The sequence below is a fragment of the Protopterus annectens genome, chromosome 17.part0 (genome assembly GCF_019279795.1).
Source record: "Protopterus annectens isolate FY-2018-M chromosome 17.part0, PAN1.0, whole genome shotgun sequence".
In the NCBI taxonomy this organism is placed as follows: Eukaryota; Metazoa; Chordata; order Ceratodontiformes; family Protopteridae; genus Protopterus; species Protopterus annectens.
Genome location: NC_056751.1, coordinates 577,173,370 through 577,245,458, shown reverse-complemented (window position 1 = coordinate 577,245,458; position 72,089 = coordinate 577,173,370).

Below are 72,089 nucleotides of genomic sequence, written 5' to 3'. Positions count from 1 at the left end.
TCTGATGAGCCTGATATGCAAGGCCATGGAATGTATTATCATGGAACTTATAAACAAAGACATTGGCAATCTTAAAACACTGGACCCCACCCAGTTTGGGTTCGTGAAGGGCCGATCTTGTCTCCTGAACCTTAGTGACTTCTTCAAATCAGACTCCAGAGCCGTGGACGAGGGTAAGGCAGTCCACACAGCCTATCTGGACCTCGCCAAGGCCTTTGACACCATCCCCCACTTTGGAATTATAGATAAACTTACTAAGCTGGACATTACTCCCTATGTCACTTGATGGGTTGCCAACTGACTTACTGACAGAACCCACACTGTAAAAGTAGCTGACTCCAAATCCAGCTCCAGACAAGTGTCAAGTGGAGTACCTCAGGGTTCAGTCCTGGGACCTTTCTTGTTTGGCATCTACTTCTCTGAAGTACAGGCCAACACTAAGGGACTCTGGCTAGCAAAGTTCGCAGATGACTGCAAACTGGGAGCCATTATTGAATCCCCAAATGATGTTGCTACTCTACAAAAGGGCCTTACAGAAACAGATGCTTGGTGCCAGAGCCATGGGCTCAAGCTCAATGCCAAGAAATGTATAGATATCCCCTTTGGGAAAAAAACATGTACCCATGAATTATCACATAGGTGGCAGTACACTAAACACTGAAAGTGTGATAAGAGACTTAGGGACACAGATGGACAGTCATCTCACCTTCAATAACCACATCGCCACAACAGTCAGGAAATCCATCTATGTGGCGCACCTCATCACTAAGGGCTTTTCTTCCAGAAAAAAGGAGGTCATTGTCCCACTGTACTCATCCCTCATTAGACCCATTATAGAATACAACACCCCAGTTGGTATGTACCTCTCAAGACATCTGCAACAACTGGAAAGGCCGCAGAAATACCTCACTAAAAGAATCACAGGCCTAAAGCAGATGCCCTATGCTGACTGCCTTAAAAAACTCCAGCTATACTCAGTTGCATATTGTCTACTCTGAGATGATCTCTGCTTAACATACAAGGCCATGTCAAACCCAGAGCTGTTGGACATGCTACACTTAAAGAAATCCCAATCCCTCAGAGCCACACGCTCCAGGGATGTAAATCTTGTCATCACAATAAACAAAACATGCTGGAGGGATAAGTTTCTGACCCAGAGACTCCCCAGATCTGGAATAGACTGCCCATACATGTCAAGCAGAGCGCCTCTTTGGCCCTCTTCAAAAGGAACCTTGATGATTGGTTGGGAAAAAGGAAATTCACCCCGGGATCACGTCAGCCACCCTGCTACACAGAGGTCCAGGGAAGTAAATAGTGTGGGAAGAAATAGCCAGGGAATTGTTATGGCTAGGCTTGTATAGGCCCTAGGGCCGATGGCCTAGTACCAACCTATGAACCTATGATTAGCAACATTACATAATCAAAAGATGTATATCTCAGTGGTATCTTCTCTGGTTAGTGCACTTGTTCATTGAGGATCCATATGGAAATAAAAGGAGATTAATAGGCCTTATTTTTCTTTTTCAGATCCAGATCCACAGAGGAAGTGTAGGGTTTTATATTGGCAGGTTCCTCAATTGTTGTCCTATTCTACCTCTGATGACCTCTTTGTTTATTGTCTTCTTCACCAAATCCAACCATTTTCCTATCTTAGTTTAAACTGTTTTCTTCAGCATTTTGCCCCTGTCAACACTTGCACCCAAGAAAAAAGAAAGCCTAATTTCTACTTTCAGCAATTGTTCTAGAGCCATAATAATTTTCTTATCTGGATAGATCTACAGCCATTGGGATAGTTGGTGGCAATTTCCCCAACCTTACCTCCCCGACATGGTGACCTATCTCTCTGTTGCAGCTCACATCATGAGGACAATTCCTGAATGGCTGATGCCTCTCATGTACCAAGCATTCATCTTAAACATGATACATTTAACCCATGCAGTATTGCCTCTGGAATTTAGTACCTGGTAGTTTCTGATCTAGTAGATACACTAGGACTCTTTCTAGCCAGAAACTAGGTCATCAGGAGAAACTGCTCAAGAGCCATTACAATGCTGACATAATAAAGACAGTTTATAGTGCACCAATAAACAACAAATAATCATCTAGGTGTCTGCCTGTCTGTCTTGTCTGTCTTGTTAATTGCATGAATAACTATTACTTTCATACTTAAATAATCTTAGTTGCTATTCAAGATATTTAACAAACCCTGAAAAATGCTTGTACTGTAATTCTTCAAGCACAGACTGACGAGAATTTCTTTTAGATGCCTTAAAGTTTTATGTATTCATATACTGTACTGACGGCCTTCCTAACTACTTCTGTTTAGTACCCATACCTCTCAATCTCTTACTGCGTGAAATCTGGACAAAGCCTAAAAAATGGCGGACAAAGGCCCAAAAATTGGGACAGATTTTAAATATTGCTCTTATAAATGTAGAAAGTTGATAGAATAACAAGAAATAAATGTAGAAAGGTGATAGAATAACAGGATTTGTGTTATCATGCATTTTCTGAAGGATATGAAGTTTGAAATTCAAATGTCTGTCATTATTTTGTTACTTCAATCCTCAGTGATTTGCCAGAAAATCACAAATTTTATGAGGAACAGATCAAAAACATGAGAAAAAAATCTGCACATTCTTCAAAAATCTGAACAGTTGAGAGGTGTGACAATACCTGCATCAAAACTAAATGCATTAATTGGACTTACATTTTCACCTCCAGCTGCTCCTTATCTTATTAATGGAGGTATTGTACACTAATTGGATTATGCATTGTTTCTGTGTAGCAGTGTTTAAAATTCTGCAGACGTTATTTATTTGAGATAACCACTAGTGATCCACCACAATGACATTTCTTTCTCAGAGAGACAGTTGTTAACCATTGAAGGAAAATGTTCCTAGTATATTTTAATAGCTACTAAATTTACACCGCCTAGTAAGCAACCAAACTGTGAATTTCAGTTTTGAAAGGTTATCCTGCATATGTTTATTCCAGATCTTATATTTCCCTTTAGATAAAATAACAGTTTCTAATTAATTGTAGTACAATAGCTCAGTTTCTATTGCTGTCATACATAGACTGATAAAAATGATTACACTTTATGTGGAATATGCAGTGATATTAACTGTAAGTGTTGCACTGCCCTCTACTGGCTAGGCTCTTCTGTGTCATTACGTCACTGGAAATATTTGTCCTTGTGTTACAATGAGTACTTCACACTTCTGCAGGGAGTAAAAAATAGAGCAGTAAGCCTGCTTTCAAGTTCCTTGCCACTTATTGCCAAGTTCTTCACTAGCAGAAGATACAATCTAAAGCAGTGAATATCTCAGCTACCACCTGAAGCAGCTGCAGGCTAAAATGATTAAAGATGCTCTCTTTGATGTGTTGGGCACCACTATTGCAAATATTTCATTAGCAACTGCCAGCATTTGCTCTCTGTATATTTTGCAACTTCACACTTCCTCAACTAGCTTATACTTTTGAAAACTAAAATCCAGTTCATCCCATACTCCTTTATATTATTTTATTTTCTTATCATATTTATGATCTGCCTGCTTTACAAATTATGTTTCTACCCTAAACATTTCCATTTGTAGCCTAATAATTGCCATAGGTTATATGACTACTGCATAAATCACTGTTCATTGAATTGGATTGAATTCACAAGTGGCTAAGTCCATAAAAGTCCTCCCAGCTATACCCTCCAAAAAACAGAACACATCAGCCACATTAAATCAACATTTCTGACATTTTTTGTGATGGTGGAGCACCCAGTCAGTCTGTAGAAACTTTGGCCACTGTACAACCAAATTATATACTAACTCCTGGGTTGTTACAGCTTGAAGAAAAACATATATATTTTTGATCCTGTGGTGCTACGGTGCTTTGACCACTAGTTCTGTCTCAGGACCCCTTTTCCTCCAGGCCAGAATGAATGGCTTGCCCTCTGAGATCAAGGCTACTGGTCCTGTGTGACGGGGTGCTGAATAGGATTTCACACACACACACACACACACACACACACACACACACACACACACACACACACACACACACACACACGCACACACAGACACACAAACTCAAGCAAGTACAGACACACTGATACACACAGACACACTAGAATGCTTTATAGTACTTGGCAGGAAAGGGCATCCATCTCAGCATCCATCTCAGCTCTGAAGTTTCTGCTTCATTACCTAACCTCCTCCCAGTGTCAGACATACAGAAGGCCAAACCATCTGTTTTGCCAAGATGGGTGCCACAAATGTAATCCCATGTGCCTTGGCTGTAGCTGCCTCCTCAAATACCTGGACTTACTAGGCAAAGCTAGGTTGCCACTTGCCAGGCATGCAATCAGAGTTTTATGACTCTAAGCCACAGAGTTGCTGAGGTCCTAATTTTGATTTGTAGCAGTCTTTATTTATTTTTGTCTGGTGTTTGGGAAGACCAACTGGTTAGAACTTACAGCTGAGGTCTTGGGAGAAAAGTTTCAGACATGCATGATATACTATTGAAAAGTCCACAATATAAATATAATTTTGACAGACATAGAAATGAGTATACACGTAGGAGTATACAAGGACTGCTATGACAATGAACAAACTAGAAACATGAGTCAACAGTAATAGAGAAACAATTGGAGAAGTTGACATGTACAATATTTACATGGTGGCATGTGTACTTTAAGAATTAGTATATCAGAAATGATATATGATCTAAGCAAAAGGAAGATCAGAATTGTACATGCATGCTGTCCGAAGAATAGAGCTACAAGTTCAAGACATTCATAACTCTGTATTCGACTATGTAAATGCACAAACTACACAACTATTAAATACATTCTCAGAGAAGGTGAAGAAGGGTTATAAGGGTTATAATAGTTGTAAACAAAGTACATCTGGTTGTTAGGGAAGATTTGATGTGTCAGTCACAAAGGAAAAGAACCCCCTTAGGTCAACTTCTGCAATATATAATAGACTTTATGGAAAGATTATAGAAGGAAGTAGGGGACAAGAGAGAAAGCAGGAGGGAAGCACAACTGGATGCGACAGCATGTCTTACAATTTAAAAGTCAGATAATTGCAAGAAGTGGGATGTAAACCATTTGGAGAAAAGACGAGAATGAAAGTAGCAGAGATACCTCAGTAATAAATTATAGGATGTCAGAAAGGGAGAGCATATTGGAAGAGCTGATAAAACATAAAACGGACATTAAAAAGAAGAAATATGTAGAGACTAGATGACTACAAGGGAAGAAGTTGTAACAGAAAGCAGAAATGTATTGAATGTTACATTTAATAAAATACTAAAACAGCCATTTGCTGTAGCTACTCAGTTTAATATGTTTTGATTCATTTCAGCCACTTAAAAATACTATTTAATGCTGAAGTTTCATTACCATAATTGAATTTAAAAGCCTTGCTATAGCTACGCATATTCCATGTATACCATGGCATGTACTTTTTTTAAATGACTTATTTTTTTCAAAAAAGACGGACATCAACTGCCTTGAACTTAGAATAGTAAGTATAAATGGGAGAAAAAATATTTTAAACTGAACAAGTACAGCAGCTTTTTGCCTTAAATGTTCAATTTAAATAATTTTCTCACACTGAATCTGTTTAAAAGCAGACCCAATGCCACAAATTCAATACTGAAGTTAAATGAAACCGGTGGGGTCATTTGTAGTCTGCCACTGATATGCTGTAGGCACTGCAGACTTAGCACTGACCACGTAGATAGTTCTCTAATTGAGAAATGAGAAGATAATCAGGCAGGGCCGTTAATGTTAAAGAGTCAAGCTTGACAAATCAGGAATTATTTGGGGGGAGGAGGGGCTACAGTCTGGAAGATGGTGTATTGTTCCAAAAATCCTGGCTATAGCACTGTGTAAAAGCACTAATTGCAGTCTTTCAGTTGGTGTACTGCAGGAAGGGAGGGATGATACAGTAATGTTGCTTATATAACTAGCGCACTAAGATCCATACAGGCAGTATGTTCCCTAGTATGCTGAGTATAAATGCTCTAAGGCTTACAAAAGGCATACAATAGCATGCTGTCCTGTTAGACAGCATCTCAGTTTTATCTGTGGTGGTTGTGAGAAGGATAGTTAATACACTGGAGATAGACATAAGGATAGGTAAGCAGAAAAGCATGAACTGTAATTGTTTTGGTAAAGACAGTCAGTCAGTTTTTAGCCCTGTACAGCACAACAAGCCTCGGGTTAGTTTTGTAACAAGATGTTAAGATCAAATGTCAGTTCACTGCTTAAAGTAACCCCAATAAGCTTTGCAGATTTTACAACTTGACAGCAAGAGTGATCCATACAGGCAACAAGAACATCCAGAAATAGGCATAGAATAGTGTGTGTGTGTGTGTGTGTGTGTGTGTGTGTGTGTGTGTGTGTGTGTGTGTGTGTGTGTGTGTGTATGTTTGCAAACAGCACGTATTTTGTTTTAACACATTTATTTATAATATGGTTTCAATAAAACAGGCAACAAATTCAACAAAATATATGCACATATAGCCCAACCATACCAAAAGCTTAAGACATAAATTTCTATATGTATACAATTACAGCTGAGGTACCATCATAATGCACTTAGTAATCATTATGAACATTAAAAACTACAGTGATACATTCCCTTACTAGTGCTAGCATGTTCTGGCAGAATATTCACTAGACTGAGCATTTAAGAATACTGGTAAAAACAAGATATTTCAAATGTGTCTCTTTGTAACCCAGTTTTATCCCATTATTGCTATAGCATCCCTATGTTGAATTATGATTTTAGGTGGAATTTTAGGTATAAACACATCTCGTTTTTCTTCAGCTCAAATGTGCGAGTTATCTATCCCCAATTCACTCACATAATTGCTTTTATCTCTCCAAGAAATAGGTCTTCTCCATGTGAATGTTTTACAAATATTCACATTTCAAAAATTAAACACATTTTTTTCCACTTTCCTCTTTTCTATAGCAATTTTTGATAATGCTGCAGTAGCGTTGTCTCCTCACAGCAAGACGTTGTCACGTTCGATTCACAGCTAGAGAGTCTTCTGTGTGAAGGCATGCGTGAATAGATGTGCCTTTATTGAAGGTTGTGCGTCAGGGCTGGTAACTCGGCACGTAAAAATCAACTACCAATCATTAGCGGAACGGAGTTCCGCTGTGGCGACCCCTAACCGGGAAAAGCCGAAAGACACAACAACAACAACAACAACTTTTAGTTTTTGTTCTAATCGACTCAAGTCAATACTAAGGTTAAGTTGAATACAACACAATATTCAGCAATTATAACATGAGTAAAATAAGCTTGGCCATTTCAAGATCTTGCCTAACTAGTATATCATCTCTGCTTGAAGTATTCAGACATTCAGTTCCACTAGCCATGAAGCAATCCCTTAACCATATTTGACACAGTGTCTTACTCACAGACAATCTTTAACCAATCATACTATCAAGTGATAACTCTCATGAGAAAGTGGTTCCCGCATTCCTCTATCTCGTCCAAACACTTCTTTTTTCTGTCTGGTTATTTACTTTCAAAATGCAATATGCAATAGAAACCTTACATTTGCAGAAGCCTCATACAATTCTTACTTTTAATAAACATACATAAATAATGATTAAATTATTTAGCAATAGATTAAAACTGACTCAATATAGTATAATGTGCTTCTAAATTCCCACCATAAAATAACTCTTGCTATACACCTCATCTCTTTGATATTTAAAGTATAAATGTCCATAATCCAATTTGCAACATAATAAAACTTTACCCCTTAAAGTCTAAGAGCCCTCCACCCAAGGGAGAGAAGCAACTCTGCTGTCCTGCATTAAATATCCATAATCTGAACAGTACAATTCTTAATTGTTTATTACTCAGTTAATATAATACTTTAAAAGCATCCTGCATGCATACCTTCTCATAATCTGAAAAGTCCTAATCTGTGAACTCTCTTAAATGAAGACTGCTTCATGGATCCATGCCTTCCCCAGCTCATTTGGTGAAGTCTGGGAGAAGAGGAGGAACATGTATACCCAGCAATGGATGGGGGCACTGGTACAACCAACTGGACAGAATGAAACATGTAGACGAGGGGAGAAAAGAACCAAAATACTATTGAATAACTTACTGTACTTTTCCACACAATCAGAAACCCTGGGGCTTTTGTTATGAAGAATACCATCATTCTTCAATTAACCTGGTGAACACTAAGGTGAATCTAAATTCACCAAGCTGTGTTTTAGCACAGGGGGCCCAGTCAGCTGTTAATCTTCACACTTCTTGTATCGGTCTTGCCATTAAGAATGCCACCAAGGTGGTCTTCTTTAAAAATAAAAAGGAAACAATAGATATTGGTTGTTTCAACTGACCATAACTCATTTACTCCAATGGAGCTAAGGAAGTTTGCACTGTAACTTCCAATGAGCAGAGCCTAAGCCTTTCAACAGAATCAAATTATGTCCTCACATTTCAAACAAATGTTCATATGTCTGGAACCATAGGGATTATGAAAGAAGTGTAAATGGCAAACTCTTCAGCACAAACTATTTTTATAGTGGTAGTATTCTTTAGTTTCTAGGTTTTAAACTGAATTTTACAAGTCACAGTAAACACAGTAACTATTACATGTGTAATGTTTTGTAAACAACTTACAATATCTCAGAAACCGCTCAAGTTACACACATACTGTCAGCAGCATTTTATTTATCTGGCTAAGAGCTTTCTTATGAGGTTAAGGAGTTCTGTCTGTCTTATTTGCTCATGGAGATATGTAGAAAAATGTGAATACTATGTATATATAAATTAATATCATAAAAACAACAGTTAATATATATTTACCTGAACTAGACAGCTGTCAAATATTGATGCAGCTGAGTTTGCCATTGTGTAAGCTTTAAGATGAAATCTTTTAAAACTTTGTACATAGCATGGCTTTGAAAGTATTGATGCAAATATGAACAAGCAATATTTGATGCCTACAGACGTCAGTAGGAGTTAATTGCAGATACACCTGGAGACATCACTCGGATGTAATGAGTTTTAAGCACCTATGCATATTTCCCTGTTAAGCACATCTGGAGACCTTACATTCCTGCACCCAAGGAGCAATAGTGTAATGACTGTTCAAGGCAATATGCTGCAGGCCCAACAGTCAATGCACACACACACACACACACACACACACACACACACACACACACACACACACACACACACACACACACACACACACACACACACAATCATGCATACATACACTTCAACCCTAGAGGTTCCCAGATTTCCAGCACTAGTTTATAAGTTCAAAGACAACATTTTAGGCCAATCAGACATCAAGAAATGCCGATTCCTCCCAGGTATGGTATGCAGGCCTTTTTACCAGCCCATGTATCTAAATTTTTCATAATAGTTTCCAAGCTTTTCCATTATTTAACATTAAAAGAGATGTAATTCCAGAGTTTTGTAATTCTAACAGATGTATATTGAGACCTCATCACCGAATTGCCCATTTCCATTATAAACTGCAAATTGTTATGCTTATGTGTTTTAATGCAGGTATTAAGCTCTAAATTGAACATGATTTGCAGAACTGGTTCATAATAAATTTTGTATGTTAAGATTAATTAAGCCCAAATATACTTCTAACAGACACTAAATAATTTTAGCATCTCACATCATGATCCATATTCCATGGTCTTCAGTTTCATGATTTTTTTGTAAATTTCTTTAATTCCCTCCAGCCTTCCTGAACTCCCTCCAGCCTTCTCAGCTGTCCTCTTGTATAGGCACAGAAGGAATGATTATATTCCAGGAGAGGTCTGATATAAATTTTGAATACAAATATTAATACACTTTCATCCCTTGTTGATAGTTTTCTTAACAAATAACCCATATGTTTAGTAGCTCTGACTACTTTGTGTTCAGAGTGAAATTTAAAAGAAAATTTTGAAGTAATCAGAATTCCTATATCTTTATATTCATTGACTTCCTCCAATTGAGAAGCCATCAAGTAAACTGGTTGTTTAATAATTTTATATGAAATGTGCATAACTTTGTACTTGTCTGTACTAAATGATAATCCCATGTCCTTTGCTCAGTAGCTAGGTTTAGATATTCGTTTAGCTCATTTATGTCAGAAGGTTTTTTTAGTGTTAAGTTCAATTTTACAATCATCAACATACTCTGGTATGCAGCATTTTTTGTTCTAAGGAGATATTGATAATACCAGATTGATCAAGGCTGTGCCTAACACAGATCCCTGAGTAATGCCAGCCTTTACATTAAGATAATTAGAGTGAACACTCTGAATCTTAAAAATCTGTTTTCTACACAGCAATCAATTTCCAATCCACCTCCTAATGTAACTGTTTATTTTATAGTCACATAAACACTTCGTAATAACCACATGTGTTAGACTATCAAAAGCATTACATAAGTCTAAAATAAATGCACCAGGAGAGGAATCCAGAATAAGAGCTTCTATTATACAGTCATAAAAATTAAGTAAGTTGCTCAATGTTGATTTTCATTTAGTGAAACCATACTGATCAAACTCTTCTGTATCTATACTTGGAATTAGTCATAAGATCCAATAAACTACTCTTAAGATACTTTCTAATTAATGAAAGTTAAAGTAACTGGCCTATTCTTTTGCAATTGGTCTCTCTTTCATTCCTTTCTTATAAATAGGAGATACACATGATAGTTCCCATGATTCAGGGACCTTACCCATTTCCAATAGTTTATTAAACATTAAAGTTAATCTAAGTATAAGTATATTCTTTGGAGTAAGTAACAGATTGGCAGGAGTCAGGCCTGAGCTCATGGATGTTGTATCTTTTAACTTTGAAAAGGCAGCTAGTATGACTGATTCAGATATATTTGGACAAGAACCTGTCACTAAATTGCATTGCCAATCACCCATGGTAGTCAAGCCACCATTAGTGTAAAGAAGATGAATTCATTAGCTATCCTATTAGCATCTCTAGTGACTTTGTTATCAATTAATGTAAATATTGAACTGTCTGTCTTGCCTGTTATTTATATATTTATAAATTTCTTTCTTGTTCTTGGAATTGCAGATCAGCTTACTTTCATAATAAGCCTTGACAGCTTTAATTTTATTTTTTTTTAAATCCTACTAGTCTTGCTAAGTATCTCTCTATTGATGTCAGGTGGAAATTTCCTAAATGTTTTATAACTTCTCTTTTTTCTTAAATTGTTTTATTAAGGACTTATTCCACCAGTAATGAAATGATGACTTGTTATTCTCTCTTCTCACTGAGGAATAAAGACAAGCCTGCAGATATTCTTCAATAATTTGATATCTGTAGTAATTGTCTAAACTCTGTGCTTGGGTTGACCGATCAATTTCCGTTAAATGTGAAGGTAAGTTTTGTAAGGAATCTTTATCACATTCACCTTTCAGTGACTGTAATATGGAATGAGTTGCTGTATCTAATACAAAAGATACAGAACAGCTGTCAGATGTGGCCAGTGGAGAAAGTAATTTTAAAGACGCTATCTTTGCAGGTACACTAGTGATAATAAGATCCAGTGTGCTATTTCCTCTAGTATTACATTTAATTAGTTGAGTCATCCCATGAAAACGCAGAATATTAATAGATTCCTTGTCAAGCTATGAGATGAAACAATGTTATCCAATGAATTCTGGGGTAGTTAAACCCCCCAATAAGTAATATCTCACCCTTTTTTTCCAGATAGTTGTCCAGATTATTTACATACTGGCAATGGGAACTACAGTCCATACTTAGGGAGCAGTTTGTAAGAACTATATAAATGTTTAAAGAAGTACCATTAAAAATTTGAACACTTAAAGTTGCATATGCCTGCTCAGACTTGATGAGACTTGATGTTATAGATTTATGTACCCAGAGTGCAATACCTCTTCCCCTAAGATTTTCACATATGTGTTCATATTTAAGAAAGCCCCTTAACAAATAACATGAAGAATTCCAGGACTCTGTATCAGCAATGATCTTGTACTGGTAATAATACCTACAGTTCTTCTAATCTAATCTATTTCCCAGGATTCCAGTGTTACAAAGGAAACAGTTAACAGGGCCCTTAGATTTTTCAGAAATTGCCTTGTACGTCTCACTGCTTTTTTCTAAAAAATGCTCCAGCTGTGTAGTACTTTTGCTGACCATAAAATTTGATCCATGCTCATTCAGATGAGTGTTATCCCATGAAAACAGCCTCTCATCACAACTTTCTTCCCAATATTTAATTAAGTGAATATTGTGCACAGACAATTCCCTTAGTCAGTTATTAAACGTGATCTATTATACACGTGTAGACATTCAAAGAGTGTGAAAGAATGATCTTGCTCAACATAAACTGTTCTCCCTGTGTTTTCAAAGTCTCTAATATAGCCAACAAGTATTTTTTTATATATATTTATAGTGTAAACCTGAAATCATTAAATCCAACCTGTAGTACATACAAGTTGTACTTTGGCTTGACTAAGCTTACTTTTACTATCATGTTGAGTGTATTAAGTAGCCTTAACCCAAGTAAAACAGAAACAGTATGAGAAGCCTTATCAAATTTGGGAAGCTCCTTTGCTACAGGCCTTAAAAAAAATCACCCAAGAATAAAACTTCAGTGCTACCTTCATTTACATTTGTTGTCCCAATAGGCCCCTTGCCAATAATAATTAAAGAATGTTTACCTACATTGTCTGTTTTAGTACATTTTTTTAATTTGAAATCCTTTTAGTTACATTCTTGTCACATAAAAGAGAATTGTCTACAGTTCATTTTATCTCTAAGACAGGGTCCATACAGTCCTGTTCCTGGCCTATTACCCCAGACCTTTAATAACTAAGCAAGTTTCATGTATTATAGTGACTTTTGGATATAAATTAGTGTGGGATTCTTTAGATATTATTGAGTTTCCTCCCTCCAGATTGTCACCTGTTTTATTAATCTAATTGTCAGCCTCATTATCTAATATTAAGCAGATAGTACTCCCAGTTTTGTTGTGGCTAAGCCCAAGGAGTCTGTCCATAGAATCATTCCTTGTTATTATATCATGACCAATGATGTTTTGAGACTTACACTTTTTTTTTGAGGTACTTAACTTAGAATCCTTTTTTTCCTTTTCTTCCCTTTGGTCTCTTCAGTTGGGAGTTGTCCTAGCACTTCTCTTTTATTTCTTTCTGCACAATCCTTAGATTTCTCAGTAATAGTTCCTTCAAAAGAACTCTGTATTCCCTCATACCAGTCCTTGATGTATTCAAGAATTGTTATAAATGCTTTCACATAATGACAACTACATCCCAAGAAATCAATGTTCACTTTGCTTTGGACAATCTTTGAGAGCTCAATCAATTTAAGACAGCACAACAATTGTATAAAATGTATCTGAAATACACTCTACAATATTTACTTTCTCTATTGTACTTAGATTTCAGTAGATCTTCTAATGCATATAGATTTAAAGATTCCATTACTGATCGCTTGCTTTAAAAAATACACAAAGCAGCCAACAGCCCACCACTGTTCCCAGCCGTTACAAGGACCTGAGGAGAACTAATGCACAGAGTCACTTTGTTACAAAGTAAAAAACAGAAAGCATGCAGTTCTGCCAAACACAAAAGCCTTAACATCCCTTACAATGATCTTCACTTCATATTTTCTCTACTCAAGTTGTAAACCATAAAGGATATATGAAAGTGCACTTCTTCTTCTTCTTCTTCTTCTTTCGGCTTTTTCCCGGTTAGGGGTCGCCACAGCGGATTGCCTTGTCCGCACATTAAATAGCAGTGGAGTTTTACGGTGTCGAGTTGCCAGCCCGGCGCCCAACCTTCCACAGAAGGCACACTCACATGCACACCTAGGGCCAATTTAGAGTGTCCAATCCACCTGCAGCATGTCTTTGGGATGTGGGAGGAAACTGGAGCACCTGGAGGAAACCCACGCGACCACAGGGAGGACATGCAGACTCCGCACAGAAGGTACCCCAGCCGAGGACCGAACCGGGGAACCTCTTGCTGTGAGGCGGCAATGCTAACCACTGCACCACCGTGGCCGCCCGATATATGAAAGTGCACTATTGGTAAGAATTACAATAGTGAAAAAGTCCTTGTATTAATAAACCATCAAATTAGCTGGAATAGCGGGGCATGGCCAAGATGCCCGTCTGATAGCAGCAGAAATCCATAGCTCTGCCTAGATTTTAATATCCTGACAGGAATATACTTTAATTTTTAGAAAAATCTAACTTAAAGTATACTAAAGGTTTGATTAACATAGACTCTCTATTATTTTCTAAAAATGAATACATAGTCAAGATAATTTTTTAATTATTCCTGTCAAGACGTTTTCTACTAAAGATCTCAAGATGAGCAACTCGAAGAACCCACACCAGGAGAGTGCAATGAAGAAAGAACTACATCTTATAATAACAAACATCCAATAATTGTCACTAAAATGGACACATTTGAAAACAAAATGGATATTATCAAACAAGAATGCAGTAAACAACTGGAACTTCTAAATGGAAAAGTAAAAACACAATCTGAACAGATTCTTGCCTTAGGGGAAACAGTACCTGACCTAGATATTAGATTGACAGAAAATGGACATCACAATGAATTTCTTCTGAAACAAAACACCAGGTTGACTGAGAAACTGGAAGACCTTGAAAGTAGATCAAGGAGGAATAACATAAGAATATATGGAATTCCAGAGAAAGAAGAGGGTTTTAACATGGTTCATTTTCTCAATAAATGGTTTTCATCAGCACTAAACATGCCTGAATCTCTCTCTTTTGGAATTGAGAGGGCTCATTGGTCCCTGGCAAATCCAGCTTCATCTCTGAATTCATCTAACCCCAGGTCTATAATAGTTAGATTTCTTTTCTTGCAAGACAAGGACTTAGTGCTGAAATCAGCTTGGACTAATTCCCCTATCAAGATGGGTGAAAAAGTTATTTGTTTTGACAATGACTACACCTCTACAGTCATATCCAGAAGAAAGAAGCATGTTCCTCTAATTAACTCCTTGAAAAAAGCCAATACTAAAGCTCACATTCTTTTTCCTGCAAGAATAAAAATCACCTTGCCAGAAGGAGTGAAGATCTTTGATTCCCTACAAGAAGCAGCAGAATTTATCCAAAAGAAGAAAATACTGTTGGACATAGAAGAAATGGAATGGTCATCCCAGAGTTTGAAGAGACAGACAACAAAAAATGGATGGTCTGCGAAGGAAGGAACAAGCAAAACTAAGAAACTAAAGGACAAATGAATAAATTCCTTTTAATTTTAAATGCTTTGTTTCATGAATCATAATATATTTGATTCTGGAAAGTCTCTATGCTGTAAAGGTAATGTGAATCATTTTTATTATTAACTTTCTCTTTTCCTTTCTATATCTACTTCTTTTAATTACATATCATACTAAGTATTTAAATAATGCACTCTCTCTATTCTTTCTTCCTATTCTTTTTTGTTACCAATGTTCCTTTTCTCTCTTTTCCCCATTATAAGTACTTTAAATAGTTTTCTCTTTTAAATAACTACAAATGATGTATGTGTTCTAATTCTTCAGTAATAGTATAATTCAACTTAATACCAAAGTGCATTTTTTCTAGTGGGTCAGTGGTGGGGTAACAAGGTGTTTCTGATTAATGTTTCTAACTAGATGCTTTAGACTCTTTGTTTAGATACATTTAAACATTAATACAGTACATTAATGGTGCTTTATAGATAGCTAAATATAATTTATATATATATATATATATATATATATATATATATATATACACACACATATATATATATATATATATATATATATATATATATATATATATATATATATATATATATATATATATATATATATACTAGGTTCCTTTTTTTCCCTCTCTCTGGCCTGGTTAACTGGTGGGTAAATAATTAAAATGTTATAATATGATTTCTGATTTGAGGTACCTGCTATTACTTCTAAATAGCTGTTTTTATATGAAAAGATTAATGTTTTCATGATGTTGATGTTTTGTGAGGAAACTGGTGGTCTATGTGACTGTTCTCATTGTGAAGATTCATGACATGCACTGACAAGGCAGCCTGAGTGTTTTTTTAGCTTTTTATAAGCTCTGAAAGCTTCAAGATCTGAATTTCCTGCCAAAAATGCTTTTTTCTTCACTAGAGACAACTTCTGTTGTGCATGAGCCTATTACATACTTTTTAACAAGTTTATGAAGCTGCAGCTTGAGGAAACAACAGTGATGACATAATTTGACCTTTTGAACTTGTTAAATGGTTGTACTTAGAATTCTTTTCTCTTGAAATTCTGTTATCCTTCACTAGATACTTTAAATGGTAAATAATTAGTTCTGATAAAAGTGTTTAACTCCTTTGAAAATGCCTATGTTCTCTTATAGATGCATAGATTCTGCAGATTCAATGACACTAATAGTAACTAAATGACATCAAGTGAACTAAGAGCTGCATTAGAAAACTCATTATGCATATTAACATCAGACTTATATAACTAAACCTTTAGTAACTAAATAGAGGGCTGTGAGGCCCCCCTTTTTTCTCTCTCTCTCCCTCCCCCCTTCCTGACTAAAGACGTCAACATGGATATTGTTAATACATATGAGTAATATGTGTAGAATTGCAAAATATAATATTTATGTTGTAATAAGTGTTTATATATATATATATATATATATATATATATATATATATATATATTTATTTATTTTTTTTTCATCAGATCCTTACATGAAAAATGTTAAAATGATGACTGACAAAATGGTTAAATTATCTGATGTTTTTTGAAAAGTCTTGTAAATAATGACAATCTTCTTAACTTCTTAACCTTCAGCTTCTAATGTTTATACATACTTTGATCTGATGTGTATTTCTGGCATATCTACGTATTAGAGGTGCTATTATCATATGTGACATATTCATATAGCTTCAGATATATTGGACACTCACTCTAATGTATATTTCATGGATTCAGATTTCTTTAGTTGTTTTCATAATACTTTTCTTTTTTGTTTTTATACTTTATTCTAAGCAGAGATGGATAATTTGTGTCGTTTGGTATTGGATAGGTGGTGGATGGATGGTTTAGTTAAGTTTTTAACTAAACCAGAAACTTTATGTTTTATGTATGTGTTTGTAAATAGTTTTGGGTTTTTGAAAGTAGTGCTTAATACACATTATGCATTCATGATAAGTAAGTTTTCAGTAGATTTCAAGTCAACACGGAAGAAAAATCTTTCAGTTAGTAATAACATATACATTATAGTCAATGGCTTATAAATGTTCAATATTAAATATTAATGGTTTTAATAATAATGTCAAAAGAGCTGGTTTGTTTAAATATATCAGAATGCATAAAGCCCAGATAATCATTTTACAGGAAACCCATCTATTAAAAAAAGATCTACAAAAATACTCATTCAATTGCTATACCATTCTGGCTGATTCATGTTTTAAGACTAACAGAAGGGGCACTCTTATTCTATGGAAAAATACTTATACTATGCCAAGAATATAAATACAATTTCAGATAAAGATGGGATGCTAAGCATGGTTATTTTGAAAATCAATAGGCAGTATTATACTTTAATTACTACATACTGGATACCAGGACTGAGTACTAAATATGTTGACAAATATCTGGACCTGATTTCTTTAAATCCAAAAGGGGAAATTATAGCAACAGTTGATTTTTAACTGCCTATTATCAGGGAATGATACTTCTAAAAATGGTAAAATAAAACTAACATCTCAAGCCAAGAATTTGCATGACTTTACAAACCAGATTAACCTTAAATATATACATGGTCTAAGAGAACATTATTCCTTATTCTATACTCACTATTCATATCAGTTTAGTACACAAACAAACACTGATAAGGTCTTTGTATCAAATAATATATACTCTAAAATAAATGATGTGTCCACTTTCAGACCATAATGCCATAAACTTTACATTAACTACACGTACAAATGATTTAAGTTTTTTACAGAGAAATCCTGCTTATATAACTAAGTTAAATGACTTTAGGGAATGGATAAGGAAAGAAATAGACACGTTTATGAAAAGAAATGATAATGGTGACATGACTGATACTATACTATGTGACACCTTTAAAGTTTATTTATATGGTAGAATAAAATCTTGGTACCTTAAAAAAAGGAGAGAGTGGGACAAAGAACTTTTATACTTACAAAAAACATAGACAAGATAAAAATGGATGCAAAACCAAATAAAGTAGCACATAACGAAATTACTAAGTTAAATCAAAAATACTTAGAAGTTCTGAATCATAAGGTAGCCATAAACCTGAAAAAAAATCAAAATCTTATTAATGAGATTAAATATAAAAGTGATGGTTCAGTTAAGAGTACATCTAGCTTAATGGGCATATTAGAAGTGTTCAAAAATGACTATAAAGATATAAATAATAACACACCACTTTTGGAGGCAGATAATTTAATAAATCATTTTATTCAAGAAAATATAACTGCTAAGGTATCAATGCAACAAAATAACATATTAAATAAACAAATATCACTAACAGAAGTGATACAGCAAATAAAAAATTTAAAAGATAATAAAGCTCCAGGACTGGATGGAATAATTCCTGAACTATATAAGATTTTTCCTGAACATATAATAAAGAAAATGATGAGTGCCTTTACTATGGTTAAGCAAAAATGTATAACACTCCCATTGTGGAAATACTCAATTATCTCCCCCATATTAAAACAAGGTAAGCACCCCAAATCTTGTGATTCATATAGGCCAATTTCATTACTAAACACTGATTATAAAATTTTCATGACAATATCAGCTAATAGGATAAAGAAAATATCACCTAATCTAATACATAATGATCAGACAGGGTTCATTCTTCATAGAAAAGTGCAAGATAACATTATCAAAATACATCATTAATAGACATAGCATGCAAATACAAAAACAACTATTATCAGCCTAGACATAGAAAAGGCTTTTGATTCTATTAGTTAGTCTTATCTACAAAGAATTCTGATCAGTTTTAAATTCTCCTCAGATTTTGTCAACTTATTATGAAAATTTATAGTGGGGCACAAGATTATGTGAAAATCAGATCATGTCTATCCTCACCACTAGAAATCCTCAAGGGAACTAGACAAGGTTGTCCTTTGTCACCATTATTGTTTGCTCTTTCAATGGAACCTTTTGCTACATATCTCAGAAAAAAGGAAAATATAAAAGGCTTTCAAATTAATAAGGACTATTGTCCTAAGATACAATTATTTGCTGATGATATGTTGTTAACATTGGGTGATATTGATGGTTCTTTGCATGATGTTATACATACCTTAAGCAAGTTTGAAAAAATTGCAGGGCTTAAATTTAATCATAATAAATCCAAAACATTACTAATTAACAAAAAGATCAACAAAAACCTAAAAGAGAATAGCCTGTTTAATTGGGAGAATGATGTATTAGAATATTTGGGTGTCAGTATAAAGAGTACATAGAAAGAGTCTGTTAAACTAAACTACAATAATTTAATAACCACCATTAGTGAACTAACCAAAATATGGAGTAAAATGCTCTTCACAATGGAGGATAGGCTCACTTTAATTAAAATGATAAGTTTACCTAAAATTGTGTTTTTATGTACAGTCATTGATACTACCCCTCCTAAAAACTTATTTGAAAAATTAGATTCCATGCTATTTAAATTTGTATGGTTCCCCTTAAAACCTAGGATTGCATATAAATGGCACATTAGAGTTTGGAACAGTAATGGGATAGCATTCCCTAGCTTAGATCTTTATTCCAAATCAGGTATAATTAATGTAATATTACATTGGATCATGCATGCCTATATATCTGGCTAGAAAACAATACATGAGATTCATATAACTGATGTCAGAACTATAGAAAATCAATTTAAGGAACAATATGGAATAAGTAGAGTTCATTGGCTTTTATATGAATTTTGTTTATTTAAAAAGAAGTTTGATCATTTTTCTTATGGCATTAATCAAATATTTAATAACTTTAAAAATATAATTGATTGTAATTACAACATTAAACAATTTCTACTTCTTATATTCCCTATAGCATACTCGCCTGATTGCCTAGTTTCTTTCAACATCAGTGTGATGCAAAAATTAAAGGAAAATAACTTGATATTCTGGCATCAGTTTATCGAAAATAAGAGAATTAAACTGCTAAACTCTCTTTTATGTAGTTTTGATAATAGTCAAGACAGTTGGTTGTTTATACACTCATTACGGCAGTTTATAGAAAACAAAATGAGTATCAATCAACCTAGAGACTGAATCTATACCTAGTTTGATTCAGCTTTTCATTAGGTGTCTTGAAAAGACAGATAATCAAAAATTAAGTATCTCACCTATCTATAAGATACTAAGAGAAGACACTCTAAAGTTTGACTCAGATTTTTGGAATTACTATGTAAAGATTAATGGAGAACAAATATCTGATGAATCCAAAAAATTGTTATTGAAATCTATGTATGGTACCTCTACTTCATTATATTGGAGATTGTATACATGGAAATTTATGAATAGGAGTTTCTATACTCCACATAAAAACTCAAAAACAGTGACAGTAAATGCTGGAAATGTGATGAATTACTAGAGGCCAACTGGGTTCACATGTTCATTGAATGTATATATGTTGTTCAGTACTGTAAAGACTTCAGATATTTTGTAAATGCTTTATGGTCTGATAACTGTCATATTTCTAACTCACTGATCCTATTCAATGTTCCTATACCTAATGTAATACCTAAATCTCAGATTCAGTTACTCTGGTCAATTCTTGCAATTGCCAGAAAAGTTATTACTTTGAACTGGAAAAGTAAACAAGATTTGATGTTTAAAGATTTCATTAATTTAGCAAAAGTTGTTTGTAAAAAAAAAACCTGCAAACCATTTGTTATAGGACTCATAACATTACTCATAAAAAATAGCATGGCAAAAACTGGAAAACCTTTTGAACAAATACTGATAATTGCTCATGGATAAAATGATTGTTTATCATGCATGAATGGAAATATTGTAAATCGTTTTGTTATTGTTTTATTGTATTTGTTATATGTATATTTGCATATGTTTATAATGAAAACAAAATAAAAATGTTTTTGAAAAAAAAATAGCTGGAATAGCAAGTAGTTATATGGCTGCTATTAGCAATAGCATCCAGACACTCAAGAACCCAGAAAAAGGACTATATTAATGAATTCCTACTTAATTTTTTTTATAACTTTTTGTCATGCTTAAATGTCGTTTTAGTACTTTTGGTTATACTAACACCAGTATACTGTACTGCACATGTGTGTACATTTATTCTGTCTTAGCAACAACACTAAGTTAGCCAATACTACTACTATATATATAAAATGTAGCAACATTTAAGGTGGTGAAAATATACCACAACAACTCAACACAGGAAGGTTTGTGAGTGTAACCACTAGTGTGAATACTGTATTTATCATGCAATATCACACTTTAAATATCATTTATCCTCTCTTCACTTGCCCCTTTTTCAAATTCGTTCAGGAATTACAGATAGTCCAAGGCTTCTGAGTCTTGTAACCATTACACCTTGCCAGTTCCTACCCTAGGCTGTACCTCCTCTCTCAAGGTGGGCTAGACCAGTCAAGCTTGGGCTGGCTTTATACATACCTGTCCAGTTATTCAAGTCCCATTTGAAGGAAGATAGTGTATCACAGTGCTGTATCTGCAGAGGTTGATGACTCTATCTCGCCACCTTGTTTTATGATCTGTTAAAGCAGGTTTAGATCCATTGTTCTGGTATTTCTGGGACTGTTTGATCTGTGAAGGTGCAAGAGACCCTGAACTACTGAGTCCCTGACTGCTTGGAAGGCAAGAAATAGGCCTCATCTGAAAAGACTGTAAGACACAGAAAAGGGGGACAGTGCTATTGGCCAGCTATCTCCACTGTATTCAATGGAAGAAATCTTTAGCAGCACTGGATACAGCACCTTTTTCCTGAAATTTTCATGTAAATATAAAAAATTGAGCTCGTCTGAAAACCTGGATTGAAAAATAATTGCCAAGGAAAATTATTTGCCTTGTAATTGTATAAAATTTGCTTAGTTGCATCAGCAAAGTCAAAACCTTTGCCTTTATAAACCAAGACTTGAATCACACCAAAATATGTGAAGTAAACCAAATCAACATTCTAAAATAGATAAAGAAACTCAATAAAGTATTTCCATACCAATAGAATGTGACGGACAGCCAATCTAGCCAACAAATAATCCATTTTATTTATATATATATATATATATATATATATATATATATATATATATATATATATATATATGGATTCATGTCAACCCATCACAGATAATTTCAGCAAGATCCAAACCTTCAAAACAGTTCCATTGCACATTCAGTGAAGACCCCCCCCATACTCCCAAGTACCTCCCAAGTGGAGAAGAGAATGCCTCATAACCTTTAACTTCATATTTGTACAATGTTGAGGAAAGAGAACATTCAGTTTTGCTGAATACAGCCTTTCAGAGAAAACATTTTAAAGGTCTGAGATTCAGAAATTACCTGTCATTATCTCATATATACAATCAATCCAGCTCTTCTTCCCTATCTTCCCATATTTTGTATATCCCTTCTTTGGGTCTTATCTTCTTGTTCAACAAGTTTAGAGGTAAACATTCTAGTCTTACTTACAAATTGCTGAAGTGCTCCTTTATTACCATATTCTACTATGACTGATCATACTGCATTGTTTCCATATCTACTTTACCAGTTGCAATGTTAGCTGTAAATTTCAACAACTTACCATGCAAATGTCAGGTTTTAGTCAAAATCATGCACTACAGCAGTAAAAGAGATGACATTTAAACATTTTTCAATACTTATGGCTTGCATATTCTCAGTCACCATGTAATAAGGAAGCATTTTTATAAACATCCCTTTTCATAGACTATTGATTAGTATACAACACTCAAAAAACAAGTTTTCTTGTCATTGGAGGCTCAGTAGTGAGACACACAGATGTCCCACTCACCAGGTTTGACAAGGAGAAAGTCATGGTCAGCTGCCTGTCTGGTGCCAGGATTCGCCATATCACACATTCACCCTCAGCAACAAGTACCATTACGACTCATGTTGGTGTCAATGACTTGAAATGTACCTCACTGTACTATATGAAGTGAGGGGTCTACTTTGTTTGTATGAAGTTTCAGTACTTCGAAACCCACTTGGTCGAGACCTGCTGTTTGAAGTACCAAAATTTTAAAAACGAAGTATGGAGATCAAAATATAGCACGGAATGGGAATATTCCCTTTTCCTCACTGTAGTGCGATCTTGTAGTTGATATATTTAAGTAGGGGGGTGGGGGCACAGCCCTCCACATGAGGGGTGCAGGAGGGCTTTCATAACATGTTTTCTGTGAGGTTTTTTTTTAGTCAGCTGATTTGGCGACTAGGCTTCAGCGAAAGTGCATTTTCGTTGAAATGCACTTTCACTGAATTGGGCATCTACTTTGTTCGACGTAACTTATTTTCAAACAAACAAAGTAGATCCAAAGCGAGACATGGTCAAGCTCTCTGAATATGTGTCCCATGCAGGTATGTCCCTAACCTTGAGCAACATTCTACCCCCACCTAGAATGATGCCACAGTATAAACGAAAAATTGATTTCAATAATTGGCTTAGTTTTTGGTGTCATTCCAAGGATATCCAGTTCCTGTCTGCCTGGGAAGCCATGGTCGACAAACCTCACTGCTTTGCTAGAGACGGTTTGCATCTGGCACCCCTAGGCTTTCTGCTGCTGGCAAAGGCTCTTGCCTCCCTCATAGTGCCTTTTTTATGCAAGGTCATAAAAACAACATTACCAATATGAAATTAACCAATGAGAACAAAATAAGGGTAATGCTGCTAAATGCTAGGAACTTAAACCAAAAACTGCACTCTCTGGAAGCATTACTATCACTAGAAGATGTAGATGCCTGTGCAGTCACAGAAACCTGGTTTAAGGTCTCAGACTGTACCTTGGCCCTGCAAGGCTACAATGTATTCCACACCTTTAGACCACAACATGATCATGTGAAAACCAAATGAGGTGGTGTTTCAATCTATATTAGAGCTAAATTTACCTCACATCTAGTTAGACTGGACAACTCCGTGGAGTTACTCCAGGTCCAGGCTATGGTGGGCAAGACCCCCATTCAAGTCCTAGACAGTTATAGGTCTCCAGCCATGGGTCACAACACCCATGAACCCTACTTAACCAAACTGAAAACAATTCAAATTTTACTGAACACACTGGTTATGGTTGATTTCAATTATCCCATTGTCAACTGGGAAACCTACTCTAGCCCAAACTCACTAGCACAAAAGTTCCTTGACTTTGTAAATTCAAATGCCCTGGAGCAAATTGTCCATACCCTGACAAGAGGAACAAACATTATAGATCTGGTCCTCACCAACATGTCAAACGGGTGCACTGCTGCAACTGTTGGACCCTTATTAGTTAAAATGACCACAAATCAGTCACTTCTGAACTGACACTAACACCAGAACTGACAAGGGGTGAAATCAGGCTAAACAACTTCACCAAGGCAAACTATACTCTCCTAGGTAAAGGTATAACTGCATTCTAAGCCCCACCAATGTAAGAGGAAACTACCAATGTAAGAGGAAGCATACACTAAAGCCCTGTACAATCACTTGCGTAAACTCGGCTGTACCAGATAGAATAAAAGCTAGAGCCCCAAGTAAAATCAAGCTGCCATGGTGGATTTCCAGCATCAATAAACCATACAACAAAATGCAAAAAGATGTGTCCAAGAAAATAAAGACAAGGACCCAACAATGGAAAAGCACCCTCCTCAGGCTTAGCAGGCAAATAAGACAACTTGTCAAATCCTTCAAAAGCTCATTTGAGAGAAACCTAGCAAGTACTGCCAAGGATAACCATAAGGCTTTTTACAGTTATTTATGTAACCTAAAGGGCAGGACCCAAGCATGTGCAACACTAGTGGCCAACAATATCACAGATACTGACCCCACAGAGATAGCAAACTTGCTAGCGGATAGGGTTGATGAAAATTTTCACTCCCTTATCTCCTCCTAACTTACAACAAACCCTCTCCCACATTTCCCTCCACCTTACATATCTGAAGAGCATGTCTTCAAAGCCCTGTCCAAGGCAAAGAACACAGCCTCTATGGGACCAGATGACATCCCAGGTTGTTTTCTAAGCGGGCTAAAACATAAACTACCATCACCACTAAGTACCCTTTTTATTCATAGCCTAACCACAGACTTTGTTCCTGTGGCATGGAGAGCAGCTACAGTTATTCCCCTCCACAAAGATGGCCTAGCAACAGACCCCGGGAATCACAGACCCATAAGCCTGACCAGCTTCATCTGTAAGGCCATGGAACATATCATTATGGACCTCATAAAGGGCAGATCTTGCCTGTTAAATATGGTGGATTTCTTTGAAAGTGTGACCAAGGCCATTGATGAGGGCAAATCTGTGCACACAGCATACCTTGACTTGGCAAAGGCTTTCGACACAATCCCACATTCAGGCATTACTGATAAACTTAGCAAACTGAATGTAAACCCCTTTGCTGTAAGATGGGTTGCCAACTGGATCACAAACTGGACACACACTATCAAAGTGGGTGACTCCACATAAACCAGCAGACCTGTTACCATAAGGGTGCCACAGGGGTCAGTGCTGGGTCCCCTTCTTTTATATATACTTCTCAGAAGTTCAGGTCAAAACTAAAGGTCTGTCGATGACCAAGTTTGCAGAAGACTGCAAACAAGGTGCAATCATTGCATCCCCATATGATGTTAGTATACTCCAGGAGGGTCTGGTGACTGGTGTATTAGTCATGGTCTCAACATGAATGCAAAAAAATGCATCATCATTCCCTTCAGGACAAACAATGTCCCTTTACACTATCAAATCAATAAAAATAGCCTAAGTACCCATGAAGTGGTGAGGGACCTGGATCACAGGTTGACCACAATCTTAACTTTGACCACCATGTGTCTATCATTGTAAAGAAAGCTTTCCACATAGCTCACTTGATTAGTAAAGGTATCACCTCAAGAGCAAAAGAAGTTACAAGCCCCCCCCAATACTCAGCACTTATCTGGGCTATAATTGAGTATAACGCCCCATTCTGTATGTGCCGTACTAAGTACCTATAGCAATTAGAGTGACCTCAAAGATTTCTAACAAAGAAGATCAAGGGCCTCCAGCATGTGCCTTACATTAACCAACTAAAATCCATGTAATTATACTCCATATCATATAGACTTCTTAGAGGAGACTTATGCCTGGCCTACAGAGCAACCCAAGACCCAAACCTCATGAACTTACTGCATATCCATAAATCAAATGGGTCTAGGGTTAACCATTCCAGGGACTTATATATGGCCTGCAACTTAAATAGGACATGCTGAAGTGACAGGTTTAACTGCCAGTGACTGCCACATCTGTGGAACAGGCTACCAATTCATGTGAAACAGAGCACCTCTACGACACTGTTCAAGAGTAACCAGGATGAGTGAATGGGGCACCATCACAAAAAAGAAAATTTCCAAACAGAACTTTGTCCCTTTAACAGGCTAAAGATTTGCCTCAGCCACAGCTGGGTGACTCTTGCTGTCATACCAATCCACTTGCACATGCTCAGTGCACTGGACAGGGCAGTATAACCTGCAAGCTGAAAAGGACGTCTGATTAGGAGTTAAAAGCAAATAAAAATACTTTGCCAAATGTGATTTATTACAAGGAATGTAGAGCAGAATGTTAAGTTTGATTACAGCCTTTATGTTATGCCAATCCTGCTTCACATGCACAGTGTAGTATGGAGAACACCATAACCTATAAACACAAAAGGACTACTGACTGGTTACTAAAATCCAATAAAAATACTTTGAAAAATGTGATTTGTCAAAAGGAATGAAGAGCAAATAAATTAGCACAAGACTGCAAACATCTGTAAACTGTTAACCAAAATTACTAGTGGTAGAGTCTAAGACAGCCTTCTGCTCATGCGCAGTGCATTCAGGAGGGCTGCGTAATCTACATGTGAAAATGGATGCTGACTGGTTGGTGAAATCATTTTAATCAATTTTGAAAAAATGTGATTAGTTCAGAGAAATGCATAGCAAACATTGTCTGATTATGGCCTTACTGTCATGCCAATCCCTCTGCACATGTGCAGTGCACTTCAGATGGCAGCATTACCTACAAGTGGAAAATGACAGCTGATTGCTTGGTAAAATCCAATAAAAATAATTTGAAAACATATGATTTGTCAAAAAGAATGCAGAGCAAACAATGAAGTTTTACTATGGCCATGCTGTCACGCCAATCTTTCTGAGCATGTGCAATACACACAGGAGGGCAGCATAACCTACAGATTGAAAAGGACTGCTGAATGGTTGGTAAAACTCAATAAAAATACTTTGAAGAAATGACATTTGTCAAAAAAAATGTAAAGCAAACCATTACGTTTGATTATGGCCTTGCTGTCATGCTGGTAGTTCTACTCGTGTGTAGTGCAGTTAGGAGGGTAGCATAAACTACAAGTGATCAGGGGCTGTAGATTGGTTGTCAAATTCAATAAGAATACTTTCAAAAATGTGATTTGTCAAAATTTTTACTCAACCCTCATTAAGCCAATCATTGACTATAATGCCCCCTTTGCCATGTATCTATCCAGACACATGCAACAACTGGAATGCCCACAGAGATACCTTACTAAAGGATACAAGGACTAAACAACATGTTTACATGGACCGACTCAAAGTCCTGTCACTATTCTCAGTATCCTGCAGACTGCTAAGAGGTGACTTGTGTCTGGCATGCAAGGAATCCTCCAACCCATTACTGATGGATTTACCGCATATCAGGAAATCAAATTGCATCAGAAATACTCTGTCTAGTGATCTAAACTTCTTCTGCAACATCAACAGAACGGGTTGTAGGAACAGGTATATCTTGCAGAGGATAACAATGCTCTGGAACAGATTCCCCATCCACATAATACAAAGTCCATCCCTGTCCATATTCAGGTGCATCTTAGATCTATGAATGCAAAGCAGAAAATTTATCACAGGACTGCCCCCTGTACTAATAATGGGCAGAGGTAGCTCCTAAATACTTTATCCCATGCATGGGTCCCCTCAATTTATGTACAGTATAAGCGCAGTTGTTCTCATTATCTTATTAAGGGAATATATAATTATTGACCATGGGATGGGCAATGCCAGTCGATAACCAAATGGGATAGGTTATTTCAAGCAAAAGAAGGTAAATTTGCTAGGCTTAAAATGACCCACAAGAGCAGCTAGCCTAGTACTTACTTATGCACCTATAAAATGAATGTAGAGCAAATCATTAAGCTTGATTATGACCCTGCTGCCATGCTGATGGTTCTACTCATGTGCAGTGCACTTAGAAGGGCAGCATAACATATAAATAGAAAAAGACTGCTGATTGGTTGGTAAAAGTAAATCAAAATACTTTAAAAATGTGATTGGTTAAAAGGAATGCAGAGCAAACCATTAAGTTTGAATATGGTCTTGTTGTCATGCTGGTCCTTCTGCACATGCACAGGTCACTTAGGACAGCAAGATAATTTCCTAGTGGAAAAGGACTGTTGATTGTTTGGTAAAATCCAATAAAAATACTTTGAAAAATGTGATTTTGTCAAAAGGAATGAAGAGCAAAGCATTACATTTTTTGAATCCCTTTTGGGTTTATGCCATACGAGAGTTAATATTTTTATTTCACATCTATGATTCTAACAGTGTCTAAGTAGGTAACTTTTTCTGCATTTGTGTAAGAGTTTGTCATTCAAGTATGTAGAAATGACTATAAAATGAAATTGTGCAGATAAATTAGCGATCTAGGAACACAAGGATAAAGGAACAAATTCAAAAGTAAAGCGGGCAAGAAGAATAAATAGATCAGTAATTTATATGAGCTGTTCCCTAGTCCAAAGACAAATCAGAGTGATAGTAGAGAAGACTGGAAGAAGCATTATACTGAAATTTCTGAACAACATCAGAACTGTTGTGCAAAAATACGTGTGTGTGTGTGTGTGTGTGTGTGTGTGTGTGTATATATATATATATATATATATATATATATATATATATATATATATATATATACACACACACACACATATATATATATATATATATATATATATACAAACACAGACACACACACACACACACGTGTGTGTGTGTGTGTGTGTCTGTGTGTGTGTGTGTGTGTGTGTGTGTGTGTGTGTGTGTGTGTATATATATATATATATATATATATATATATATATATATACATAGATATAAATAGAGAAAGAAAGAGAGAGAGAGTGTGTGTGTGTGTGTGTGTGTGTGTGTGTGTGTGTGTGTGTGTGTGTGTGTGTGTGTGTGTATTAATATTCTGAATATTTTTTGTGTAGGGAGACCAGTTTGCAACAGAAAACAAGACATATAAGTTAAATGGAATAAAAAAAAAAAGCTTTACCATTTTGAGTTATTGGTTTGGAATGTTAATGACCTAGTTGATAGGAATAAACAGAAGTTACTGATTTATATTTGTAATGGTAATGCACAGATAATAATGCTACAAGATACACACCTGTACCATTAAGAATATGAAAATTTTGTAAACAAAAGTGGGAAGGGTTGTTTTTTTGCTGGAATACAGAGACAACAAAAATAAGTTTTAATATTAATTAAGAATGGTATAGGAAAAAATAATGAGGAACAAATGAAGGACATGTAGGGAAGGGAAGGCTTATAGTGGTACGGGGTTATAATAGCTGCACTATATATGTATATACACAGACAGACACACACACACACACACACACACACACACACACACACACACATATGGACTCGCGTGCACGCACACACAACAGTTATATAAGTTATAAAAAGTATCATGGGAAAAATTATAGTTTTTCTTTAAGAATGTATGGTAGCAGCAGGAGAGTGGAAAACTATATGAAATAAGGACTACATCTCAGGAGGGTCAGGATACCATAGAACTCCAGCTGAGGAGAGATACTTGCATGCTAGAAGTATATGCATGTATTTGGGCTCATGGGTAATATGAAAGTAACACTGAATGCAGTAGAATACACATGTTTCATAGAAATATGGTTCTTGGACAAGATTATATAGATGTTTCATACAGAAAGACTAGTATAACATTGTTCAAACTATGACAAGTCATACAGATCATACAGAGATAATGTCAGACTACACACCTAGATAAATTAAGGTCTGTAAGCAAGTAAAAGCCTGTTGTGATACTTACTGGCATTTTCCATTACTACATCTAAAATGGAAGTTGTTTAATGACTAGTTGGTTCAAAATGTTATTAGAAATGAACTAAAGCAATAAAGAGTTTGCATATAATTGGGATAATTATAACCTGAAGATTAGAAATGTGGTACAATGAGAACAAATGAGATACGGATAATACTCACAATAGTTATCTAGAGAGCTTAGAAAACTAAGGGCTCTACAAAAAAAAAAAAAAAAAAAAAGAATTAAGTTGAGCATAACAAATTGAAAAGCAATTGAAAGTAGCTAGACTATCTATTCAAGAGTACTTAAAATATGAATGAACATAGAGTAATGGCAATAAAATAATTATTTTTTACAATAAGGGCAAACAAATTGTTGGCTTAATGTCTTAAGAACAAAAGGTTGAAAGGATGATATCTAAAATCAGGAATTATGAAAATGGTAGGATAGACGTGGACCCAGGAAAATTTATAAATGCAGTGGTAGATTATTGTAGTACATTCTACAGCCATGATGAAGAAGATGAGAGCAAAAAACAGGAAATGGTAGCATATTTGAGCCAGTTACATCTCCCCTCATTTAACAGAAGTAGAAAAGAGGAATTAGCATAAAAATAATGGAAGCTGAAATTAAATAAGCAATGAGAAACTGAAACATAGGAATATCCCTGGTAGTGAAGGAATTGCAACAGAAGTGTGGAAAAGGAAGGAGCATGTGATAATAAAAGGTTAGCTAGCACATTTTATCAAATTTTCCTTGGTGGAGATTTCCCATGACTTGGAAAGAAGCATTAGTGCTATTTATACTAAAGGAGGGAAAAGATCCATTTTGATTCTGAATCATGGCTACAAAGTGTTTTCGAAAAATGTGGCTAAAAGACTGGCAAAAATATTGCTAGGAATAATCAACCTGAATCAGTGCCAATTTTTTAGAAGGCAGGTAAACATTGAACAATATTAACAGAACCCTTATAATTCAAAAGGATGCATTGGACAATAATAATATATCAGATTAACAGAACCCTTATAATTCAAAAGGATGCATTGGACAATAATAATATATCAGATTAACAGAACCCTTATAATTCAAAAGGATGCTTTAGACAATAATAATATATAAATGTTAATAGGTGTGGATGTTGAAAAAGCATTTGACAGAGTGAGTTGAGAACTTATGAAGAGATATTTTGAGGCATTAGGGATTCAAAAAACATGGGCATCATTAATATGTAGTGTTCAGAGAGGAGCTTAATGGTGACCTGTTTAGCGTTTAGCCTTACAAAAAGCACTAAGCAGGAATGTCCACTTTCACCATTACTCTTATAGGTTCATAGGTGTGTACTAGGCTAATGGTCCTGGAGCCTTTACAAGCCTAGCCCATAGGATTACTCTAGCATTGTGCCACCCGACCTTAGTTCCTAGTACCTCTGTCAAGTAGAGCCACTGGAGTGATCCCCGGGGTGCATTTTCTATTTCCCATCCACTCATCAAGATTTCTCTTGAAGAGGGCCAGTAAGGTGCTCTGCTTGACATGTATGGGTAGTCTATTCCATAGCATGGGCAGTCTCTGGGTTATGAACTTGTCCCTCCAGCATGTTCTGTTGATTGTGGTAATGAGGTTGAGGTCTCTGGAGCATGTGGTGTGGAGGGATTGGGATTTCTTTAGATGTAGCATTTCTAACAGAGCTAGGTCAGACATGGCTTTGTAAGTCAAGCAGAGATCGCCTCTAAGTAGGCAATATGAGACAGAGAATAGTTGGAGTTTTTTGAGTCTGTCCATGTAGGATAAGTGTATAAGGCTTAGGATCCTCTTTGTGAGATACTTTTGCAGCCTCTCCAGTTGTTGCAGGTGTCTAGTGAGGTACATGCCAAATGGGGCATTGTATTGGATGATTGGCCTTTTGAGGGAAGAGTAGAGGGAGACAATGACCTCTTTCTTCCTGGATGCAAAACCCTTAGTAATGAAATGTGCCACATAGAAGGACTTTCTGACCACAGTGGCAATGTGGTGGTCAAAAGAGAGGTTTGCTGTCAACCTGTGTTCCCAGATCTCTTATAATGGCTTCTGTGTTCAGCGGACTACCATCAATGTGGTAATTCATGGTAACTGGGTTTTTCCTAAGGGGGATGACAACACATTTTTTTGGCATTGAGCTTAAGGCCATGGTTCTGACACCACTCGTTGGTCTCATTGAGGCCTTTCTGTAGGATGTCAACATCACTTGGGGAGTTAATAATAGTTCCCAACTTTCAATCGTCTGAGAACTTTGTCAGCCAGAGTCCCTTTGTGTTGGCCTGGACTTCAGAGAAGTAAATACCAAACAGGAGAGGACCCAGGACTAAACCCTGTGGGACTCCACTCATGACTGGACAGCAGTCTGACTTGGTGTCAGCTACTTTCACACTGTGGGTTCTATCTGTGCACCAGTTTGCAACCCAGCTAGTGATATAGGGGTTGATTCCTAGCTTAGTGAGTTTTTCTATGATTCCTGAGTGGGGAATGGTATCAAAGGCCTTGGCCAGATCATGGTAGGCTGTATGAACCACCTTGCCTTCATCTACAACTCTGGTGACTGACTCAAGAAGTCAACCAAGTTGAGCAGACATGATCTACCCTTCACAAAACCAAACTGTGTAGGATCCAGTGTTTGGATATTCCCTATATCCTTGCTTATTAGAGTCCATGATGATGCATTCCATAGCTTTGCATATCAGACTCATCAGACTAATGGAGCAATAATTCCTGGGGTCTGTAGTCTCTCCTCCTTTGTGGAGAGGGATGACTGTTGCAGTGCGTCATTCGGTAGGGACAAAGCCTGAGGTGAGGTTGTGACTGAACAGGGCAGACAGGTGAGGTGCCAGTTCACTCTGTAGTTAATGTAGAACACAGCCAGGGGTATTGTCAGGTCCCATAGAGCTGTATTCTTGGCCTTGGACAGTGCTGTTTTAACCTGTGCAGCAGAAATACTGGGTGCCTGGCAATCTACTGGTATTGTGATTGGTGCTTTGGTGGGGATGGGTAAAGTTAGCACTGAATATGTCAGCCAGGATATTAGCAATATCTGTTGGCTCAGTATAGGAGGTACCATTGTGCAGTAGTTCAGAGCAAATCTGGCTATTGTCGTGGAGATTCTTCACATAACTATAGAAGGCCTGTGGTTGTCTTTACTATCTGTTGAAATGCTGTTTTCATAGCTAGCTTTAGAGGATTTGTTGAGGGATCTCAATCTTTTGTTGGGGCTGATAAGGGAGTTTTTCGAGTCTTGGGACTTCACCTTATTCTGATCAGATTCCTCCTTCTGTTGTAGAGTTTGCTTATGGCAGAGGACCACGAGATTGGCTTCCTTTTTTTTGAGGTGAGCGTCTTGATTCTATTGGGTATGGTGAGAATCCATGCATTTGTGTGCATGTTCATACAGTGCATCGGTGTATGATTCAGCAGTCATGCAACTATTCTGCATTTGCATGGGTGCTGCAAAGTTCACCACCTCTGTTTTTAGGAGCCCAAAGTTAGCTTTGGAGAAGTTTTTCATGGTGGTTAGCTTTGTGGGGAGAGTAAGAGGGATATGGATTTCCAAGTGATTAGTTTGTGGTCAGATCTAACCAGGGAGGAGTTGACTATTGGTATAGAGCAATGGTCCCTCATGTTAGTAATGAGCAAGTCAAGGAAGTTGCTGCCTCTAGTTGGGGTAAGAACAAGCTGGTCCAGGGCATTGGAATTAATGAATTCCAGAAAGCATTGGGCAAGTGTATTGGTACATGAGTAGTTTTCCCAGTTAATGGAGGGGTAGTTGAAGTTGATAAGTATGAGAGTGTTAGATTGGACCCTAATATTCTCCAGGGTGCTTAGAAACGTACAGTGTGAGTCTTGGGACATGGTTGGGGACCTATAGCAGCCTACGACATAAATCACTGTATTACCTAATGTTAGCTGCACCTGAAGTATCTCAGATACGTTATGTCAGGCTACCAGTCTGGAGGTGTGAGCATCCTTTATGAATATGGAAACACCACCTCCTTTGGAGCTTCAGTCCAAGTTCTGGGGCCGAAAGGTGTGGAATGAGTTATAGTCTGGCAGTGCAGGGTTGCTTTCTGCTGCCTTGAACCAGGTCTCTGTTACAGCACAAATGTTGATGTTCTCTATTTTAAGGAGTGCTTTGAGAGAGTGCATTTTGAGATTTAGACTTCTAGCATTGAGCAGCATGACTCTCACAAACCAAGAACCAGTGCAAAATTCAAAGATAAAACCAAATCCAGAAAGATTCACAGCCTTGCACCAATTTTTCACTTTATTTAGCGCTTTCATTAGCGTGTAACAAATGACTTCTTCAGAATAAATCCATTCTAAAAAGAACATGTTTAAATAATGCTTAAAATCAAGTCATGTGATTAAAATGGATAATTGATAAGATGGATAGCTGCATGGCTTACAAAAAGGACATGGCAACTATCACACACCAAGTGGACAGGTGAAATCCTTGGTTACAGTCAAGGTGTCCCACAGGGCTCTGTACTAGGCCCTTACTTATTTAGATTGTATCTTTCAGACCTTACTTTTTCATTTGAGGTATTCTACAGTCTGTATGCTGACGACCTGAAATTGGGTAAAATGATTGGAAGTGTTACAGATAAGGCATGTCTGCAAAATAATTTGACTAAATTGACCAGTTGGGCACAGGAGAATAATATGTCGATAAATACATCAAAAACTAAGGATATGAGATTTGGGAGACATAAACTGAAAGATGAATATTTAATACAGCACACAGTGATTGAAACTGTAGGCTCATTTAAGGACCTATGTATATGGGTAGATTCAGTTATGAGTTTTTCTAATCATATCAACCAAATGGCTAATGATAGTTACAGAACTATAGGTTGTATAAAAAGATTTATAAAGTCTAGGAAATCAAACATAATGAAGTCATTGTTTGTTAGTTACATTAGACCCAAACTTGAGTAATGAATAGCAATATAGAAACCCTATAGGAAAACAAGCATTAATAAACTGGAAAGAGTACAGCAGAAATATACTAAGGGCATCCATGGATGTGAAAATCTAAATTATTATGAAAGACTAAAATATCTGAACTTGTACAGTGTCTCTTATAGATACTTAAGAGGAGATCTTATTCAGGTATATTTAGGTACAACTACCTCTGGGAATGTTTGGGGTTATCAAAAGGTACTAGAGAATCGTCAGATAACCTATGTAGAAGATTCTATAGGAATGCGAAGTGTACTAATTGGTTCTCTGACAGAGTAGCTGATGCTTGGAACAGACTAACAAATTACATTAAAGCAAGTACTAGTTTAGATATTTTTAAGAACAGCCTGGACATTTATTATGGGAACACGTGTTTTGGCATATTGGCAAGCTAGAAGGGCTTTAATGCCAGTGCTTGAAACATTTGTATGCATGTATGTATATGTATGTATGCATGTAAAACATCCAATCAATACCCAGCTTCAATTAATCTACTCACAAGTATTAACTCACAAGTACAAAACACTATATTGCCTTTCCCAACCTACATATAAAATGTCTGTCAAGCATGTCATCCCAGGCAGAAAGATACTGGATCCCCTTAGAATGACACCAGAAACTTAGCCAATTATTGAAATCAATCATTTTGTGCTTGTACTGTGGTATCATTCTGGGTGATGGTAGGATGCTTCTCGGGCTAGGGTCATACCCGTCTGGGCTAGATAATCTGAGAGCTCCTCCATGTCTCTTTTCATGTAGTCCAGGGAGCTATGTCTCAGGTCATTCACACCCACATGTACAATGACAGAGTCATATTTGTACCTGTTGTTGAGGAACCTGAGTGCATGTGTTATGTGCAGATCCTGGTGCCTGACAGGCAACTGACTGTTACTTTCTCCTTATTCAGCCTAGTAAGTGGGACATCAGCGTGCCTCACTATCGAGTTGCCTATGACTAGTGTGTTAGGCATGCTGTTTTGCCTTAGGGGATTTGGTTGAGTGGCACACCGTTTAAGAGACGTATGTGTCTCATGATTAGTGTTGTGTTGTGGTGGTTGAGTGCATTTCTGCCTTGGAGGTCTCTGTCTTTTGGGTAGATTTTTATTGAGAGCCTCCAAGACAGTGGGTATGCGATTTGTGTTTTTATGTGAAGGCAGTGCTGGTGTGTGTTCTGGAGGGATATGTGTTCCATGTGGTGTGGTGCAAGTGTTGACCTACTCCTCTTGAGCAGATATTCCGGTCTTTGCTGGAGAGTGCGTGGCTTCCAATTTGGATATATAAGTGCATCTCTCACAAGTCTGAGTGTTGGGAGGTAAGAGGAAAGGGTTGTCAGTGTACATGAGGCAGTTACTACATTGCCTCAGGATGCCCAAGTTCACCAGGTTAATAGAAGAAAGCACACAGAACTGACCTTTACTCATGCCTGGAGGAGTGGGCATTAATAAGTACTGGAGCTGTTTCCTTGTAGAACGTTTAGTGCAGGTAGCACTTTTCTGTGCTATAATAATTGCTACAAGAAGTCTGGTGAAGTGCTAAACTAATAAGCTAGTAAAAGTACAGAAGGGGAGTGAACTAGCAGATCTAAGGGAAAAATTGAAGAGCAGACTTTGGCACAGAAGCTTACAAACAGTCCTGTATACAGCAAATCTGTATCTGGACTAGATTAGTCACAGGAAAGGTGGGAAACAAGCGCAGAAAGTTGAAAGAGATGGAAAAAACTATCCAAACGGCCAATAAGCTACAATTTCTGGGCCAAAAAACACTCCTCTTGTGGTAGATAGGCTACCTAGTACTTACCACTCCCACTGATAAGCTAGAAGGCTTCCCTCCAACACAGAAAGTCTTGGGGGGCTCAGAAGCTTACAAACAGTCCTGGATACAGCAAATCTGTATCTGGACTAGACTAGTTACAGGAAAGGCAGGAAACAAGTCCAAACATGGGCTTTTAAACCAGAAAGTTGAATGAGTTGGAAAAACTGCTCAAACAGTCAATAAACTACAATTTCCGGGTCAGAAACCACTCCTCTTGTGGTAGATAGGCTACCTAATGCGTACCAGTCCCACTGACAAGCTAGAAGACTTCCCTTCAACACAGAAAGGCTTGGGAGGCTCAGAAGCTTACCAACAGTCCTGGCTACAGCAAATCTGTATATGGACTAGACTAGTTACAGGAAAGGCAGGAAACAAGCTTATTTTTTTTTATTTTCAGAAAGCAGCTAAAACAGCACTAAAACCAATTCAAGTGCAGTAAAAGCTAGCACACCTGAGTGTGTAGCAGTATTAATGCAAATACAGTTTAAATAAATGCAATTTATTCAAAATGCATTCTGAACTAGAGATTTTTCTTTCTTTGTTTTTTTTGTTAGTAAAGTGCAGGGGAAGGAAGGAGGAGCAGAAGATAATTCAAGGTTAAGAACCTAAGTGGGTTGGCCTTCTCAAATGTTCTCTCTGTATTAGGTGGAATGAACACTAGACTGGGGGGGAGTGTCCCAGATCAAATGAAATCAACTGCAAAGCCACCAACTATAACAAATACCACAGAATAAGGTGGGTGGGAGAAAGAAAACCAGTTTCAGAACAGCTCAGAAACAAAAAACAATGCAGCAAATATATAAAATAATTCAGTCAGCAAATATATAAAATAATTCAGTCAGGCAAAAATTAAGACAATGCAGAACTTGGAAAAATTAAAGTGCCAGGAATTATACTGATCAGTGATATATTTCCAGATTGTTTGAGAGCACTCTTCAGTCAGAACACAAGGAGTTTCTAACAGTGTATGCAAGAATTTACAAACAGGGGCTATTTTTAAATCAGCAAGCCTTGAAGCAATCACATAACAAAAAAGCTGTTACACCAGTTTTATTAACTTTAACACCACGACAGGAATAGGGGTGAACCAGTTTCAGAACAGCTCAAAAACAAAAAACAATGCCATCAAATATATAAAATAATTCAGTCAGGCAAAAATTAAGACAATACAGAACTCTGAAAATTTAAAGTGCCAAGAATTATACTTATCAGCGATACATTTCCAGGTTATTTGAGAGCACTCTTCAGTCACAACACAAGGAGTTTCTAACAGTGTATGCAAGAATTTACAAACAGGGGCTATTTTTAAATCAGCAAGCCTTGAAGCAATCAGATAACAAAAAAGCTGTTAGACCAGTTTTTATAAACATTAACACCACTACAGGAATAGGGTGAACCAGTCTGAGAACAGCTCAGAAACAAAAAACAATGCCAGCAAATATATAAAATAATTCAGTTAGCAAATATATAAAATAATTCAGTCAGGCAAAAATTAAGACAATGCAAAACTCTGAAAAGTTAAAGTGCCAAGAATTATAATTATCAGTGATATATTTCCAGATTGTTTAAGAGCACTCTTCAGTCAGAACACAAGGAGTTTCTAACAGTGTATGCAGGAATTTACTTCACTTTAAAAATTTGGGGCTATTAGTCATGGGCATTAGACAATCAAATGTAAATGGATATAAATGGAGAAATGCTAACAAGAAAATAGCCGTTTTGCAGATTACATAATATTATACATTATACAAATGAAGCAAAAGCAAAGGCTATACTATGAATTATGCTCCATCACATGCCTTGTTACAGTGGTTTGCATGTTTGATGCTAAGATGATATACTTGGGAATTTGGTTGAAACAAGATGTTGAGCAAGCATATCCCTCAGGATGTCAGTATTCATGTTAGTTGACCAACTGATCGTAAATTGTGTGTATATATATATATATATATATATATATATATATATATATAAATATATGGGTCTGCTTCTAAATTTCGAAGTTTCAAAATATCAACTTTCTTGTGATCGAGACCATAAGATTGAAGTTTTGAAACTTTGAACTTTTAAATGAAGATTGCCATATTTACTGCTTTCCTCACTGTAATGTGATCTTGGAGCTGGTATATTTAATTAGCAGGGGCCGTGGGGGTACAGGAGGGCTTCCCCCCTGCAAAAACGTGAAAAAAAAAATTTTTTTTGTTTTTATTTTTTTATTTAAATTTTGAAATTTCAAAAATTCAATATTATGGTCTCCACCATAAGAACATCGATGTTTTGAAACACTGAATTTTAGAAGTAGACCTATATATATATATATATATATATATATATATATATATATATATATATATGGGTCCACCGCTACCCAACAAAATTATGTTTCTTCAAAATGTAATTCTGAAAGTGCATTTATTCGAAAATGCACTTTCACAAAAAAAACAGATCAACAAAAATGGACTGGGGTTTTTCTTGTAGATCGCTGCACAGTGGGGATAAGGGAGTATTCCCTTTTCCCACTGTAATGCGATTTTGAAGTTAGACTGCGTAAATGTGTTTACTGTTGGTCTTTTTTTTATGGGTTTTGTTGGTTCGTTTTTTGTGAAAGTGCATTTTCAAATAAATGCACTTTCAGAAAAAACTGGAACACAAAAGTACGTTAAAAAAAATGTACTTTTGCTGAATCAAAGTAGATCCATATAGCTATATATATATATATATATATATATATATATATATATATATATATATATATATGCATACACAAACACACACACACACACATATATATATATATATATATATATATATATATATAAGATATAGACATGTATATAAAAGTATTAAATAATTATTTATATCTAGGGAATTTAGACCTTGGAAAAATAGAATATCATCAGTAGGCTATACCATATACAGTAATAAGAAAGATATAATTGAAAAGATTATGATCATTTGGCAAAGAAATAATAAATAAATGAAATTTTGGAAGGAAATGATAAAATGGGTGAGGCAATAAAATGGGATGCAGCTAGAGAAACCTTTGGTTTATTTGACTCCAATCAACTTGTATATACAGGTCTACTGTTAGAGTTCAAGGAGGATCTGCACAGGTTTGATGTTTTTTCTGTTAAACCACAAATATTAGATTTTTATAATTAGGCCAAAACAGAAGATGTCAGATTGGAAAGAAGTAATAAGTACAGTCTATAATGCAATATTATATTTTAGAAGACAGTAGAGTAAACAGGTTAAAATAGCAGATTGAACAATTAAATAATGATAATACAGATGATTAGTATAGGGAAATATATCTTAATCCAAGACATGTAAAAAATTGAGAACATTTAGATTTTTTTCATATAAATGTTTGCACAGATATTTCTATTCCCCTACAAGATATGAAAAATGTTCCCACAGACAAGAGGCATAAGTTGGAGATGAAAGGGTTCAAAACAAGTTTTTGAGAGCATGTATTTTAGGAATATATAGAATAGTATTAATACAAAAATGAATAATATGCTAAGACATATACTTAGAAGAGACTTTAACCTCAGTATAGAGATGTTTTTGTTGAAGAGTTGTAAAAACACCATGTACTAAAGAGGTGAACATGTTGCTGTTTTAACTGCTGATAATGTTTAACAATGGCAAACTAACGATAAGAGAGGTAAAAAGGTGATAGTAGAGATTAAAATGTGGAGCATAACTTATAGTTATAAGAGATCAGAAATAGAATTCTTATTAAAAATTGCCCCTATGGGATTTTATAATAGAAAATGAATTTAAAGAGGATAGTGCTGCAGAGGAAAGTACCTAATATATATATACATATCTGTCTGATAAAGGAGACTTCAGTACAGGTGTGAAGTTACTGGTCCAGTTGTTAAGATTTGTAATATAGTAGAAATAAAATATTGTCACTAGTTAATTCTTGCTCTCACATTAGGTTGTAAATAATGTATGTGCTTTAACTGGTTTTAAGGAACAATGTTAAATCAAGACTGAAATTAAGACTGGTTAGAATAATTAATTGTGATATTTTGATTTACATGCTTAACAACTGTAATTTATTGTAAGTTAAATGTAAGCATTGGTTGACATATGGCTAGTTTATTAATATTATATAAGCATATAATTTTAAAATGGTTGTGTCAGTAATTAGTAATTTGTGCTTAATTAGCAAGTGCACCATGCATGGGAATTGCACTCTATATACAAGAATAAAAGCCTGTCATTAATAACGTATTTACATAGATGACAAAGGAGTAAAAGCTAACCCAGCACCATGACTATCAGATAATACTAAACATCTCATGTTTCAGTGGCAGAAAGCTCAGAAACATGCTCTCAGAGTAAGCCTAAAAACAATCTAGAAGATGTTGGATACCTTCAAAATCATACCAAATACCACATCAAATAGGCCAAGAAAACTTACTGTATTACTTTTGAAAATGCTCATCAAAAAAATCTACATTTTTGGGAGTTCAGTAGAAACCTACTTACACCCGTGTTAACCTTTTCAACTAACCCCATTGGCAATATTATATAATGTTAACAATGACAGTTTAACTCTCACTTCAGAGAAACTGTAGCTTCTTTGATCAATGAAACTCTCTCATCTATCCTCCTAATTCCTCGGGAATAAGACAGCAACCATAGTATCTTCTTTCTCCAGCCAGTTCCAACTTCTACCATCTAGAAGCTTATTACTTACTTAAAATATACTTCAGTGGCTCCTGATAAACCACCAGCAGAGTATATCAAAATTTCTGCTGACACTCTGGTCTACCCATCTTCTATCCTCATTAATTGATGAATCAAATAAAACTATATAATGGCTCTCTGGAAAAAGTCGTTCATACTATCTGTATAAAAAGGAGGAAAAAGCACTTCCTCAAATTATAGACCTTCTGGAATTCTATTGGTACTATTTAAAGTTTGAGAGAAATACATTCAATCCTAACTTTCCAAACTGTGGGAATGTCTCCCTTCTTTTCTTAAATATCATTCCTCTTAACCTATTTTACAATCAGAAAAAGTAGGTAATCCATGACTATCGAAGCCAACCAGTCCACTGAACAGGTATAAAAATAAAACTTTTATTCATTAAGTGCTTTCACATCTCCACGGACGCTTCCTCAGACTTCAACTATTAAAACAACTCACAATAACTATTTAAGTATCAGTTTCATTAAGCTGAAGGCCAATGAATCTCTGCACATAGAAACACATGACAAAACTGTCAAAAGATCAAAGCTTAACACATTCAGTTGTTATACAAACAACCTAAAATCATCAATAAAACACGTGGCAGGTTCTTAATAGGCAACACAAAAAATATAAAATATATATATAAATATATATATTGTTTGTGAACACTATTATAAAACATTTAATATAACCTATGATTTATTAAAGTAAAAAAATATAAATATATGCATCTACAACATATACTTAATTATCTAAAGAAGTGAACAAAAAATGATGAAAGTTAACATCAAAACTCTAATTAATTTAAAAACAAGGAGGTAACCCCTAAACCAAGGCAAAAAGGACTGATGTCAACGTACTGGTGGATGGTCAAGTAGAAAGGGTTTCAAGGAAACTCTTTCATTGAGACCATATCCTTTATCTGCCTGTAACTTAATGATCCACCTGCCTTCTTCCTTCTCTGTATAATTAAAAACATTCCCCAATCTTTTTGTAACATGTATAAGTTCCAAAACCAAGAATTTAAAGGTGTGTGTTGTGTCATGTAACAGAACGTATTTGGCTAATGCATTAACCTCATTTTCTTTATTAATGACGTATAAATGCTCCCTTATTCTCTCCCTAAGTGTTCTATTCATCTTGCCAATATAAAAACTACTACATTTCTGGCAAATAGCTAAATATACCACATTACGTGTCTTGCAATCAGCGTAATGAGTGAACTCATATTTGATGTATGTGTCTGGATGTTCAAAGTAGTTTTTGTTTAACACAAAACTGCATTGATTGCAGTTATGGGAAGAAAAAGTACCTTTTCTAGAAGAGAATAAAGTTGTGCGACTACTCTTCTCATAGCTTAACATGCTCTTCAGTGATCTGGTATTCTTATACCAAAAGCTGGGGTGGGGGCCTGCTAGTGCCTTTATTTTATCATCTAGCTGCAAAATACTCCATTTCCTCTTAATAACCTCTGTTATGCTCTTATTGTTGTTGGTGTATGGAATCACTACTCTTTTTCCTTGTAAAATCTTCTTATGCTGTGTTGTCTGTGGGCCACTACTCCTTCTAATGTATGGTTTACCTGTCTCATCTTGTTTCACCTCTTGTAAAGCTATGAGACCTTTCTCATGATAGCCTCTCTCTATCAAGTCTTTCTGCATATTCTCCATAACTCCTTTAAACACTGCATCATCACTTGTCAGGTGGAAGCAACGCATAGCTTGTTTTTTAACAATATTTTTATGTATATGTGGGGGGTGCATGCTATTACGATGAAGAGCATTCCTCCTGCACTGTTTCCTGTATATCTCTGTGTTAATCAAACCTTCTTCTTTCTTGAGTAACACATCTAGAAACTCTATTTTATATTGGGCTCTCTCACCTGTCAGCATCAAGAAGGTAGTTGTGTCGTTGATGTAAGAGATTAATTAATCTAAAATATCCAAGTCACCCCCCCCCCCAGATCAAAATAAGATCATCTACAAATCCTTTGTAGTATTTTATGTACTTTGAGTACAACTCATGTTCCAATACATAGGTGGACTCCCAATATGCCATCACCAAATTGGCATATGAGTTGGCACATGAACTGCTCATCGCCACCCCTGTGGGTTGTATATAGTAACTTCCATCATAAACAAAAACATTATTATTCAATACCAAATCCATCAACATAGTGATTCTTATAACATGGTTGTTAGTTAGACCCTTGTGAAGCAAATATAATCTCAAAAAATCAACTCCAATGTTGTTGGGTATGCTCGTAAACAAGGATTTGACATCTAATGTAACCATATAATCAGAATCTACCAGAACATTATTCAAACTACATGTTGCCAAGGTTTCTAAAAATTGTTGTGTATCTCTTAGTATTGAAATAGTGGAGTCTACTATGAGTCTCAGTTGTTTTTCCAGATAAATCGATATGCTTTCAGTCAGCCATCCTTTGCCTGAGACTATAGGTCTAAGGGGTGGGTTATCTAAAGTCTTATGTATTTTAGGGAGGCCCCTAAAAGTTGGAATCAATGTTTTTTCTATCAAAAAGTATTTGTAGAGATCATTGCTTATTATACCACACATTAATATCTCATAAATTTCTGCATGAACATCCTTTATAACTGTATTCAGCTCTGACATCTGTAGGATCTTGTAGGTATTAATATCAAGTAACATCATATCCATAGTTTGTTTATAATAACTACTGTCTAATAGTACTGTCGCTCCCCCCTTATCAGCTGGTCGTATAATAATGGTGTCATTATGCTGTAAGTCTCTCAATGCTGATCTTTCCTCTTGACTCAAGTTATGAAATTCAGGTTTCAACCTCTCTTCACCTTTTGAAAACAACTTAAAAAAGTCATTCATGCAAACTTTTTCAAAGCTATCTATAAGCGGATGTAAATTAGGTATGAATGTAGAAGGTTTCCTAAATTCACATACACCAGTTTCTCTAACCTTGTCATTATTAAAATGTAAATTTAAAGCCAAATTCCTTGTAAAACATTTCAAATCTACAATCAAATCACTAACATCCATGCCCTGTGAGGGAATGAACGACAAGCCCTTATTAAGGACAGACACTTCTGTGGAGGTTAACACATATTGAGATAAATCTATTACCAAGTTTTGTGTGTTGGTTTTAGTGTCTTCTTCTGAAACTCTAATTGTTCGCTTGATGTTTTGCGTTTCTTGCCCTTGTATTGTGGGCACCAAGTCTGTTGTTCGGGCACATGGAACGGTAATGGAAAAGGGAGGCTCAAATTATCATTATTAGATTGATCCGGAGTGTCAGGCGGATAAAATAAAACCTATAACCTATAATAAAACTATTCTCTTTAACTTGCAATTATGTTTCAATATCTGTACTCTACTGTATCTCTTCCTACTACAGGCTATCAGTCAATGTAATACATCTATGAAAATTGCTCACCCACCGATTGTTATTAATACTACCTGGTTTACATTCTATAAGTCACTCAGTTTCCTGATAGATTTCTTCACTTTGTTTTTTTTTAAGAATAATTCTATTTTCCTGTACTAGACTATGTAACAATGCCATTAATAATAATATTTATATGAATATATTTTTATCCAATGTTATATGTTTAACACAAATGTCAAGTCATGTATATGTAAACCTTTTATTTATAATTATAATCATTGTTACATGTTAAATGTGAAGCTTTTCTCCCTGGACCTCTGCTGAAAAAGGATTTATGTCCAGTTGGACTTTCCCAGTAATTAAATGCAAAATAAAAATAAATTTACTGATCTACAATAATATCCATATAAACTTGATGTGGCCTAAACACAGTGCATTTCACACCTACATGCCTGCAAAAAACATGCTAAATTAAAAATGTATTCATGATTAAAATTTTAACTTTGAACTCAGGTTTTATACTATCCAGTTTATTCACAGACAAGAAATAAATAGTAACCAAAACAAAGAAACCAATAATCATACCCAACGAACATGGCTCATATGATTATGTTCTTGTTTATACAATTAAGTCCTTCCTTTACACCATAACTAGTTTGTGATGTAGGAACAAAATACTTAACAATGTCACACACACACACACACACACACACACACACACACACACACACACACACACACACACACACACACACACACACACACACATCTACCTCTGCCTGCTGGCATTTCTGAAAAAATGAAAATACTGCTACAAGGTTCCTTGAAGTCTCTGCTTTTTAATGATTTCCTCATCAGCAGATCTACACACTGCACTGTACTTTAAATGAAAAAAAAAGACTCAATCTCAGACCAGCCAGCTTCATCTTCTTCTAGGTTGAATAAGACTATACTTTTTGTGTGGGTGGGAGGTCTCTCTCTCACTGGTGGAGCTGATGTGTCTCTTACTGGCCAAGCCGGAAACTCTCTTTCATTGACTGAGCTCCAGGAAGTGTTGGTGGGGATTAATGCTCTTGTATACTCCTGTGTTCCTTTATTCCTGGGAGGCTGGGGCATTTTTCTTTTTTGTCTTCAAAGTGAAAACCTTTTTACTTGCAGTTCTGGCAAGTGTGGGATCCTACTGCATCTAATCTGCCCAAATGACCTAAGGCCAGCTCTGTTGTCAACCAATAACACAAAACTCAATTGGTGACACATGCAAAGCTAATAGGAGTAATCACAGCTGACCAACCGAAATATAATCAAAATATACAAACAAAAAATATCAAAATCTTAGTTACCTGCACAGGCCAAACCTTATTATTATTTTTTTTTACTCAAAGAAAATGTATTTCTTTTTTCCTGTTAACAAGGTAATGAGTTAATACATCATAATAACATAATGAATAGTATAAATTAAAATTATTAACCAAGAAAGTAAACTGTATACAATATGTACAAAGGCCTGAAATAGAATTAGTAATCACATTCCTAGAAATAGAAAAAATATATATTTATTTTATTTATTTATTTTCAGTTTGATTACCGGGGAAGTCTACTGGGCCCGAAAGTGGCCATTTTCAGTGGAGGCCTGGGGAGAAAAGCTCCATAAGCAATACAGTAAGGGTTACATAATTTTAAAGGTATAATACATATACAATATCAATACAGTAAGGAAATGCATATGCATAAAACGTACAGCATATAACACAGTTAACAGATATTTGAGAACATCAGAGTTTACAAGTGTTTGCATTCAGATCAAGCATGATCAACTGTCTTCATAAAAAAAGATCTAAGGGTTCTTGCGTTCTTATACTAGTAGAGGGGAGACAGTTTACATGGAGTTATTCAAAATAAGTAAGGTATATACCTGAAGTGCAGTCTGTAGAAGTAATTTGCTATTTACATTATTTACAAATTTGAAATCAAGTGAGAGTTGCTTAATCAGTTACTGAGAGCTTGAATCTGTTGTAGGAGAATAGAAATATAAGTTAGAGGGAGGTTAGGAGCAAGGCGTATGAAGAAGCAGGAACATTTCCATTTGGATGACAGGTATGAGAAAAGCTGGGTTTTGAAGGTTTCTGAGTTTGGTATAGTCCTAAGTGAGGGAGGGAGAGAATTCCATTTCTTGCCTAGTGAGAAAGAGAGGAGAAGCTGGCCGGCAGGTCATTTGGGTTTGTGGATAGAAATTAAGTTTTGGTGTTCAGATCTCAGAGATCTATTTGGGATGTATGGAGAAAGGATGTTTGTTAGGGCTAGGCATTTATATGGGTGAAATATAAGTTTGTGAGCAGTGGTAAGTTGTAGGAAGCCTAGGTGGTTCGAGAGTTCTAGCCAGTTCAGAGATTGTAGGGTAAGGCAATGATGAGTGGAGTTTTTGGATTTAGTGGCAAATTTAGAGATCTTATTATAGCAATTTTCAAGTTTAGAGGTGATGGAAGAAGTCAGATTTGTTAGAAGAGGGGCTCCGTTTAATAAGGATGGCAGAAGGTAATTAGTTGCCAGGGTGTGCCTTGTGGAGTTGGAGAGAAAGAGGTTATTCCTATAAAGCATACCTAATTTTGGTGGGTTTTCTTTATGTTTTGTTGAATGTGGATATCAAACTTGAGGTGTTTGTCTATAGTAATACCAAGAAGTTTTGCAAAAGGGACCACTTCTATAGCTGAGTTGGTTTGGCTAAGGACTTTGAAAGCATTTTTGTCATAAGAGAAAGCCCTGGAGGTAGAGAAAAGTAGTATTTTTGATTTATTTGAGTTGAGAGAGAGGTAGTTTTGGTGCATCCAGTTCTCAGTGGTTGAAAATGCAGTTTAGGTTTTAATCAGCAGTTCAGGAAGGTTGGAGGCAGCACAGACTAAAGTTGAATTATCTGCATATTGGATATCTTTTTTGTCAGGGATGGCAGTGTGAAGGTTATTAATGAAGATGTTGAAAAGCATAGGTCCTAGGATGGATCCCTGAGGTATGTCGGTGGGGATTGGTAAGAAGGAAGAGGTGGAGTTCTTCCATCTGACTGCTTGAGATCTGTCTGACAGGTAACTGGAAAACCAAGATAAAGTATTAGGGGAGAGATGAAGGTTGGAGAGATGATAGAGAAGGTGTTTATTGGAAATGGTGTCAAATGCTTTAGAGAGATCTAGGAGTACTGTGGATACTAGGAGTCTGTAATCTTGGGCTTGATTGACTGTTTCTAGGAAGGAGAGTAGGGCAGTTATGGTGCTATGGCCAAGGCAGAAGCCATTTTGGGTGGGTGTAAGGAGTTGATTCTGGATTAAGAAAGGCAAAAGTTGGTGATGGACACATTTTTCTAGAATTTTGGAGATTGGAGAGAGTAGGGCAATGGGGCGGAAATTAGAATATTGGTGTTTTTACCTCCTTTGTGAAGAGAAAGAATGTAGGCTGGATGCCAGAGTTTGGGTACATATGATGCTTGTATGGATCTATTTATTAAGATGCTGATTGGGAGTGCAATAACATCAGCAGCACATTTTAGGAAGGAGGACATGTTATCAGAGGCATTGGAGCATGGCTTTAGTTTGGATAGGAGCTTTTTTATAATATTGGTTGAGACTGGTTTGAGCTCAAATATAAGGGGAAAGTTATTAGGGTTGTTGGAAGGTGAAGAATGAGGGGTATGTGGATTGTTGTTTGGGAATGTTGTGGTTAGGTTAGCAATGGTTTCTGTAAAGAATGTGTTGAACTGTGAGTGTCAGTTATACTTGGGTCAGGGCAGGGATTATTCCTGGAGCCTGAATGGAGAAGGGAATTAACTGATTTCCAGAATTGTTCAGAGTTTTTATTATTGTTGGACTGAAGTATATTGTAGTAGGTTTTTTGTCCGTGGTGATTAGTTTTTTTACACGGTTGCGGAGTTGGGTGTATTGGAGTAGGGTAATAGGCATTTTATTCTTTTGGTAAAGCTTCCAGGATTTGTCTCTCTGGTGCATGATTTGTTTCATTTCTTTGGACAGCCAAGGAGCAGTATTAGCTTTAATTCTTTTGTTTCTTAGAGGGGCTAGGGAGTTAAGAGTGTCTAGGAAGACAGAGTTGAAATGTTCTAAAACTTTGTCAAGGGGAAGGGTATTTAGGATTTGCCAGTTTATGTGTTTGAATATATTTGAAAAAGTTATGGAGTTATAGTTGCTAAGATTGCGAATGGGAATGTAATGGTGCTGATATGGGGTGGAGGTAGTTGAGCGGTGAATGAAAGCAGGGAGATTGTCACTAAAGGTGTATGGGATAGTGCCAGAGTGAGTTATTTTATTTGGATGGGTGACTAGGATCCAGTCTATATATATATATATATATATATATATATATATATATATATATATATAAAACAACTTCAATTTTCAATCAAGAGAGTCAGGATTTAGCTGAAAAATGACAACCAGAGATATCACTTTCTTCCAAGGATTACTGATAAATGATTTAGGATGAATCCTGCGTTTTTTACCTTTGGCTTCCTTATGAGCTGTTTCTATCAGAAATTTTAAAAAGTCTTCAAAAAAGGTACAGCAGTGGATTTCCACTTTCTAGTGACTTTTTCCTTGAAAATGCAAGAATAGTCCAGAGTAGGGAAAGGTTGTCATTACACAAGGAAGGCCATCATTAACATTAAATAAAATTAATAAATTTGATTATGAAAATGAGTCAGAAATCAAAGCTTTAACAAAAAATCATCAAAGTCATATCAAAATCAATCTAACAAGGGACAGGTAAAAAATATGAAATCAATCAGCTTTACATTCATGCATACATCTCCAATAATAGATATTCTTGTTTTTCTCACATTTAGCTAGCTTATTTGGAGTTAAGAATGCTCTATGCAGAAATTTTCAGGTAAATATACACCAGTATTGTGACCAAGATACAAATTTAACAGAACATTAAATATGGGATTTCCTCTCATGAGATAGAGAAGAAATATAACCCAACATAATATGATTCCAAAATTTATATTGTTATTTCATCTTATATCTTATAAAGATTTTATATAATTTTGAAGTTACATTTTCAATTTTTGATTTATTATAGATACTTTCATATAGATAACTTATTAATTTAAAACAAAACAAAAAAAAAAATGACCAGGATAACTCTGCACTCAAAGCCAGGAGCTTTTAATATAGACCATTAAGATCATGGTTTAGCACTTTTGTCATAAAATGACATCCCCAGAACCATTGAACAATTGGTAAGGACAACTTACAAATAAAAAGCCTTGTCCAAACACATCATTAAAAACAACCAATCACAGAAAAAAACTTGATGTACTTAGATGTTAAGCTAATCAAACTATAAATCCAAAAAGTAGTCCAAGTAGAACATAGAAACAGCAGAGCAGACCAAGGCTGAGTATAACAATAAAAACGCAGTAATCAGATGTATAAAAATGTAGAACTGTTTAATAAACAAAAACAGAAGACGTAAACAGGTAAGTGCTTTCACCAACAAGGCTTCTTCAGCCCATACACAGAGTAAAAATAGCCAGCTTAAGAACTATCTTGCCCAAGTGCAATTAATTAAACAATCAAAGAATCAAAGCTACTTGAGACCATTTAAAGTGCTAACAACTAAAAATAATATAACACATCATAAAAAATATATGTGTAAACATATATAAAAGAAATATATATATATATATATATATATATATATATATATATTACTTAATGTTCAGAGCTCTAGATTTAATTTTATTTATTTTAATCAAAATATAAGAAAAGAAAAAAAAAACAACCAATAAGGTGAATACTGCTCATAAAAGGAAGTTAGCAACAATCTTATCATTGGGCAAAACATTTTGATGTATTTTTTTTCATATTTTAGATGCCCTATATTTTATTTCACTCATTATTGAAATGGTATAATTTAAACTGGGATAATTGGTGGCATCAAGTCACAATTGCCACATCATCTCCTGGTGCAAAAAAAAAATCTCCAATCCCCAGTGTAATTATATTTAACCTGTTCCAGTACACAGAAGTTAAATTTATGATAATCTGCATATGTAAGCGAATGCCTTGCCAGTGTGCTCTTGTTCCATTTGGTAATACTGCAATTGTGTTAGTATATTCTTTTATTAAGTGCGTTATTGGTTTTCCTGATGTAATAAGCTGGACAGAAGGCACAGCAAGCTAGATAGACCAACAATCAAATTTGCCATAAACAGACCATCTACTGATGAAGTCAGATACCAAAGAGATATGATTAGAAGAAAGTCCAGCATATTCAGATATAATCTCAGAAAACCACAGCAGTCCCTCATCATGCGGTATGGCTATGAACAAATTTTTGATATCACATGTCAGAAAAATGCCTGTGTCTTTGACCACCACTTTTCTAAGCTTGTTTAAAAATTTCCAAAATCCTTTTGAACACGAGAAAAGTGGAAAAATAAAGATTTAAGTTTGTGATCCACAAATTTAGCCTGTGGTTCTGTGAAACAGTGGGGAGCAAAGGTGGATTAAATATATCAAAATGAATCTTTGAAATTCCAAATATTTTGGGAACTAGTAGACAATGTACCTTTAAAAAATCGTACAGCACCATGGAGAGAGTATCAAACAGAACAGTTCATCCAAAGCCACATTAATGGCCGTGTAAGCAATGTGAATCTCATTCACTGACATGGTACTGCATGTTGATTCATCATTGACCAAAGTATTCATTCTACTGCAGTAGTCCATGGTGTCCATAATAACTAATCCCTAACCTTTATCGGGTTTCATATATTGAGTGGTTGAGTCTTTCGAAACATTGTTAAGAATGTCCCGCCCATCGCTGGACAGATTAAAAGAACAGTTTTTCCGACTATCATTTTATAAAAGCCCAACTCTCTCTTTCACAGTTTTTTTCAAACACATTAAGTGCTTCTATGTTTAAGATTACTTTTAGCTACATCATTGACCATCTTATCACAAAACAGTATCTGAAAATTGAGTTTACAAGTAAATAATTTTAAATCCAAAAGGCGTTCAGTTTTAGCCCTATCAGTGGAGATGAAAGTAAAACCCTTTAGGGACAACTTATGATGTTCAGGACTGATTGTAAGGTCTGAAAAATTGTAGATGTTAAAATTAAAATGAGAAATAATGGATACAGTACCTTTATTAGAACCAAGTAGTTGGGAAACATTCATGACATCAGAAAATTTACTGTTGCTGTTGGCATCTCTTGTGTCTGTTTCCATTCTTCCAATTCTTTCCATTCAATGATACTGGTAATTGGTTGAATGAGTTCATCCTTTGTTGGCTATGCACCCAGACCTCCTGGGATTCTGCTAGTATAAAGGGAGATCTGTTTTTACAACTTGGTCAGAGTATAAGTGTTCAAGTCTGTCAGTGTGAAGATGGACCTGGTGCTTCCCCTTGGATGAGTTAGGCAGTTTTAAATAGACAGTTTTATTGTTGTAGTTTATGGCATCCTGTACCAGATTTTTCTCTTTAAGCATTTGAACAAGATCATATGATGCTTAACTTGTTTAAACACATTGTTAAAATTAGTCTTGTGTTTAAAAAAAACAAATCCATGGTAATAGAACTGACAAGTCTATTAATTTCTTACTTTAAATGGTGTATATCACATTGGTTTTCCTTAGTATTTAAATGCACCAAATCCAAACCAGTTCTACAAAACAATTCAAACAACTCACAGTGAAAAGTAGAATTTTTCATCAACTCCCTGAGGAAAGTTCCAAAGGCATAGGCACTTAAGAACATGGTTACATTTATGACTCTTCTTTAAAAAGTAATTATTGAGTTGCAAGGATTTGTATTTGAAAAAAACGTATCCAAAGACTGAATTTGTTCATTCAAAGTTAAAAACACATCATCAGACATACTAATGTACTGTCTCTCCTTGAAGAAATTGTATTTATCCAGCCATTTACTGATGTTGTGGATATCATTGTAGTCACAAGTGGAAGAGGTGAGAAATTGTTCTCCAGCACTAGGAACATCTCCCAGTGGAATGTGGAGATCTGGCGAACTTCTAGAGTTAACATCCTTAACTGAAAAGCCCCCATGCTTGCAAGGCTTTGCTGTTGGGGCAAAAACTATGTCAGTTGTTGCAATAATAATAATAGCAAATTGCCCACAAGGTCAGTTAAATTAACATTCTCAATGCCCAAGACATTAGGGGGATAAGAAAACAATAATTCCTGAGAGTCAGGAGTAGACATTTCACAAAAAGCTTGAAAAACACAAATGAAAAAGAAGAAACAAGTAAGAAATACATCTGGTAATGTAAACTTCAATAAAGTAAAATAAAAACTGACCAGGATAGCTCCACAGTCAAAGCCAGGAATGTTTAGTATAGAAAATTAAAATTATATGGTTTAGCTCTTTCGTCATAAAATGACATCCTCAGAACAATTGTATAATTGATTAAGGATGACTTACAAATAAAACGCCTTGTCCAAACACACCACTAAAAACAACCAATCACAGAAAAAACTTGATGTAGATGTTAAACCAATCAAAATATAATAAATGAAAAAACAACCAATAAGGTGAATACTGTTCATAAAAGGAAGTTAACAACAAAGCATTTAAATGTAGTTTTTTCATATTCTAGATGCCTTATATTTTAATTCACTCATTACTGAAATTGTATCATTTAAACCAGGATAATTGGTGGCATAAAGTCACAATTGCCACATCATCTCCTAGTGTAAAAGAAAGTTATTTCAGTCCCCAATGTAATTATGTTTAATCTGCTCCAGTACACAAAAGTTAAACTTATGATAATCTGCACATGTTAGTGAATGCCTCACCAATGTGCTCTTGTTGTCCCATTTGGTAATACTGTAATTGTGCTGGTATATTCTTTTATTAAGTGCATTATTGGTTTTCTGATGTAATAAGCTGGACAGGAAGCACACCAAGCTAGATAAACCACTCTAGCAGAGCAACAGTCAAATTTACCATAAACTGACTATCTACTATGGAGTCAAATAAGGAAGCCCCCACTTGTGAATCCATAAAAGAGCACTGGAGTCAATGACCACATTTTCTTGTGGTAGGAAACGCAAGTGTGGCAATCTCCTTAGGTCTTTCCAAAATGCTCTTAAAATTAGAACAGTTTTTAAAAGTGAATTCTGGAAGATCACTGAAACGTGTCTTTAGTGCCTCATCACAATGCAAGATGTACCACTTCTTAAACAGAATTTCCTTGATGTTTTGTGCATCATAGTATAAAGTCATATTATTACAAAAATTAGGTTTGCAATTAGGAGTCCCAACAGCAACAGTGTTTGTAGCATCTTTCAAAACCTGTAAATCTCCTCTAATATTGGCTGAATATTTTCCATTCCTTTTGAGTGTAACTGCAAACTGAATTTCTTCAAGCATCTTGTTAGGATAACCATGTTTGATAAACATACCCATCAATATGTCAAATTCTAAAAAACAGAGATAGTGATCAGATTTGAGGTGGGAAATACAGATTAGCTGGCTTTTTATCACCCCTCATCTTTGATGCATGGGGTGATTACTTTGAAAGTGTAAAAAATAATTACAGAAAGTTGGTTTTCTGTAAATTGTTGTATTCACTAACTGGTCAACTCCCTTCTGATTGTAATATCAAGAAAATTGATGTAATCGATATTATGTTGCTGGGCAAATTAAAAAAAAACATGAGGTACCCTGTAGCTGTGTCATAAATTCACTAATCCCATCTATGTTATTTGTCCATACAAAAATATGTCATCCAAGTACTGGAAGTAGCATGAACAGAACTTGAACAAGTCCAATTTAAATAATGACTTAGTCTCACAACTTAGGAGAACCATATCAGCAAAAGTTGGGGCACACACAGGTCCCATTTCTACACCACATAATGCTTGTAGTATTCTCCATCAAAATAAAGAAAATTGCTGTTAAAACAGTCTCCATGAAGTTGTATACCTAAGAGATATCATTAGAAGAAAGTCCAGCATATTCAGATATAATCTCATCTGAATAACAACTTTATTATGAAGAGTATAATGATATCTAAAAGCATCAAGAATGTTACCAATATCAGAAAGATTTTTCTTAGAACCCTCATGTCTTATGTTTACAATATCATTAGTTTTTGAATGCATTTTAACTTGTAGATAAATTATGCATGTATTTAGGTGATGCAGAATAGGAGTTCATTTTTAATATTTCCATTGCCAAATTCAATTTACACAATAAAATGTCAAGATATTGCTTATTTAGTTCTTCTATATTTCTTATAGTAGGATTATTATTTTTGGAAAATTTGGATTTAGCTATTAGAAGTTGAGATTGAATATTTTGTAGTTCTGAGTCCTGTTCTTTAATTTTATTCTTGTGACAAGTTAGAATTTTAACATAAATATAAGCTTTTAAGGAATTCCAAATCATAACCATGTTGACATCAGAAGATATATTTGTTTCAAGAAAAAAATGATAATTCAGAAATTAACCATGGTTTTAAAATCTTTCATTTTAGTTATGTAAGCTGTAATTTTAGTTGAAAAGAATAATATTTTAAAACCAGTTTGGATCTTAAAGATAAGACCATCAAGATCAGCTATAGAGCATTGAGTAATAATAACATTTGAAATTCTAGAATGTGAAGAATGATGTAATGTGAACCAAGAATGTGATTTTTAAAACAGAGGGAATCAGAGAGCATTAAGCATTTTTGTCTTGACCATCCAACTCATCAGCACTCTGCCTATGCTCTATATTTAAGTTTATCTTAGACTTGTGTTTTCTCTTAGAAATAGCTAGAATCTAGAAAGATTATACTGTGTTTTCTGTGATGTCAGAACTGTACTACTGAATTATTTTAAGTATTTCTCTGTGATCTCTGAACTCTTGACTAGCACAGTGTAGTAAAAAGTATTGTCTTGTGTTTTGACTATTTGTTATTAAATATTTTAAACCCTTTCAACTGTGGCTGTTTTTGTAGAGATAATTTAAGCTCTTTAGAGTACCTGCATGCCTTTGGTAAAATTGTACAAAGCCACTCTAATAGCTTTAGCCATGGGCTATACTACCAATTGGATAATAATATTGCACAGTAATAATTAGACACCCTTTTAGGGACTTTGAGTAGCTGATAAATATTAGTGGGTGGTGGCAAGGTACTACCGTATAGTCTGGGAAAAGGGTGCACAGCTGGAGAACCTGTGCCAGCATTCCCCAGTAGTGTCTGTGTGGTTATATAAAATCTTCTCAAAGTGTGTGTGTGTGTGTGTGTGTGTGTGTGTGTGTGTGTGTGTGTGTGTGTGTGTGTGTGTGTGTGTGTGTGTGTGTGAGCTACTTGGCCAGGGACACAAAGCACTGGTTGGACAGAGAAGGTGCTGAAGGTTTTAGCTTGCCCACTAGGCTGAGATCTGGACCCTATAGCTGTGCCAGTGTGGAGTCTTATTGGGGGCCTGGAGAGCAAGGGAGCGACCAGCCTGGACTGACTGTGATCTCTGTGTGCTCTTAAGGGAAATTGCACTTTACTGTGTGTATTTGTTATCCTTTCCTCCTATATGAGATGCCCCTCACTGGTGTTAGTGGTGAGGATTGAGCTCCTTGATTGCTGGGCCAGGGCACAGACATCACAACACCAATTTAAGCACATACTTCAGGAGTAATTATCAGATGGTATTATGTAAATAAGTCAAGATTTTCTACAGATAGTTATCAATTAACACATTAGAAAGGAACTAAATTACTAGTAAAATTTAACTGGTGTAAAGTGAAGCTTATATATGTTATTTACTTTCAATTCATATAATTTCTCCTTTCATTTCCTTATTTTGTTAGTGAAACATATATTGGCTGCATAAATACTACATGGCCAAAATGATGAATGAGGTCAATTATATTGTACATATGTAACTGTAGCACATATAATAAGAATAATTCTATTCAATATTAAAACAAGCATTTAAATAGATAATTATTAATAAACTGTTTGAGAGTTAACTTATATACATTTGGCCCCCGCCTCTTTCTCCACCTCCACTGCCTATTACTATGAGGTGTACTAAAATAACTTGTGGGATAGTGATTATTATGTAACTGAAAAGAATAAGCAGTATAACAAATTTTCTTTCTTCCCTAGCATCTCATTTATTAATTTATTAAATAATGAAGCAACCGCATAATTGTTATTCATTATCAGCAGACTAAAGCCAAAGTATTCTGAAACTGGATAAAGTGCATGCATATGGCTTCAGTAACTACACAAATTCCTGAAATATTAAATCTTCAGGAGGGTGAGAACATCTTGAGGATGAGAACCACCAAACAGAAAGACAGCATAACAGCTATTTAATTGTATCATCTGTATATTCACCATTCCTTCACTCTCCCCCATGAAAAAGAAATACATGTACTTAATAGCTTTTTAAAAGGTGAAAAGAAAATAAAGAGAAAAATAAAGCAGGCTATGTGTGACAAAATATGTAAGTGCTTGTTTAAAGGAGAAAATGTAATCCTGGTCTGCTGTGACACAGGAAAAGTGCTACAATGGAAGCTTTAATAGCTTAACAAGAATGGAAGCCTCATACAACAAGTGACCGCAAATCAGCTACAAAAACTGCTGGACTAGCTCTCAGAACATCTAGAGGTAAGTGAAGTGACCTCTAAGAGAAGTTTCTTCTGAATTTAACAGCCAAGACAAAACAAAGTAGTTAATTTAACTTAAGTACCAATCTGGAAAAAAAACCATACATCGAGCATACAACATACACACCACCACCTGACAGAGCAAGTCACCTCATAGCCTCACAGACACAAATAGCACAAACCATATACTATGCTATATAATAAAACAGCCAAAATCCTAACAAGCCGATGTAAACCAGCAAAACACAATGAGCCCAAGTGCATGAGAAGCAAAATAATAATTAAGCAATCCTTTAAGAAAATGAAATATAATCAATAGCTTAAGCTATAAATTAAGAAAACAAGTTACTTATGAGAACTGGAGTATGTGGATAAGGCAGAGTTGTATATGTTGCTAGTTAAAAATTAAATAAAAGTAATGAATCATTTCTTTGAGCTAATGAATCCAAAAGAAAAAGATTTATATATTTGTTTGGGTTTGGCTTTAGAGGTTGATATTGTAATCCCAGATAATAATACTAATGCAGAAAAGCAGAATATTATTTAAATAAAAAGTAATTTTGAGGTTGATGTTTTAATAGATTTGCTAGTATTAATAGAAGCAGACTCTGTCTTTTGCTTCTTTTTGTTTTAAGTCAGTCCAGGAGTTTTTTTTCTGAAGCACTTTTCACAGAAGAAGATGACCAGTCCATGTCTTCTGGAATAGGAATAATGTTGCTTCTGATGAATGTAGAAGTGTCCTCTAAGTTGTTAAAGATTTTTATTTCATTTGACAAGTGAATATTAATTTTAGCTGTATAGGTCATTTGAGCTTTAATGTCATTTTGTTTGAGAGATTTAACAAGAGGCCAACAGCTTTTCCTCAAGGCCGTTATTTTAGTTGAGTAATTATTATCAAATTTGATTAAGTTCTGTTTATGCTTCAAAGGGGCTTTTCTCCAAGCAGTTTTAAGTACTAGTTCTTAGTCAATATATGATAAGAATTTTATCACAATGAGTCTTGGTGGAGAAGATGAAGAAGGTGAAACAGGTTTGCCTATAGCTCTGTGGGCTCTTTTGATACCATAAGAAAAACCCTCCTGAAGATTTAATATTTCAGGAATCCAAGTGTTCAGAAAGGAGATTAAATCATCACCTTCAGATTTTTCTAGAAGACCAAAAATTCTGATGTTACATCTTCTTTCTCAGTTTTCCAGGTTATCAATTTTGTTAAGGAGGCAAATATTCTGTTTAAGAAAAAAATAAGTTTAGGATTTTTCTTCTTTTAGTCTCCCACCAATGTTATTCAAGGCAGTTTTCATGTCAGAAATTGTAGTTTGTTGTTGTTTAAAACAGTTCTCTCTAAGGATTTCTAAATTCTCTTGGAAACTGTCCATTTTCAGAGATAATTCCTAAAGGGTAGATGTCACCAGTTGTAAATCTTTTCTCAAGGATGTGTCAGTGTGAGAATGTTTAGAGTTGCTCATCTTCTTTTGATGAAATAGTCTCCAGGTGAACGTGACAGGAAATTTTTTATATATTTCCACCCAAATCAGAAGTAATGAAGTCAAGACTATTATCAATTAAACTATGAAAAAAGAATTAAAAAGTATTATTATTTTTCTGTGTTTAAATATGGGTTACCTTTAGTTAATTGACAGCCCACCTAACCTCAGAAACTTTAAGAACTTCTCTGAGGTAAATTGAACCATATTAAGGGATGACATTGCTTGGTTCCAAGCTCCCCCAAATCCAGAAAACACAGAAACTTATGCAGAGACATACACAAAAGCCCTGTATAACCATATAAACCTCTGCACAGAAACAGCAGTACCAGACCAAAATAAACCCAGTTCAAACCACAAAAGCAAGCTACCCTGGTCAACCCCTGGTATTAATAGGTTGTACAGCAAAAGAAAGAAAATCCTGTCGAGAAGTAAGAGGGAATGTGCACAACAGAGCAATATGTCCCTTGTGACATCACACCACTGGCCCAGTAATCAAGGAGCCTCAATCCTCACTGTGAAGGCTGCCAGCCTAGCCAGATAGAATTTTGCAGATAATTCTGTCATTTGTAAATATGAATGTAAACTACAGGCTTGTTGTCTTAAATGTAAAGAAATACTGTTACATGTAGAACTGGAAATAAATGTGGCAACAGTGCTCTCTACTGACCCAGTAAAAGCATGTTGTGACTCTTTGATCTAAAGTCGGCTCCAGTCAGTCTAGATGAAGAAATTATTTCTATTATTTTAACCAAGAGTTAAATTGCTAGATTTAAACATGCAAATGTATTCTTATTGCTCTGTTCCTGACCAGCTGCAAGATAACAAAAGGGAGATGTTAAGAATGTAAATGCAGTTAATGTGTAGCCTGGGAACACCAGGAAAGTGAAAGAATGATGTAATGTTTAGCAGAACTGCAGTTTAAATTTAAACAGTGAGAACCAGAGATTATTAAGTATTTTTGTCTCGATTATTCAACTCACAGCACTGCCTGTTGTCTTATGTAAGGTATCTTAGACTTGTGTTTTCTTTTTAGAGATAGCTAGAACCTAGAAAGATTAGACTAAGTGTTTTTCTGTTATGTCAGAACTGTACTACTGAATTATTTTAAGTATTTCTGTGTGATCTCCGAACTCTTGACTAGCATTGTCTGTGTAGTAGAAAGTATTGTGTTGTGGTTTTAATTATTTATTATTAAATATTTTAACTGTGGCTGGTTTGTGTAGAGATAAGTTAAGCTCTAAGAGTACATTGCATGTATATAAGACACCTGCACCAAGTCACTCTAATAAACCTTGAGATTGTTTAGTCACACTACCAATTAGATAATAATATTGCACGGTAATAATTGGACACCCTTTTAAGGGCCTTTGAGTAGCTGATAAATATTAGCTGGGTGGTGGCAAGTGGTGCTACCATATAGTCTGGGTAAAAGGGGCACAGCTGGAGAACCTGTACCAGCCTTCCCCAGGAGTGTCTGTCTGGTTGTCTAAATGTATCTCAAAGTGTGTATGTGTCAGCTACTTGGGCAGGGACACGAAGCTCTGGTTGGACAGAGAGGGTGCTGGAGATTTTAGCTTGCCCAGCTGGCTGAAATCTGGACTCTATAGATGTTCCAGTGGGGGGTCTTATTGGGAACCTGGAGAGCAAGGGAGCGACTGGCCCCAGACTGACTGTGATCTCTGTGTGCTCCAAAGGGAAATTGCACTTTGCTGTGTGTATTTGTTATCCTTTCCTCATATACAAGACACCGTCTATGGTGTTAGTGGTGAGGATTGAAGCTCCTTGATATCTGGGCTAGGGCATGGGCATCACAGTCACCACTGGCAACAGTGGGGGACATACACACTGAGAGGACAAGTTAAACATACAGTATTTCCAGATGCAGTTCTCTGCATCAAGTGCAATTTCCCTTAACAGCACACAGAGACTATAGTCAGTCTGGGGCTGGTTTCTCCCTCTTTCTCCAGATCCCTAGTAAGACTCTCCACTGGCACAGCTATAGAGTTGAGATTTCAGCTGAGTGGCCAAGCCAAGACTCCAGCACCCTCTCTGTCCAACCTGTGTTTCGTGTCCCTGCCCAAGTAGCTGACACACACACACTTTGAGATTTGATTTATACACACACACACACCTGGGAAAGGCTGGCACAGATTTACTAGCTATTCCCCCTTTTCCCCAGACTATAATGTAGTTATTACTGCCACCAGCCAACTTTATCAGCTACTTTAAGGCCCTTAACAAAGGGTGTCAAATCTTACTGTGTAATGTTACTATTAATCCATATGGTAGTGTGACCAAGAGCAAGGCTATTAGGAGTGGCCCACAGTCTCATCAAATAAATATGCAAGCACTCCCAGAACTTAAATATGTCTCACAAATATGAAAGCTTTAAATATATTTAATCATAAATAATAATGGAACAAGGACATAGTAAATAATCACAGTTACATCAGAGTTCAAAATCACATGAAATACTTAAAACAACATTGCAGGACAGTCTCAAATAAATACAGAAAACATCTAAGCTATATTTTGCTATATTCCTGACTGAATCTAAGATAATTTACTGTATCCTAGTTGACTTACTTACAGAGCAACAAGCAGGCAGATGTGGTGAGTGGATGTTCTTGTCAGGTCAAAGACAAAATAGAATGCACTACCTCTCTCAGAGAGTTCTTAGTATATATATATATATATATATATATATATATATATATATATATATATAGATATATAGATATATATATATATAGATAGATATATATATATATATATATATCCCAGGCTGCCTTCTACATGAACTACAGAATGAACTGGCACCCCATCTAAGTACCATGTTCAATGATAGCCTCACCACAGGCTTTGTGCCCATTGAAAGGTGCACCACAACAGTTATCCCACGCCACAAAGGGGGGGCCACAACAGACCCCGGGAACTACCGCCCCAATAGCCTGACAAGCCTCGTCTGCAAGGCCATGGAACGTATCATCAATGAACTCATAAACAAAGACATTGGAGATCTCCAAACCCTGGACCCCACACAGTTTGGGTTTGTAAAAGGCAGATCATGTCTCCTAAACCTGATAGACTTCTTTGAAGTAGTCACCAAAGCCATAGATGAGGGTATGGTGGTTCACACAGCCTATTTAGATCTCGCCAAGGTGTTCAACACCATCCCCCACTCTGGAATTATAGATAAACTCACTAAACTAGGTATAAATCCCTATGTCACAAGATGGGTTGCCAACTGGCTTACTGAAAGAACCCACACTGTGGAAGTAGCAGACTCCAAATCAGACTTCAGACCAGTGACAAGTAGAGTACCACAGGGTTCAGTCCTGGGTCCTCTCCTGTTTGGTATCTACTTCTCTGAAGTACAGGCTAACACAGAAGGTCTTTGGCTAACTAAATTCACAGATGACTGCAAACTAGGAGCCATAATAGAAACTCCTAACGATGTGGACATCCTACAAAAGGGCCTCACTGAGACAGATGTCTGGTGTCAAAGACATGGTCTCAAGCTCAATGCCAAAAGGTGCATTGCCATCCCCTTTGGTAAAAATTCTGTACCCGTGAACTACCACATAGGCGGTAGCCTACTTAACACCGAAAGTGTGATAAGAGACCTTGGGACACAGGTGGACAGTAGTCTCTCCTTTGATAATCACATTGCCAAAGTGGTCAGTAAATCCTTCTACATGGCACACCTCATCACAAAAGGTTTCTCATCCAGAAAAAAAGAGGTAATTGTTCCCCTCTACTCATCACTCATTAGACCCATTATAGAGTACAACTCCCCTTTTGGTATGTACCTCACAAGACATCTACAACAACTGGAAAGGCTGCAAAAATACCTCACAAAGAGGATTACTAGCCTCAAACAGATGCCTTACACAGACCGTCTCAAAAAACTCCAGCTTTACTCCGTCGCATATTGCCTACTCAGAGGCGATCTCTGCCTAACATACAAAGCTATGTCAAACCCAGAGCTGTTGGACATGCTCCACTTAAAGAAATCCCAATCCCTCTGAGTTACATGCACTAGGGACCTAAACCTTGTCACCACAATAAACAGAGCATGCTGGAGGGATAGATTCCTGTCCCAGAGACTTCCCATATTCTGGAACAGACTACCTATCTATGTCAAACAGAGCTCCTCATTAGCACTCTTCAAGAAAAATCTTGATGATTGGATGGGTAATAGGAAATTCACCCAGGGGATCACTTCTGTGGTTCTGCTTGACAGGGGCACAGGAAAATAATTTTCTTGGGTGGCGAAAGCCAGGGTACATTTTTGGCTAGGCTTGTATAGGCCCTAGGGCCAATAGCCTAGTACCTACCTATGAACCTATGAACCTATATCGAATATTACTGCTGGGTTAGCTTGCAGGATGACATCACTTTCATTCTCAAGCTAAACCCCCATTGCTAGAAACTGACAGCATTTAGCATCTCCCTGTGAAAATACATAGCCCTCAGATATTTGCAGCTGCAGGAAGACATAAAACAATAAAATATTTACAAGACAATGCAGAAGGCTCCCTAGTTTTAGACATCCTGTCTCCTTGCTGCATTGAAACCTTCTTTTATGGCGCAGTTATGAAATAATTTAATTTCAACAATTTTTCTTAAGTTTTGCAAGTTAACCTTCTATGTTCCAGTTTCCACTGTTAAATATATACAGTTACACAGTTACAATAGTCTATATACATTTCTGCTCAGTTGTTGTTGTTGTTGTTTGTCTTTCGGCTTTTTCCCAGTAAGGGGTCGCCACAGCGGAACTCCGGTCCGCTAATGATTGGCAGTAGATTTTTTACGATTCTGCTCAGTCTTTACAAAATATCTCTTCAGCACACATCTGTACAATATGACATACAGTTCTAATATATCCATAACATAAGTATCTTACATGAAGCATGTTGACAATCACAAATGACACATAACCATTTGCAAAATTCCAGACAGCTGTGCTGGCAGTATCTCCTTTTTGTTACACTTCTTTCTAAATCATGTTAATATTCACAAATGACATATAATTATTTACAAAACTCCAGATAGCTAGGCTGGCATCTCCTTTTATCAAATCCCTCATTAGTCTAAACAAATGACTAAGGGAACTAGTCAAAGCTCTGAAATCAGACTTTGAGGTAAAAATAGCCTACAAAGCTAAGGATAAATATAAGGCATTTTTCTGTTATGTCTGCAGTTTTAAGGGTAACACCCAAAAATGTATGGAATTAGTTGTAGATGGCATCACCTATACTCAGCCAGAAGACATAGGAAATATGCTTGCCAACAAATTCAGCTTATATTTCATCTCCCCATCACCCCCAGTTCTCCCTCAAGAAATACCTTCCATTACTGCACCACCAATTATCACCAAAAAATAGGCTGACCCTGTGCTCCCTAAAGCTAAAAATATGGCTTCAATGGGGCCTGACAATATACAAGGTTGCCTCTTGATCAGCTTAAATCAGGACTTATCAGGCCCATTAGGATTTCTATTTAACCACAGCCACTGGACTGGGTTTGTCCTGATAGAATGGAGGACAGCAACAGTCATCCCTCTGCATAAAGGGGGACCATCTACTGACATGGGAAATTACAGACCCATAAGTTTGACTAGTCTTATATGGAAAGAATAACCATGGTCCTGATAAATAACAACATAGGAGACCTTCAAACACTGTACTCAGCACAATTTGGCTTTTTCAAGGGCAGGTCATGTCTACTGAATCTGGTAGATTTCTTTGAGAAAATCACTAAAGCCATAAATGAGGGTAAAACAATACATACCACCGACCTTGACCTGGCCAAATCATTTGAGACAATTTCCCACTCAGGTATTATAAGTAAACTCACAAAAATGGGCATGAATATGTATGTCACCAGATGGATAGCCAGTTGGCTCATGGACAGGACACGTGTGGTTAAAGTGGGTGAATCCAGATCCAGCAAGAGGCCATTTACTAGTGGTTTGCCACAGGGCTCAGTAGTGGCACCACTTCTGTTCAGAATATACTTCTCTAAAGTCAAGGCAAATGTGGAAGGCCCCTGGATGACAAGGTTTGCTGACAACTGCAAGCTCAGGCAATCATTGAATCCCCCAGTGATGTAGATATCCCTCAGGAGGGTCTAGATCACACAAATGATTGATGCCAAAAACATGGCCTAAAACTAAATGCAAAAAATGCATTATCATAACTTTTGGGAAGTTAAATACCCCTGCAAATTACAACATCAGTAGCACACCCCTTAGAGTAGACTCAGAGGTGAGAGATTTAGGTACACAGATAGATAGTAGCCTGAACTTTGGCCACCATGTGTCTACAGTGGTTAGGAAATCCTTTTATGTGGCACCACTTATAAGTAAAAGTATGGCATCCAGATCCAAGGAAATTATAATCCCACTGTACTCAGCCCTCATTAGACCAATAATTGAGTACAGTGTACCATTTGGCATGTACTTGTCTAGGCACTTACAGCAGCTGGAGCAACCTCGGGGTTCCTCACAAAGAAAATGCAGGGTACAAACAACATGAACTATGCAGATAGACTAAAAGTCATATAATTTTACTCTGTCTACTGACTATTAAGGCGTGACCTAAGCCTGTCCTACAACACACTCACAAATCCAGCTCTGATGGGGCTGCTACTCATCTACAAGTCAAACAGCATAAGGGTCTCCTGATCTGGGGATCTAAACTTAGTCAGTGAGTCAAACAAAACATGCTGGAGAGAGAGATATGTATCTCAGAGATTGTCCCTTCTTTGGAACAGGCTTCCTGTTCACATTAAGCAGAGTTATTCCCTGACCCTTTTCAAATGCAATTTGGATCAATAGATGGGGAATCACAAATTCACACCTGGGGACAGGGGCAATCTGTAAGATACTTAATTCAGAGGCACAAATCCATGCCATCCTCTTTCCCATGGGGACAATATACTGGGTAAAATCAGGTTAAATTGGCTAGGCTTGTAAGGCTCCTTAAGCTGTTAGCCTTGTAATCTCCGATGGACCTATGAAATAAAAGGTCTTGGCTTGTTGTTGCTGGCTTTGTTTGTTGGTTTATTCATCTGATTCCACTTACTTGCCAGAGTCACAGACTGCGAGTCCACAACCATTCCTTCCTGTACTTGGCTGCTTTAGTTATTTTTTACTTGCTACCTCTAACTGCCTTGGCTTGCTGTAACATAGAGTAAGCCTCAATTATTATCAGTTATTTTATTTAATTACCATATTAGGGACAGATTTTAGTTTTCAAATATTGCTAAAAAGTTGATAGAATAACAGTCAGGATTTGTGTTAACATGAATTTTTTGAAGGATGTGATGTTGTGAAGTCTGTATTTATTGACTTCCTCAGCAGTTCACATGGGTCTATATCATAACACCGAAGAGGCATTTAATCGAACTCCTCTTCGTCGACACATAAACAGTGAACGCACTAAAGTGCGAATGCTCAGAACATTGATTTCTTTCCCTAGGAAAGAAATCAGTAGCACTAACACACTAACACACACACTTTCAAACATTACAATGTGGGGGAGCTTCACCCCCAACACCCCCCTAACTAAATATACCAACTCCGAGATCGCACTACAGTGGGGAAAGGGGCAAATACATGGGGAAGGCCAAGCTATTTCTTTCTCAGGGAAAGAAATCGCTGCTTTGAGCGTTTGCGTTTTAGTGTGCTTGCTCTTTATGTTTCGACGAAGAGGTGTTCAATTAAACGCCTCTTCGCTGTTCTAATATAGACTCATTCACATATGTGGTGGAGGGACAAAGGTAAAATAATATGGACAAATTTTAAGTATTGATTTGTGTGTTGGCAAGGGTTTTTTCTGAAGGATCGTGTGATCGAAGTCTGAAAGAGTGAAACTGATAAGACGTATTGTCTTCAATCATTTATTTAGTGACTGTCTTTGTTCAGAGTAATGGTGGTGGAAGTGGGACAAAGGGCATAAAATAAGGACAGCTTTTAAATATTGCTTTTATAAGCTTAGGATTTGTGTTGGCATGCATTTTCCTAAAGGATGTGACTGAAGTCTGAAACTTAAAGTGACATGTATGTCATTATTAGTGAGTGTCTTCACAATAATGGTGGTGGTGGGATTTTTCTGTTTGTGTGTTAAAATACCTTGCATATTTTTACTGTCTAAAAATGTTAACTCTCAAACCCATATTTAATGTTGAGACAACAAAGTCATGTTTTTTTCTTGCCATTTACCTATGATAGTATCATACTTAAAAGTGATAAAAGGGCAGACAACTAGTTAGCAGGATGCAGGCTGCACTGAATAGGTTGCTTTAGCCAGGGTTTCCTATGACAGCCCTAGCTTAATATTTTACAATTGTACAAAGGCAATAGAGTGGTGTGGGAATTTCATATTAGCAGCACACTCTCAATAAGTCATCACTCATGTACTTGCCTAAGTAAGTTGCCTTTAGGGTACAGAGCACCCTGGAACTAATGATTGTGTCGAATAGTGTTTTAAGACTTCATGCAACAAATCTATGATGTTATTCTGTCATGCTTTATTTTTAATATGTTAAAGGAAAGCTAACTGTGTGGTTTCTTTAAATTGCTAAACCAATGTTGTGTTTGGTTATGTATCACATGACAGTTAACTGATTAAATCTGAAAATGCATTAAATTTTCAATAAAACTTCCTGTTTGAACTTGCTTTTGAGCCTCTTTGTCTCTTATGTTTTTTGTGAAAGTTGTTCTTAAGGCATTTTTCTCCATGGGGGATTAAATGAGAGTCTCACACCCTGGGCTCCAATTGGCTAGCTACTCCTCTAAGTGACAGTTGTTTGTATACGCAGCAGGATACTCATTTTCATCTTTAATTTTCTTATTGTCGTTTTCCTGAATACCTATGTATTACTACTTTTCAGTTGTAGGTAAATGCCACCTGTAACAATGATAATACATAGAGCATTAATGGTGTTAATCACTGCAGCCCTATCATATGACATACAGCTTTCATTCCACAGTTCCATGAGTTTTAAACAATACCATTAGAGGAATGAAATGCATACAACTGAACAGTGTTTGTTTTCATGTCAGGATACTCATTTTCATCTTTAATTTTCTTATTAGCATCTTCCTGAATACCTATGTATTACTGCTTTCAGTTGTAGATAATTGCCACCTGTAACAATGATAATACATAGAGCATTAATGGTGTTAATCACTGCAGCCCTATCATATGACATACAGCTTTCATTCCACAGTTCCACGAGGTGTTAAGCAATACCATTAGAGGAATGAAATGCATACAACTGAACAGTGTTCCAAGTTCCCCATTTTTTTTTGCTTTTTCCTTAATTTAAAAACTTCTTCCCCTTCAAGTTAAACATTGACATGTGTTAGTTCAGGTCATATTGTAAGTAACAGAAATGTCACACTTGAATAACCGCACTACTGCTCTACTATCCTTCACCCACTCTATCTCTACATCTCTCAATAATAACAAACTTGGGTCCTGCCTTTTCTTTGACCTGTATAAGGCTTTCAATACTGTATCTCACAATATCCTTCTCTCCAAACTTGCTTCCTTTAATCTCTTCACCTCTACCCTGTGTTGGTTCTCCTCACACATATCTAATACAACCCAAGCTGTCAAGTGGCTCTCTGCTAGTTCTCCTTTCCTTCCTGTTTTAGCTGGGGTATCCCAAGGCTCCATCTTGGGCCCACTACTATTTAATATTTTTACTAATAATCTCTTTCAGTCCTGCCCCCTCTCTACACTCATACAATACGTGGATGACTCCACCATCATTACTGCCTTTACAACTTACCCTACCTGCACTCCCTCACTCAAGACACTCTGCACTTAGTTGAATCATGGCTCACATCTAACCAACTCCTACCTAACCCCAAAAAAACTAAATTACTTCTTTTCCTCCCCAAATCTGTCCAACATCTCAAGTCATCCTTCTCTGTCTACTCTTTAAACAATACAACTATCAATGTTGATTCTCACACTAAACGTCTAGGGGTCTACATATATGATGAACTTAAATTTGACATCCATATAAATAATTGCTTCAAAAAGACTCACCAAAAGCTAGGATTGCTCTACAGACATAAAAACTTCTTAACACACAAATCTAAATTGTCCGTAGCTCAAGCTTTCCTTTTACCAACATTATTATATGCCACCCCATCTTTACAAACCTCAAAAAATTGTTCATCCAAACTTGAACTAACTTATAACAAAATAGAAAGGCTTGCCATTAACCTCCCCTATCTCACTCATCACTGCCTCTCCTTGAAAAAAAAATTGGCTTAAATTCCAGAATCAACTTCTTTTGCCTCAGCTTTATCTGTCTCATTCCATCCTCCACCAACCCCTTACACGTCCTTCATTTGCTAACCTCATCTCCCCTTATGTCCCTAACTCAAAACTTTGCAGCTCCGACCAACACCTCCTTTTAATCTCCAAACCCAATAAATCCATAGGGAAAAGTCTCTATAGTCACTCTGTTGCCTCCTCCTGGAACAACCTACCTCCTGTCATCAGATCTATTCAAAACCCGAAGCTACTTCAAGCTTGGTTTAAAGGAATATCTGCTCAATACCTGGACATGCCCCTGCCAAGATCCAACCTGAATCTTTTCCTCCTCTATACCTGTCTCCCCCTCTTCTACTTTCCCTGTTCTTTCCTCTATCTACACTTTCCCACCTAAACTTACCTCATTTTCTAGGTCTATCACTCTTATTATCCTGTTTTCCTGTATTAAAGTATTCTTCATGCATCTCTCTTCTGCTGCCCTGTCTTTCCTACTTTTTCACTTACTAGACTCCACTTTATAACTTGTGATTTATTCTTCACCTGCCACTGATTATAAATTAATTTTGTATGACAAAAACTGCTTGTATCCAAGATTGCTTGCTCACCTACCATGTATAAATGAAAACTTTATCTGTCTTCTATGTATAATATTGTCCATTTTCTTCACTTGTGTTTCGCTTAATTTTTTACTTCACTGTAACTGTCATTGTACTAGAGCTTTTCTCCTTAGGTCTCTGCTGAAAAAGGACCCTTGGCCCACCCAGACTAACCCGGTTAACAAAAGGCAAATAAATAAATAAAAAATAAATAGCAGTAGGTGAAGGTGAAATGTGTCATACACATCTCCTAAAGATAAGCTAGGTGATGGTGCAAGTGGTTTTGAAGAGGTGCTGTCATGAGAGATGGATGTGAGTTGGTCCAATGTCATGACCTACTTCATGCAGGTGATCCTGCAGGCCCTGATTTGACAGTACTGCAGGACTGTGACCAGTACCTCAAATGAGAGGTTCTGCTAGGTGTAGATGAATGGTTTGGCTTGTTTGAAATTTGTTGTACTTGTTTCCCCCCCAGCTAATTGCTGTACTTTCTTGAGAAGCACTTGTAGTGTCATGTGATCTTGCCCATGTGTCTGGACAGTACCCCATCCTCTTCCCTTTCTAAGACTGACTCCTACTTGAGTCTGGTAAGTACTAACTAGTGTAAGAATGGAGGTGACCACGGGGATTTACTTTAGAAGATCAAAAACCCATAACACTGAAATTCAAAACATTGAGACCAAAATCTTGAAAATTTAAAACACTGAAAATTCAAAACATTGAATCCCATAACACTGAAAATACAACCAACATTTAATGTATGCCAGCACAACTACATTCATAAACAAATAAAAAAGAAACCATATTACACTTCTCCAACTATAAGCAGGCGGGTAAGGGCCCCCTGCACCCCCCACACCACCTGCTACTTAAATATATCAGCTCCGAGATCGCACTACACAGAACAAAATGGCAAACATACCATTCCATGCTTCATGGCTGCGTGTTTAAATTGTAAAAAACTATCCTCAACCTTTTCTTAGAAACACTACTTCACTGTTAAAACATTACAAGTTACTATATATCTCTCTGCAATACTTACCAAGTTTCATAGGTAACCTCAGTCATGTTTCCTTCTTACTTGCTATACTACAACATAACACATCTTAGTGTAGTGTAGTGTGATCTCGGAGTTGATATATTTAAGTAGCAGGGGGGTGCAGCCCCCCCCATGGGAGGTCCAGGTGGGCTTGCCCCCCTGCTTATAGTTGGAGAAGTGTAAGATGGTTTGTTTTTCATTTGTTTCACTATGTAGTTGTGCTGGAATATACTACATGTTGCTTTCCTATGTTTTTTCAATGTTATGGGATTCAATGGTTTGAGTTTTCAGTGTTTTGAATTTTCAAGATTCTGGTCTCAATGTTTTGAATTTCAGTGTTATGGGCTTTCGATCTTCTAAAGTGAATCTGACCACAGATGCTTGTGTGCCACCATGTTATGCATCAGTGTGATCATAGCATTATCCATATTCTGTGCCATTTCCATGCAGTGCAGGAAATCCTCATGCATGCCCTGGTGGACTCTGACCATTTCCAGCTGACTGTATTTGGCAGTGCTCTAAGTCCTAGCACAATCATGGCACATTTGCTGCTGGGCAGCCAACGCTTTATGTATTCTTGGGAGAACTGTTGCATAGTCCTGTGCCTGGTGCCCCTTTGTAAAGCTGTCATTGTGGACACTATTACCTCTGAATTTCTGCCATCTTCTTGAAAGTATTTGTCAAGGTTCGGAGATACTAGTGTAGAGGTCCAAGGGTTTCCTTCCTGTACAAGCATGAGTGTAAAGT